Raw genomic sequence first — 72089 nt, 5'->3', positions numbered from 1 at the left:
CCCGATCCCCCCATTCACCGAGGAGATCATGGCAGCAAGGATTTCTCGAAAGTTCAAGTTGCCCACAATTAAGGCGTATGATGGAACGGGTGACCCCGCGAATCATGTACGAACTTTCATGAATGCATTGTTGTTGCAACCAGTCACGGAGGCCATTAAGTGTCGAGCCTTCCCCCAAACTTTGAGTGGGATGGCACAACACTGGTATAGTCGACTACCCCCTAACTCTATATCCTCATTTGGAGATTTGAGCCGAGCTTTCATAGGCCAGTTTATTGGGAGCAAGACCCACGCTAAGAGTTCAGCCTCGTTGATGAACCTTCATCAAGGCAGGAACGAATCCCTAGACTATATGAATAGGTTCAGTAAGGAGGCGCTCAAGGTCCCGGATTTAGACCAGAAAGTAGCCATGATTGCCCTACAGCAAGGAACCACGGATGATAATTTCCGCCGATCACTAGCCAAGAGGGCCCCTGAAAATATGAATGAGCTCCAGGAGAGGGCCGGGAAGTATATCAAGGCTGAGGAAAGCCTGAAGAAATCTCAGAATAACCAGGGACCGACCTCGAACCCAAAGAAACGGGGAAACGACACCGAGTACAACGCGGATAGTAAGTATTCAAAGACAGGGGATGGTGATAAGTCCCCCACCAAAAAGAAAGCAGGACCGAGGTTCACTGAGTATGCAAGGCTGAATGCCCCTAGGAGTCAGATCCTGATGGAAATTGAGAAAGATGAAAGTGTTCGATGGCCGAAGCCTATCAGGACTGACCCCGAAAAGAGAAACAAGGACCTGTACTGCAGGTTTCATAAGGATACAGGACATAAGACCGATGATTGTCGGCAGTTGAAGGATGAGATCGAGTTTTTGATCCGAAAAGGCAAGTTGTCCAAGTATACTAGGGATACGGACAAGAATCCCCGTGACAATGACAACCGTGGAAGAGACAACGATGATAGGAATAAGAGAAACCAGCCTAGAGGGCCTGTGATCAATGTAATCTCTGGAGGACCGACCGCAGCAGGCCTATCTAGTAACTCACGAAAAGCTTATGCTCGTGAAGTGATGTACATTGTTGGAGAGCCCCCGAAGAGGGCAAAAATTGAGTTTGCTTTAGCATTCGACAATTTAGATCTTGACAGAGTTAAATTTCCCCATGATGATCCTTTGGTAATCACCCCGGTGATTGGAAACTCTTCTGTAAAAAGGGTACTCGTTGACAGTGGAGCCTCAGTAGATATCTTATTTCATGATGCATATGAGAAGATGGGATATTCCGATTCGCAATTGACACCTTCAGATATGCCTATATACGGCTTTAATAACGTGGAGACAAAGATTGAAGGTATGATCCAACTACCCGTGACAATGGGCACCGAGCCTAGACAGGCCACATGTATGCTGAATTTTTTGGTCGTTAAGGCTTCATCAACCTACAATGCTATCCTTGGGAGGACTGGGATACATGCTTTTAAAGCAATCCCATCCACCTACCACTTGAAGATCAAATTCCCTACCAAGAATGGGGTGGGAGAAGAGATAGGAGATCAAAAAATGGCTAGAAGTTGTTATGTGGGGGCTCTGAAATCTGGAGGGACCGGGGGGCAAGTTCTCCCAATTGAGGACTTGGATGTCCGAGAGGAAGAGGAAAGGAGAGGAAAGCCAGCCGAGGACTTGGTTCCCTTCTCCCTATATCCAGATGAGCCCGAGAAGGTGACCTATGTAGGGGCGTCGCTCCCCGAGGATATGAAATCCGAATTTGTGAAATTCTTGAGGAACAACCGGGATGTGTTTGCTTGGACCGCAGCCGATATGCCAGGGATTGATCCCCTCTTTATGACACACACGCTTAACGTAAGCCCAGATAGAAAACCCGTGAAACAAAAGAAGAGAAGTTTTGCCCCTGAGAGGCAGGAAGCCATAAAACAGGAGGTCGATAAGCTTTTGGAAGCAGGTTTTATAGAGGAAATCCAATTCCCAGAATGGATAGCCAACCCAGTCATGGTCAAGAAAGCTAATGGAAAGTGGAGGATGTGTGTAGACTTCACAGATTTGAATGATGCTTGTCCTAAGGACTGTTTTCCTCTCCCAAGAATAGATACTCTGATCGATGCTACAGCTGGGCACGAGATGTTGAGCTTTATGGATGGCTTTAGTGGATACAACCAGATCCGAATGAATAAGGACGACATTCCTAAGGTATCATTCATCACTGATTTTGGTATCTTTTGTTATTTGGTTATGGCGTTTGGTTTAAAGAATGCAGGAGCCACATATCAACGCCTGGCAAATAAGATGTTCAAACATCTGATTGGAAAAACCATGGAGGTCTATGTTGATGATATGCTAGTGAAGAGCTTGAACAAAGCTGATCACCTTGAACACCTGAGAGAGGCTTTTGAAGTCCTGAGGACACATAAGATGATGTTGAATCCAGCCAAGTGTGCCTTTGGAGTTGGGTCTGGAAAATTTTTGGGTCTGATGGTCTCAAAACGTGGAATTGAGGCCAACCCCGACAAGATAAAGGCCATCCTTGATATGGAGCCGCCTAAGTCTGTAAAGGATGTTCAAAAGCTAACAGGAAGAATCGCGGCACTAGGACGTTTCATCTCGAAGTCCGGGGATAAGTGCTTGCCCTTCTTTAAGGCTTTGAAGAAAGTTAAAGATTTTGAATGGACAAGTGAGAGCCAAGAGGCCTTTGAGCAGTTGAAGAAGTATATGGCAGAGCCACCACTCTTATCAAAGCCCGTGGATGGAGAAACATTATATGTCTACTTGGCTGTCTCTGAGAAAGCACTGAGTGTGGTCTTGGTTCGTGAGGATCGAAAAATCCAGAAACCCGTCTACTATGTTAGTAAAATTTTGCATGGAGCGGAGCTCAACTATTCTGTGATTGAGAAGTTTGCCTTAGCCATGATTACAGCTTCAAGAAAGCTGAGGCCTTACTTCCAGGCTCACAAAATTGAAGTCTTGACAGACCAGCCCCTTAGGAACATAATGCATAGCCCGAAGGCTAGTGGGAGATTAATCAAATGGGCAGTAGAGCTTGGGGAATTTGAAATTCGATAGAAACCACGGGTGGCAATCAAGGCTCAAGCTCTAGCTGACTTCCTCGTTGAATGCACCATTGACAACAAGGAAGTCGGGGGGCAGGAGAGTATGGTAGAGGAACCCAAAGAAGAGGAGAAACCTAAAGAGTATTGGTTACTATTTTTTGACGGAGCTTCAAAAACAAAAAATAGTGGGCCAGGGCTGGTGCTCCGAAGCCCGGATGGCTTCACGGTCGAGTACGCGATCAAGTTAGACTTTCCAACTACCAACAATGAAGCTGAGTATGAGGCCCTTATAGCTGGATTGGGATTGGCGAGAACCCTGAGGGTTAAAAACCTGAAAGTATGTGGGGACTCAAGACTTGTGGTGTCACAGGTTAATGGAGAATTTGAGGCACGAGAAGAAACAATGCTGAAATACTTAAGGATTGTGAAAGCCCAGATGACGCAATTTAAAGAATGTTTGGTAGAACATATACCTAGGGAAGAGAATACAAAGGCTGATGCCTTATCCCAGTTTGCATCCTCAGAGAATGAGGTGTGCTCGGGAAGTGTTTACTATCAAGTTTTGAAAACCCCAAGTATCAATGCCAAGCTGGTAGCCCCAATCGACACGGGGGCCACTTGGATCGATGAGGTCAAAACGTATCTCGAAACTGGACATCTACCACCTGATGCTGGGGAAGCACGAAAACTACAAGTAAGAGCTTTAAAGTATGCACTCATTGAAGGGATTCTCTATAAGAAATCTTTTGTTATACCTTATTTGAAGTGTTAAGGCCGGATGAGGCCCGGGAAGCCTTGAAAGAGGTCCATGAAGGAATCTGTGGCCAGCACCTAGGCGGGAGAGCCTTGGCTCACAAAATTACTCGCCTTGGGTTCTTTTGGCCAAATATGCTGAAGGATGCGAAGGATTATGTTAAGAGATGCGATCGTTGTCAGAGATTTGCACCTGTTGTGCGCCAGCCCCCAGAGATGTTGACATCCATTAACTCCCCGATTCCCTTTGCTATGTGGGGGATGGACATCCTAGGGCCGTTTCCACTCGCCAGTGCTCAAAGGATGTTTTTGATAGTGGCTATTGACTACTTTACCAAGTGGATTGAGGCCAAACCCCTGGCCAAGATAACCACCAAGCAAGTTGCTCAGTTCTTCTGGGAAAACGTCATATGCAGGTATGGCATACCCCGAGTCTTGGTTACTGACAATGGAGCCCAGTTCAACAATCCAGAGTTTGTGGGATACTGTAACGACTATAACATTGAGCTACTATTCACTTCGGTTGCCCATCCTCAAGCCAATGGGCAAGCTGAAGTAGCCAACAGGATAATCCTTGATGGGCTAAAGAAAAGAGTCGAGAAAGCGCATGGGTCTTGGGCTGAAGAGATTCTCCCTATACTATGGGCATATCGAACAACCTGCAAGGTCTCCACAGGAGCAACCCCGTTCCAGTTAGCTTACGGGGCTGAAGCCGTGGTGCCACTTGAGATAACTCATACCTCCCCCAGGGTCCAGCAGTATGAGCCTGAAGCCAATGAGGAAGGAATGAGACTCGCACTCGACATGATCGATGAGGTCCGTGATGAGGCTAACGCCAGGATCGTTGAGAGCCAAAAACGAGCTTCCTATTACTATAATCTCCGAGTCAAGGAACGATTCTTCAGAAAAGGGGATTTAGTCCTAAGGAAAGCTGAGGCCTCAGGAGTTGGTCCCAAGGGAAAGATGGCCCCAAACTGGGAAGGTCCGTATCAGGTGAAGGATGTTATTGGTCGCGGCTCGTACAAGCTTCAGACCCTGGATGGAGTTGAGTTTCCAAGGAGTTGGCATGCCACCAACTTGAAGATTTATTATATTTGATTATCTTAGCAAGTAGATGACCATTGAATAAGGTCAGATAGACCACTGCCAGTTAGTTTATAACTTAGTTGATTTTAGTTGTTTATCTCTTCTACTATAGTTTCAATAAAATTTCTTATGGATTGCTCCATATCTCATGCTTCTAATGTTTTCCTTGAGTTTTTGTTTACTTACCGTGAACGGATCAACCCGGAACATGAATTCAACCATAAATAAGTTACGATTAACATTGATTGAGTGAAAATTACAAGCTAAGGCTTGATAAGTCCGATACTACGAGTTAAGGCTAGACAAGTCTAATACTACAAGTTAAGGCTAGATAAGTCTAAATAAGTAGACCACGCAGGGTCCTTAATAAATCCTACTCATCAGACTCGGAATCAGCCTCCGAGCTATCTGCAGACCCGGACTCCCCAGCCGGATGCTTTTCAATGACACCCAAATCTTCGACTTCCTCTTCAATAGGACTAGGAGAGTCAAGAACAATCCTCATGGGACAGAGGTAATCCCATTTAGGATGGAATAGGTCTGGATGATCCTCATGAATGAAATGAACAACCTCATTCCACCCGTTACTGTAATCCTCTGCAGAGGTGGTCTCATTGTGCTTCTCCAGCAGATTCTTGAACTCATCAGAGTCCATATAGTCGTCGATGATAGCATCCTTTCCCTTTCGAGCCTCGACTAGCTCGCTTCGAGCTTCCACTAGCTCCGATTGAGTCTTAGCCACAATCTCGTCTTTTTCCGCATCCTTGATTCGAAGGGCCTCCATGCCCTCCTCCAAGGATTCCTTAGCCTTCTTGTGGCTCTCAGCTTGTTTTTTCCAAGCTTTAGCCTGATGGAGGGCAGCCTGGAATTGAGCATTGGCCTGAGACAAGTAGATAAACGGGTTAAGAAAGACTCGGAGAACCTAAACAATAAGTTTGTAAGAACACTCACACTAGCAAGGGCTTGAGAGCCAAAGCCATCAATCCCCTCGATCTCCGACTGTAGCACCACATCCTGGTAGTCGGCAGGGGTAATAGAGTGAAGGGACCAATCAGAAGCATGAACAGTCGATCCCAGCACCGAATCAGTCCTTCGAAAACCCCAGGCCGGTTTAAAGGCTTCAGACTTGGAAGCCCGAGGCTGACTAGATGATCCTCCCTCTGCCGAATGGGGTTGAAGGAAGGCAGGCAACTCCCGAGGGACCCGAGGGTCTTTAGCCAACCTATGCCGCTTCATCCGACCCGTCTCCTCTTGGAGAGGCGCATTCTGCTCATTGATTTTTGTGGCAGCTGCAAAACAAAAACAAGAAATAAGTTAAGTCGTGAATAATTGGATAGGCCCGAGAAAAGTCCTAGGTGTAAAAAAAAAAGGGGTTTATACCTTCATCACTAACCCTTGAAAGACCAAGCTTTCTAAGATTGAATTCATCAAGGAGATCCCAGCATTTGGATTGGCCATTGTCTTTGACCAATTCAGCATAGGCTGCCTTCTCGACATCCGATAGGTGGATGGAGTCGACACTCCCATCAACGACCTTACAAAACTTGGATCTGAATAGAGTTCCCCAATCTCCCCCTTCCCAGTGTAGCTTGAAGAACTCTTTCTTCCAACGAGGGTTGTTATCCGGAATAGAGGAATTGTTGAAAATATGAGGCTGGTCAGGCCGATGACTAATAAGAACCCAACCCGTGGAGCCCACCGGGTAGTTCTTGAATTGGAAAATCTTACGAAACAATGAGACAGACATGGAAAGGCCTTTAGATAGGCACTGAACCATGAAACAATGGATTATGCGCCAAGCATTGGGCGTCAATTGGCAAGGATTGAGTCCCACATCAGCTAAGAGCTTAGGGATGAAGGGATGCAGGGGAAACCTAAGTCCGGCTAGTAGAGCATGCTTGTATACAAACAAGTGCTGCGGATCCCAATGACAGGTCCTATCCCCGGGTTCGGCACGGACCAGGGAATAAGCCTTGGGAAAGTTAAGCAATCTATGATAGGCCTTGGCCAACGAAGGCGAACAATCGGCAGCATAGCCATAAGAACCTAGCTCAGCTAGGGAGGGGTATTCATCCCGCATAATATTGATCAAATCAAGTAAAGATGAACAAGAAGAGTTTATGATTATAGGAGTACCTCTCTTGGACTTGGAGGAGGTGCCCATGGCCTTGGAAATCTTGGCTAAGCGTGATGCTTCCCGATCAGCCATTTGAGCTCGAAAGAACCTTGGTGGTGAAAGCTTGAGGCTTGAGAGAATTCTAGAGAGATGTTGTAAACTTGTAGAGTGAGAAGTGAGAAGTGAGAAATGAGGATGCTCACTTATTTATAGGATGGCCAACAGGTCACCTAACAGGTCAACAGGCCAAGTGACCTGCTATTACAGGTCAACTAGCCCAAGCCCAAGAAAAAGCCCATAATCTAGAAGGTTTTAGAAGGATCTAGATTTTCCTTATAAAATATGTATAAAACCTTATAAAACCCTAATCAAGGGATTAGCCTAGAAAAGGCCCCTAAAACCTTGATTAAGGCCTAATCTTATCTCATACCATTAACAAGTCATAATCAAGCATGATTACACTTAATGGTTGCATAATCCATGTTTAAACTATGTATAGTCCCGAAACGCCCGAGAGCGCCCGAGAAGCGCCCCGGGAGCGCCCTATGAGCGCCCCAGGAGCGCCAAGAGCGCCCGAGGTGCGCCTGAGGACCTCACCACCGTCGACCTGGGCACCTAAAACGCCCTAAATCGACCTGGGTGAGGTCGACAATCGACTTGGGTGTTAAAAAACCCACAACGCCCGAGAGCGCCCGAGAAGCGCCCTGGGAGCGCCCTATGAGCGCCCCAGGAGCGCCAAGAGCGCCCGAGGTGCGCCTGAGGACCTCACCACCGTCGACCTGGGCACCCAAAACGCCCTAAATCGACCTGGGTGAGGTCGACAATCGACTTGGGTGTTAAAAAACCCACAACGCCCGAGAGCGCCCGAGAAGCGCCCTATGAGCGCCAAGAGCGCCCGAGGTGCGCCTAAGGACCTCACCACCGTCGACCTGGGCACCCAAAACGCCCTAAATCGACCTGGGTGAGGTCGACAATCGACTTGGGTGTTAAAAAACCCACAACGCCCAAGAAGCGCCCTGGGAGCGCCCTATGAGCGCCCCAGGAGTGCCAAGAGCGCCCGAGGTGCGCTTGAGGACCTCACCACCGTCGACCTGGGCACTCAAAACGCCCTAAATCAACCTGGGTGAGGTCGACAATCGACTTAGGTGTTAAAAAAACACCCAACGCCCGAGAGCGCCCAGGAAGCGCCCTAGGAGCGCCCTATGAGCGCCCCAGGAGTGCCATGAGCGCCCGAGGTGCGCCTGAGGACCTCACCAGGGTCGACCTGGGCACCAAGGACGCCCTAAATCGACCTGGGTGAGGTCGAAAATTGACTTGGGTGCTAAAAACACCTAACGCCCGAGAGCGCCCGAGAAGCGCCCTGGGAGCGCCCTATGAGCGCCCCAGGAGCGCCAAGAGCGCCCGAGGTGCGCCTGAGGACCTCACCAGCGTCGACCTGGGCACCAAGGATGCCCTAAATCGACCTGGGTGAGGTCGACAACTGACTTGGGTGTCAAAAAAACACCTAACGCCCGTGAGCGCCCATAAGCGCTCGAGGTGCGCCCACGGTGCGCGCGAGCGTCGACCTGGGCGAGGTCGAGCGCCATGAGCGCCCAAGCTGCGCGCCAGCGTCGACCTGGGCGTCCAATCCGCCCTAAATCGACCTGGGCGAGGTCGAGCGCCCCTGAGCGCCCGAGGTGCGCCCGTGTTGCGCGCCAGCGTCGACCTGGACGCCCTGAGCGCCCTAAATCGACCTGGGCGAGGTCTAGCGCCCTGGAAGGGCCCGGAAAACGCTCAAAAAGCGCCTCCGAACACTTGATGTTCCCCAAAATGCCTCGGATCGACTAAGGAAAGTCCAGAATCGGCCCAGGTGGCTGACTTCATTCGTAATAGGCTCGAGAAGTAGTCTAAAATGCTCTAAAACTTTAGAAAAGTTTCTATGAAACTTATCCAAAGTTGGGGGGCAAATGATATGGGTCTGAAATTGGCCCTAAAAATTATTGGGTTATTTTGAGCCCGGGTTTGATTAAAGGCCAGAATATAAGGCCCGGATTCTGGGTTTATCACCCAAAATTCGTGGCTAGCAGATTGAGGTTATAAAAAGCCCGTTGGGCATCTATGTTTGAGAAACATGGGCTGCCCAAACTCAAGGCACGAGCCCCCAGCCCGGTCAGGGCCCAGAACTCGAATCCTAGTCCTACTAGGAGTCTGACTGACGAGTCCAGGACTCCGAGAGTTCTACAAGAACTCTGAATTTCGTGGATAACTATCTAGAGTCCTAGATAACCTCCAGTAGCTCAAGATAAGGATCAGAGATCAGTCCTATCCTATCTCTGACTCAAATACCTATTTCTACTAGGACTCTAACACCAGGGATCCTACTTCTAATCAGTCTCTAACCCTGAGACATCTATATAAAGGGCTCTACCCCTCCAAAATAGAACTACGTTTTTTGACTTGATTCTTCACCCCGCTGAAGATACGTAGGCACCTCGTGAGGACCCGTCTGAGTTCCGACTCGCGAGATCAGTCAAAAAGCACGAAGCTCACCCCTCGATTTTTGATCCATAACAAATACAAAAATGAATAATATACTAGAATACCAAAAGAATCTTTTTTTGAATAAATAATAGAATTTTAACTGTAAGCCCAAAACCTTGCAAGCTTGAAAAGCTTGAAACCTTGAAAGCTTTGATAAGCTTTAGCCTTGAAAGCCTTGATAGGATTTAAACCTTGGGAGGCTACTATAAGCCCAAAACCTTGTAAGCTTGAAAAGCTTGAAACCTTGAAAGCTTTGATAAGCTTTAGCCTTGAAAGCCCTGATAGGCTTTAAACCTTGAGGGGCTACTGTAAGCCCAAAACGTTGTAAGCTTGAAAACCTTGAAAGCTTTGATAAGCTTTAGCCTTGAAAGCCTTGATAGGCTTTAAACCTTGAAGGGCTACTGTAAGTCCAAAACCTTGTAAGCTTGAAAAGCTTGAAACCTTGAAAGCTTTGATAAGCTTTCCTTCCAATTAGTGCAGCCAAGTTGTTGAGTTGTGTTTCCCAAGTTTCGATTTCCAATTTTTTTTTTTTTTTTTGAATTTTAAGCCAAGTAATATTAATGATATGACTACTACCCCCTGAGTTCTTTAGCGTAATTACAATTACGGTGGAGAACTAGATGCAATTGAAGCACTAAATACTTTTTAAAGCATACATGAAGCATTCAATTAATAATCATGGTAAGCAGGCAAGCATATACGAGAATTTCATAACTGCGAAATTTTATTGAACTATATGATAGAAAAATTGACATAACATAATTTTGGGGGGTGTGAAGACACCACCCCCCCCAGCATCCTAGAACATAAAGCCAATAGTAGCTTGATAATCTTCCTAAAAGCATAGCGATTACAACTAATAAACCGCCTTTATTGTCCTGACCTAAAGCCGAAACCTACAGAAATACTACCCGGGTGAAGCTACTGGTAATACCTCTTTAAGTGTTGGGCGTTCCAAGACCGTGGTATGAGTCTTCCGTCCATGTCTGTAAGGTGATAGGTTCCTTGCCAAAGCACTTTTTTGATGATGTATGGGCCTTCCCATTTTGCACCGAAGGCTCCATGAGCGGGAACCCTCATGTTAGGCATCATTTTCCTGAGAACCAGGTCTCCCGTTTTCAGGGGTCGAGCTCTCACCTTCTTATCAAAATATTTACGGGTCCTCTATTGATACGCAGCAAGTTTCAACTAAGCCGTATCCCTTACTTCTTCAATCAGGTCTAGGTAGAGCTTGTGATTGACTTTGTTGTTCTCAGGGTCATAGTTATCCCTTCGAAAGGACCATGCTCCAACTTCCACGGGAACCATGGCTTCACACCCGTATGTTAGGGTGAACGGGGTTTCTCCGGTGGTAGACCTTGGAGTGGTATTGTAAGACCACAACACCATTGGAAGTTCTTCTGGCCAACATCCTTTTTTCTCTTCCAGTTTGGCCTTCAGGGTCTGCTTGATAATTTTGTTTACGGCCTCCGTCTGGCCGTTACTCTGAGGATGGCACACCGCGGAAAAATCTTTCTTTATGCCCAGGTGTTCACAGAAATTTATCATCTCATTGCTATCAAACTGCTTTCCATTGTCAGATATAAGTTTGTAGGGAACCCCGTATCGACAAACGATTGCTCGATACACGAAGTCCACGAGCTTCCTACAAGTGATGGAAGCCAGGAGTTCAGCTTCAGCCCATTTGGTGAAGTAATCCACAGTCACAACTGCATATTTCACCCCTCCTTTTCCTTTGGGTAATTAACCGATCAGATCTATACCCCAAACAGCAAATGGCCAGGGGCTTGTCAAGGTCTTCAGAGGTACCGCTGGGTTCTTATTTGTATTGGAGAATCTTTGGCAGCTGTGGCAGGCCTTGGCGAAGGCATGAGCATCCTTGTAGAGGGTAGGCCAGTAGTAGCCTTGACGGAGGATTTTGTGAGCGAGGGAAGCACCCCCCGAGTGATACCCACAAATTCCTTCATGCACCTCGCACATAATGTACTCGCATCTTACCCTAGCAACACACCTGAGGAGGGGCCGATTGAACCCCCTTTTGTAAAGAATACCATCATAGATTACATACTGGGCTGCCTCATCCTAGTCTGCAGGCAGGGTTCAATTGGCTATGTATTCCTGAATTGGGGTTGTCCAAAGGTCAGACTCTTCAACCTCAACTTCTAAGATCTCAATATTAGGGATGCTGGGCTGATATTGGATTTCCAGAGGGATCACCCCAAGCATATGTGCATCCCTCTGAGAGCCTAACTTGGCCAGGGCATCTGCATCTGCATTCTCAGACCTTGCTATCTGTTCTAACTTGATTTCCCTGAATTTCCCAATTAGTTCTTGGGCGTACCGCATGTAGAGATCAGTACGGGGACCCCTAGCTTGGAAGCCTCCCCGGATGTGCCAGACTACCAACATCGAATCGCTGTAAACATTCATATTTTTCACCCTCATCTCCAAGGCTAGCTTAAGCCCCGCTATTAGGGCTTCATACTCCGTGTCATCGTTGGTGGCTTTAAAATCGAAGTGAATGGAGCTTTGCAGCTTATGGCCTTCCGGGCTGACTAAGAAAATGCCAGCCCCGGCCCCATTTCAATTGACAGCCCCATCAACGTACAAGTTCCGCAAAGGGGAACAATTCTCGGGTATGGCTATTGGAGACTGAGGTTCAGGTACACATTCCTTCCCTTCAACTTCAAAAGTGGGTGGAAATTCCAGGATGAAGTCAGCTCGCGCTTGCCCCTTGATGTACTCTATATCAAATTGGCCTAGCTCGACTGTCCATTTCATGATTCTAACAGAGGCTTCCGGCTTGTGTAAGACTTGTCTGAGAGGGAAGGATGTTCGCACTTCAATCTTATGAGCCTGGAAGTAAGGCCTTAGTTTACGGGAAAGCCAAAATTAGTGCGTAGGCTAACTTCTCCATGTTCGAGTAGCGGGTTTCAGCATCGAGTAATCTTTTGCTCACGTAATATACCGGCTGCTGAGCTTGCTCTTCCTCCTTGATTAGGACGACGCTAATTGAGAACTCGGAAACCCCTAGGTAAAGGATTAAGGCTTCACGAAGGCAGCCTTGCATTCTGTCGACCATTCAAATTTTTGCCCCTTTTTTATGGCTGCATAGAATTCTCTACATTTGTCTGAGGACTTCGAGATAAACCGGTTTAGGGTGGCAACCCGGCCTGTAAGGCATTGCACCTCTTTTACATTCCTAGGTGACCTCATTTCAATTAAGGCCTTGATCTTCACAGGGTTAGCTTTGTTTCCCCTGTGATTGACAATGAAGCCCAGGAACTTGCCAGATTCAACCCCGAATACGCATTTTTGGAGATTCAACTTCATCCTGTAATCCCTTAGTATGTCAAACATCTCTAATAAGTGTGTTACATGGTCACAGGCTTCCTTTTATTTGACTAGCATGTCATCCACATATACTTCCATTGTTTTCTCAATCTGGTCCTTAAATATCTTATTAACCAGCCTTTGATAAGTAGCCCCAGCGTTCAATAAACCGAACGGCATGCCGATGTAGCAATAAAGCCCCCTGTCAGTGATGAAGGAGGTGTGTTCCTGATCTGGCTCGAACATGGGGATTTGGTTGTAGCCCAGGCGTCCATGAAGCTTCACAGGGCATGCCCCGCAGTGGAATCCACCAATTGGTCAATTCGAGGAAGAGGGAAGCTATCCTTAGGGCAAGCCTTGTTCAGATCAGTAAAAGTCTATGCATGTTCTCCACTTTCCGTTAGGTTTCTTTACGAACACCGGGTTTGCTAGCCACGTAGGGTAGAAGGCTTCCTTTACTAGGCCTGCCTTCAATAGTCGGTCTACATCTTCTTGAAGAGCGGTAGCCCTTTCCTCGCTAATTGGCCTTCTCTTTTGTCTGACTCCCTTTCTGTCTGGGTTAATATTGAGGTGGTGGCACATGACTTCTGGGTGAATCCCGATCATATCCGAATGGTCCCAAGCGCCAGGGTTTCCCTTAGGTCCGGCCCCAATTTCTTCCCAATCTTTAATTCTTTAGAGGGGTCGGACTCATCCACCAAGATGGACAGGGTATCCCCAGCTGCTCTAGTCTTCACCTGAGTTTCCGGCATCCTTGGGTCGGGGTCGATCTCAACGGTAACCTCTTTGTTGCCACCCTCTTGGGGTTGCGTACCCAGGATTTCATGAACGGGAAGCCGTGTCCGGTCTCCAAGTTGATAGTTTACCATAGCACTGTTGAAGTCACAAGGTGCCTCGCACTCATTTTCTTGCTTTTTATTTTGGAGCTGCTTTGACCAGCCCCTTCAAAATCACTATCAATAACATCTTCCACAATCTCTTCGACCAGGGTTTCAGCTGTATCAACATTTTGCATCAGGGGTGTATTCATGAGAGTGAGCCCTGCATGTATGGCATGTGAGGCTTCAAGATATGGGTCTTCTGTAACATCTGGGATTATCCGTGTAATTATTTGGATGATTAATGAATATTATATGAATTTTATGTGAATTTTTGTGAATTAATTGGTTCCTGTTCTATTAATTTTAGTTACGTATTTTTGATTAAATTTGAGGAATATCAATTTTTATATGCTCATTACAAAATATAGTTTAGTTAGATATTTTCATATCGATTTATGCATTGTTGTATGATTTTATATTTGATTTACGGATTTAATTACGTAAATTACATTTAATTATTAATTATTTTGATTTTACGAAAACCGTCAACCTGTAACGGTACCGAGATTTTACTTCTCGAAAATTTCAACAAAATTCACCTTTAGCCTAATTTGAATATTCCGGACACTTTTCATGTTTTGACTTTTTCGATCCGGAGTACGGTTTGTTCTGGAGCCGGTCCGGCGGAGTTTTTCGGTATTTTAAATTATCGATAATTATCTGGTTGTCTCGATAAACGTGAAACTAGATATTTTGATTCATCCTTATCTTGTAATAATTGCAGTGGGACCCGCATACTAATGACTGATTAAAAAGCCCCGTTTTGATAGTTATCTCGAAAACCGGTACCGATTGGACCTGTTTTATTAATATAAAGCTATTAAACATTGTATTTTCGTGTCATATATGATCCAAAGGGGTATTAATTTTTCATAACTATAAATAGCCTTAACCGCACCTTAATTCATTGGGGAAATCATAATCTCAGTTAAACACGGGTTTATCGAGAGAGTGTTCTTCGCGTTCTTGGATTCAAACAAGGATTTGGAAGCGTTATCGGACTCGGATTTTTGCGATTAAGCACTCAAATCGAAGGTTTTGAGGAGTAGAAGCTGATTTTGTCATCAAAAACATCAAGAGATTAGCAGGTGAGGAGAGATTTAAGGTTTTTAATTCGAAATAATTAAGATTAAATTAGGACTTTTTGATTTTGAAGTTGTTTATGTAATTTCTTGATGGTATGTTGTAGAGGACTGAATTGTGATCATTTTGGTATATCATATGCTTGATTTGGAGTTCAATAACATAGTTAATTTTAAGTTTAATTATCGAATTCAAAAACTAGGGTTTATAATTCGTATGAATGTTCTTAATTGAGAATTAGGGTTTTCTTAATCACTGAGTCTGGATGAAATTGAAGGTTACTAGCATGTTTGTTACGTTGTAAGGAGTCGATTGATGCTTAGAAATCAACCGTGGGATTGCTGGAAGTGCTCGCCGGAGTCTGGGGAAACGGTCCGCCGGCGGCGGACTGTTCTTCAGTCTTTTCCGAGCATTTCACTGAGTTATTGCAACAATTGATCACGAGAACACGTTCACGGAAGTTAGACGACCATATCTGCACGTTTTGGTAGCTGTCAGTGGCCGGGAACGTCGATTCCGGCGAATCAGAGGGGCGGCGGCGGAAAATTTCCGTTTAGCCCCCTGATTTATGAAGACAGTGAAGTTTTAGTACTGTAGTTTCATTTCTTACAATTTGACCCCTGCTCCAAGTTTCCAAATTTACGTTTTAAACCCCGGACTTTCAAAATTATTTAAAAAGTATTATTTATTTAATTTTATTTCGCAAATCATTTATTTTAATTTCAAAAAAAAAATAGTTTTAATTATTTATTAATTCAAAAATAATTCTGATTTAATTTATTAATTAATTTTAATTAGTAATTAATTTTTATAATTAGTCAATTAATTTAAATATTAATTGATTAATTGTTTTAATTAATTATTAATTAATTTTAATTGATTTATTAATTAGATTTAATTATTTTTAAATGATTTTAAAATTCCGAAAAATAGTTTCGAGCTTTGAAATATTATTCTAAAATATGTTTGAAGCTTGTTAATTGATTTCAAATGATTTCGGACTTGATTTCGAGTATCCAAAATTTATTATTTATTTATAAAATGATTCTTTGACCCGTTTTAATTCCGAAAAATGTTTCAAAATCCATATCAAATGCCAGAAAAATCCTTTTGACTTCAAACCTTCTTTGAAAAATGAATTTCATTGAATATCTTATGTGATACGTGTTATGTGATATCTGATTGATGTGTTACGTGTCTACATGAACATTATAGGATTGTTTTGACATATCTTTTGATCCGTAAGTCGGATTTAAATGAAACGAAGGGTAGTTAGGAACTCGTTGCGAAGGTGTGATAATAAGAATAGTATGAGATCATATATTGATAGATGATTGTTGTGATTAGCAGAAGAAACGAGGCGTAGAAAGGAAAAGCAAGTGGTGATAGAGTAGTATAGCGAGCAAGCGTAGTTGAAACTTGAGATCAGCTATATAAGGCAAGTTCCTTGATACTTTCCTCCAATTATATACTGTATCTGTTGTGATTATTTAGTGAGCTTTCTGATTAAGCCTGTGACCTATTGAATTATAGCATGGATTATTTGTCCTATTGATTCTTGAACCTTCAACCAGATTCCTTGAATTATTATATGGATTATTTACCTCATTGATTATTGAACCTTTGACCAGATTCTTTGATATCTGCTACGAAACCTATTTCAATTGTAAACCTTCAATCGTTAAAACTTCTAAATGATTTCCACAAGAACCTAATTTCATTTCAAAAACATACCCTCGATACCTCAACCAGTTATCAATCACCCATCTTTCAGACTTTAACCAGTTGATCAACACCAATGACGTCTATTATGACATATACCTTACAGTTGTTTGTTTCCTTCCATAAACCCAAGTTTCTTGATCTTAGAAGCATTCATTTATACTTGGATCCTTTTTGTGAACCTAGAATCCTTCTTCATATAAACACTAAACTTTGATATGCTTTGCCATCCAGTTATGCAATGTCTGATTCTTTGATAAACCCTGAAGTTGTTTCTCATTCCTCCTTTGAAATACATCTGAGACACTTTGAATAGTGGTCTGCTTCTGCTTCAAAATTTATTTATGATATTGGTGTTTCTATTTTATTGAATAATATTGTTGATCATCTTGATTGTGATAGAATTGGATAGTTTTCTAAACTTGGACCAAATGAGTGGTCAGACCAGATGAGTGGTCGCTTTAGGCCAATGTGTGCCTTGGATCCAGTAAACGAGCATGGTGGGACCTGCTCGGGGTTAGTGTCTGACTGATCAGCAGCCTAACCTTTGATTTTTAAAAATAAATTTAATATCCAATTCTAATTGATACTCTAAAAGAAAAACAAATCTTGATATTGAGATTGATTCCATTAGACACTGGTTTCTTTCAGCTTATGATTAATATTTTAAATGGATATTGTTATACTTGCTGAGCTGGTTAGCTCACTCTTGCGGTATTTTATGTTCTTTCCAGTGAAGGCAGAGAAAGTTGGTAACGATGACCCTCAGGCTAGTGGTAAGGCCAGGATTCCAGGCTAGGAGATGAAGAGAGCTATCAGCAGCGCCTGGCTTTTTATATACATCTACTAGTTTGAATAACGAGACACAAATGATGTGTAATCTTGTAAGAATTAAGTTTATATTTTGGGATTTGGGTTTGTAATAATTAAAGTTATGTTGTGGCTTGTTTTATACTTTAACCTGTTGCGATCCATGGACAATTAAGGGTCACTGCATATATTATAGTAATTACAGGTTTATGTTATGGTGTGGACCCCAAACTTCTGACCCGGGTTTGGAGGGCGCCACAGGTTGGTATCAGAGCGACAGGTTTTAAGTCAATGAAACAAGCCTAGATTGTTGGGTAGAGGGTTAGGATTAGAAATGAGTGATAGGTAGATAGAACATGGAGAGGTGAGTATTAGTGAGAAGTAGGCTCTTGTGCTATCAGGAATTCTTATAGGTGTTCTGTTATATTGATTTGCAGATATTTATGATGTCAGACCCTATCATTCCTCCATATTCACAACATTCAGACACTACAGTTAATGGACCCCCACCTCCTCAGAGACCTGAGCTTCGCCCTCCTGTTTCACCCTCTTTAGAAGATGTGTTGGCCGCAGCAGCAGTTGTTCCATCCAGAAAGATACCCTCGACTTATCATGCTAGGCCTTTTATACGTGGACCCCCACCCAGTACCCCTAGTTCCACCCGAGGTTCTTCTATCCACACTTCTTTCCGTACTGCATCAGACCCTGTTCCTTATCATGAGTTTGAGGCGATGAGGATGGAGCGTCAGTACTTACTTGGGCAGGTCAGAGAGATGGAGCGTATCATACAGATGATGGACCCTAGTAGAGCTGAACGAGAGCTGAGGCAGAGGATTGTGGATGTAAGGATGAATGCGATGGCAAAGCTTAATACCGTGGCTGAGGGTTATGGTGACTTAGCAGACTGGGCTATTTGGATAATGAAAGAGTTGGACACATTTGGAGGTCCTACTTTTCCTGGGAGCTAAATGATAGTAGTTGTAGAGCGGAGGTGCCAAGTACATTAGTGTGTAGTGTGTAGTATGTATCAGGTCAGCAGATTTTGACATGTATATATAGACTAGCATAGCTGACTAGTTGATAGGTTTGTTGTTGCTGTTGTCGTACTTTACTTTTGATGAAGCGCTTGACGCTTGTATCTCCAGCACTGACTTATATATATCAGCATCTTTTACTTTACAGTCTTGTCCTTTACTTTATCGCACTTGGTTTATTTTACTTTACTTTCAGTACCGACCATAAACTCTTGAGATAATACTGCACCCTTTTCTTTTATTGTTTTACATTCTGTAAAGAAGCATGCAATTTATTTAGTTAAACAATCCCAAAAATGTTTTCAAAAATGTATAATTCTGTTTCAAAAAAAAAAAATCTTTTATAAAAAGAGAATTTGATTTAAAACGACTAAGTGAATTGTTTCTTCTTTACAGAATGCCTCCAACAAGACATACTCGTGCCAACAGTGATCCTGAAGGCACCAACAACATCAATGATAACAATGACAACCAGAATGTCAACATAGGCCCAGTAGATCCTGCTGTGGCCCAATTAATTCAAATTTTGGCACAACAAACTGCTCATCTTACCCGACAACAGCAACATCAAGAAAGTTCTAGGGTAACTTTTAAAACTTTTCAGGCAGTTCATCCTCCAGAGTTTAAGGGCTCAGCAGATCCTGTTGCAGCCCAAACATGGCTAAAAGAAATGGAAAAGTGTTTTGAATTAGTTCCAGCAAGTGAGGACCAGAAAACAAAGTTTGCCAGTCATTACTTAAAGAATGAAGCAACGTATTGGTGGGAATCTGTGAAGAATATGGAAGGTACAGTTGAGATTACTTGGGAGAGGTTTAAGGAATTGTTTTTAGAAAAGTATTTTCCTAGGTTTCTTCAAGATCAAATGGAGTTGAACTTTTTAGAGCTGAAACAAGGAATTATGTCTGTGGTTGAATATGAGAATAAGTTTGCGGAATTGGCTAGGTTTGTGCCAACTTATGTAGAGACCGATAGGCAGAAAGCAAAAAGATTCCAACAAGGTCTGAAGCCTTGGATTAGGAGCAAGTTAGCTATTTTGCAATTAGAGACTTATGCGGCAGTGGTTGAGAAGGCAATGATTGCGGAGGCTGAAAACGAGTTGTTTCAGAAGTCTAAGGAGGATAAGAAGAGAAAGCCAGACAATAGAGAAGGGCCATCCCATCAGGGGAGGTTCCAGAAGAAAGGGAAATTTCAAGCAGGAAGGAGTTCCAATTTTAAGAAACAAAATATAGGCAGTAGTGGACAGGGTGGTCGTTTCATTATGGGAAATCAGGCCAATCAGCAGAGGTCTTCTATACCAGAATGCCAGATATGTGGCAAGAGACATGGAGGAGTGTGTAACAAGCCGAACATAGTGTGCTTTAAGTGCAACCAGAAAGGACATTATTCCAGAGAATGTCAGAATCAACCAGTGATAAGAGATCAGGTGAGTAAGAGCTCAACAAGTAAAGCTCCAGCTATAGGATATGCATGTTTCAAATGTGGGAAGCAAGGACATATGGCTAGGGATTGCAAAACATCAGCTCCAGTTAGTAATGCACTTAGAATCATGGGAACTGTTCCAGAAGTGAATGAGCCTCCTAGGGCAAGAGTCTTTGATATGTCAGTGAAGGATGCTATTCAGGATGCCGATGTGGTGGCAGGTACGCTTAACGTAAACTCTTTAAATGCCAAGGTGTTAATTGATTCCGGAGCCACTAGATCATTTATTTCTCAAGCTTTTGTTGATAAGTTGAATTGTCCAATTGAATTGTTGAATGAGGTTATGAATGTAAAGCTAGCTAATCAGGATCGTATTTCCGTGAACCAAGTTTGTCCTAATTGTGAAGTTGAGATTTTAGGAAATAAGTTTTGCGCCGACTTGATACCTTTCAAGTTGGGGGAATTTGATGTAATCTTAGGGATGGACTGGTTGTCTAAACATAGTGCGCAGATAGATTGTAAAAATAAGAAAGTAATACTAATGACACCAGACGACAAGGTAATAACGTTTAGAGGACAAAAGCAAGTAAAGAAGTTCTTAACCATGAGTCAAGCAAAGAGGATGTTACGTCAAGGATGCGAAGCCTATATTGCTTATGTAATTGATAAAAGTCAGGAACCAGTAAAACTTGAAAATATCCCTGTAGTGAAGGAATTTCCAGACGTGTTTCCGGATGAGTTACCAGGACTTCCTCCAGATAGAGAGATAGAATTTGCAATTGATTTAGCACCTGGAACGGAGCCGATATTCAAAGCCCCGTATAGGATGGCACCAGTAGAGATGAAAGAATTGGCGAAACAATTACAAGAGTTATTAGAAAAGGGAGTGATCAGACCGAGTGTATCCCCATGGGGAGCACCGGTGTTGTTTGTAAAGAAGAAAGATGGAAGTATGAGGTTATGCATAGATTACAGAGAGCTTAATAAGCTTACTATCAAGAATAGATATCCTTTACCCCGTATTGACGACTTGTTTGACCAGTTGAAAGGAGCAGAATATTTTTCTAAGATTGACCTTAGGTCAGGATACCATCAGCTCAAAATCAAATCTGAGGATATACCTAAGACAGCTTTTAGAACAAGGTACGGTCATTATGAATTTTTAGTGATGGCTTTTGGATTAACAAATGCACCAGCAGCTTTTATGGATTTAATGAATAGAGTCTTTAAGAAGTATTTGGACAAGTTTGTGATTGTTTTTATAGATGATATTCTGATATATTCTAAGACAGCTGAGGAGCACGCGGAACATTTAAGAACAGCCTTAGAGATACTAAGAAAGGAGAAGTTGTATGCAAAGTTTTCTAAATGTGAATTTTGGTTACAAGAAGTTCAATTTCTAGGACACATAGTGAGTCGGGAAGGAATCAAGGTAGATCCAGCAAAGATTGAAGCTATAATGAATTGGGAAAGACCAAAGACCCCCACAGAGATCAGGAGTTTCTTGGGGTTAGCAGGTTATTATAGAAGGTTTGTACAGGATTTCTCAAGAATTGCAACCCCACTGACTAAGTTAACTAGAAAGAATGAAAAGTTCATATGGAATGAGAAGTGTGAGGAAAGTTTTCAGGAGTTGAAGAAGAGATTAGTGTCAGCACCAGTATTGTCCCTTCCAGATGATCAAGGAAATTTTGTGATTTATAGTGATGCCTCTTATAAAGGATTAGGATGTGTATTGATGCAACATGATAAAGTTATTGCGTATGCGTCTAGACAACTTAAACCTCATGAACAAAAGTACCCCACTCATGACTTGGAGTTAGCAGCTATTGTATTTGCATTGAAAATATGGAGACACTATCTGTACGGAGAAAAATGTGAGATTTATACAGATCATAAAAGTTTGAAGTACATCTTTACCCAGAAGGAGCTTAACATGAGACAAAGGAGATGGCTAGAGTTGATTAAGGACTATGATTGTACGATTAAGTATCATCCAGGAAAAGCCAACGTTGTAGCGGATGCTTTAAGTAGAAAGGAGAGGTTAAACGTATTGACTGTGCCAGAGGAATTGTATAAAGAGTTCCAAAAGTTGGAAATCGAGGTAAGAATTCATGAACCATCAGAGATAGCGATGTATACCATGACCTTCCAACCAGAGCTATTAGAAAAGATTAAGAAGTGTCAGGAAGAGGTAATGGATCAGGATGTAAACAAGTTAGTAGGGGAGGAGTTATGTACACAGAAAGATGATCAAGGTATTCTTAGGTTTTCTTCCAGGATATGGATTCCACCGGTGACAGAGTTAAAGAATGACATATTGCAGGAAGCACACAATTCCAAATATTCAATTCATCCAGGCAGCACTAAAATGTATAGAGATTTAAAGGAGAACTATTGGTGGCCAGACATGAAAAGAGAGATTGCAGAATGGGTGAGTAAATGCTATACGTGTCAAAGAGTGAAAGCAGAACACCAAAGACCAAGTGGATTATTGCAACCTTTAGAGATTCCAGAATGGAAGTGGGAACATATTGCTATGGATTTCATTGTAGGATTACCAAGAACCAAAGCAAACCATGATGCCATATGGGTTATAGTGGACAGACTAACCAAGTCAGCTCATTTTCTTCCGATCAATGAGAGATTCTCTTTGGATAAATTAATTCATATGTACTTGAAAGAGATTGTAGTTCGTCATGGAGTCCCCGTATCCATTGTATCAGATAGAGATCCACGATTTAATTCGAGATTTTGGAAAACTTTTCAAGAATGCTTAGGCACTAAATTGAATATGAGTATGGCATATCATCCACAAACAGACGGCCAAAGTGAGAGAACTATTCAGACGATCGAGGACATGTTACGTGTATGTGCAATCGATTTCAAAGGCAATTGGGACGAACATTTACCTTTGGTGGAATTTGCATACAATAACAGTTATCACGCAAGTATTGGGATGCCTCCTTATGAAGCTCTTTACGGACGCAAATGTCGATCGCCAGTATATTGGGATGAAGTCGGAGAACGCAAAATACTTGGACCGGAATTAGTACAGCAAACAAAGGAAGTTGTCGAAATTATTCAGAAACGACTAATTGCAGCACAGAGTCGTCAACGAAATTATGCAGATCAATTCCGGAAGAACGTAGAATTTGAAGACGGAGAAGCAGTGTTACTGAAGGTGTCACCATGGAAAGGACTATCCAGATTCGGAAAGAAAGGCAAGCTTAGTCCCCGATACGTGGGGCCATTTGAAATCTTGAGGCGTGTAGGCCAAGTAGCATATGAATTGGCGTTACCCCCGCAAATGGAACACATTCATAACGTCTTTCATGTATCGATGCTTAAGAAGTATAATCCAGATTCGAAACATGTGATAGAGTATGAGCCGGTAGAACTCGAGGCAGATTTATCGTATGTAGAAAGGCCAGTGGAAATCCTAGATAGAAGAGAGAAGGTGTTAAGAAACAAGGTAGTTAACTTAGTAAGAGTGTTGTGGAGAAACCCGAAGGTTGAAGAGTCAACCTGGGAATTAGAAAGTGATATGCGTGAAAAATACCCTCATTTGTTCACCTAAGCGATTCTGAGGACAGAATCCTTTTAAGGGGGGGAGGATGTAACATCTGGGATTATCCGTGTAATTATTTGGATGATTAATGAATATTATATGAATTTTATGTGAATTTTTGTGAATTAATTGGTTCCTGTTCTATTAATTTTAGTTACGTATTTTTGATTAAATTTGAGGAATATCAATTTTTATATGCTCATTACAAAATATAGTTTAGTTAGATATTTTCATATCGATTTATGCATTGTTGTATGATTTTATATTTGATTTACAGATTTAATTACGTAAATTACATTTAATTATTAATTATTTTGATTTTACGAAAACCGTCAACCTGTAACGGTACCGAGATTTTACTTCTCGAAAATTTCAACAAAATTCACCTTTAGCCTAATTTGAATATTCCGGACACTTTTCATGTTTTGACTTTTTCGATCCGGAGTACGGTTTGTTCTAGAGCCGGTCCGGCGGAGTTTTTCGGTATTTTAAATTATCGATAATTATCTGGTTCTCTCGATAAACGTGAAACTAGATATTTTGATTCATCCTTATCTTGTAATAATTGCAGTGGGACCCGCATACTAATGACTGATTAAAAAGCCCCGTTTTGATAGTTATCTCGAAAACCGGTACCGATTGGACCTGTTTTATTAATATAAAGCTATTAAACATTGTATTTTCGTGTCATATATGATCCAAAGGGGTATTAATTTTTCATAACTATAAATAGCCTTAACCGCACCTTAATTCATTGGGGAAATCATAATCTCAGTTAAACACGGGTTTATCGAGAGAGTGTTCTTCGCGTTCTTGGATTCAAACAAGGATTTGGAAGCGTTATCGGACTCGGATTTTTGCGATTAAGCACTCAAATCGAAGGTTTTGAGGAGTAGAAGCTGATTTTGTCATCAAAAACATCAAGAGATTAGCAGGTGAGGAGAGATTTAAGGTTTTTAATTCGAAATAATTAAGATTAAATTAGGACTTTTTGATTTTGAAGTTGTTTATGTAATTTCTTGATGGTATGTTGTAGAGGACTGAATTGTGATCATTTTGGTATATCATATGCTTGATTTGGAGTTCAATAACATAGTTAATTTTAAGTTTAATTATCGAATTCAAAAACTAGGGTTTATAATTCGTATGAATGTTCTTAATTGAGAATTAGGGTTTTCTTAATCACTGAGTCTGGATGAAATTGAAGGTTACTAGCATGTTTGTTACGTTGTAAGGAGTCGATTGATGCTTAGAAATCAACCGTGGGATTGCTGGAAGTGCTCGCCGGAGTCTGGGGAAACGGTCCGCCGGCGGCGGACTGTTCTTCAGTCTTTTCCGAGCATTTCACTGAGTTATTGCAACAATTGATCACGAGAACACGTTCACGGAAGTTAGACGACCATATCTGCACGTTTTGGTAGCTGTCAGTGGCCGGGAACGTCGATTCCGGCGAATCAGAGGGGCGGCGGCGGAAAATTTCCGTTTAGCCCCCTGATTTATGAAGACAGTGAAGTTTTAGTACTGTAGTTTCATTTCTTACAATTTGACCCCTGCTCCAAGTTTCCAAATTTACGTTTTAAACCCTGGACTTTCAAAATTATTTAAAAAGTATTATTTATTTAATTTTATTTCGCAAATCATTTATTTTAATTTCAAAAAAAAAATAGTTTTAATTATTTATTAATTCAAAAATAATTCTGATTTAATTTATTAATTAATTTTAATTAGTAATTAATTTTTATAATTAGTCAATTAATTTAAATGTTAATTGATTAATTGTTTTAATGAATTATTAATTAATTTTAATTGATTTATTAATTAGATTTAATTATTTTTAAATGATTTTAAAATTCCGAAAAATAGTTTCGAGCTTTGAAATATTATTCTAAAATATGTTTGAAGCTTGTTAATTGATTTCAAATGATTTCGGACTTGATTTCGAGTATCCAAAATTGATTATTTATTTATAAAATGATTCTTTGACCCGTTTTAATTCCGAAAAATGTTTCAAAATCCATATCAAATGCCAGAAAAATCCTTTTGACTTCAAACCTTCTTTGAAAAATGAATTTCATTGAATATCTTATGTGATACGTGTTATGTGATATCTGATTGATGTGTTACGTGTCTACATGAACATTATAGGATTGTTTTGACATATCTTTTGATCCGTAAGTCGGATTTAAATGAAACGAAGGGTAGTTAGGAACTCGTTGCGAAGGTGTGATAATAAGAATAGTATGAGATCATATATTGATAGATGATTGTTGTGATTAGCAGAAGAAACGAGGCGTAGAAAGGAAAAGCAAGTGGTGATAGAGTAGTATAGCGAGCAAGCGTAGTTGAAACTTGAGATCAGCTATATAAGGCAAGTTCCTTGATACTTTCCTCCAATTATATACTGTATCTGTTGTGATTATTTAGTGAGCTTTCTGATTAAGCCTGTGACCTATTGAATTATAGCATGGATTATTTGTCCTATTGATTCTTGAACCTTCAACCAGATTCCTTGAATTATAATATGGATTATTTACCTCATTGATTATTGAACCTTTGACCAGATTCTTTGATATCTGCTACGAAACCTATTTCAATTGTAAACCTTCAATCGTTAAAACTTCTAAATGATTTCCACAAGAACCTAATTTCATTTCAAAAACATACCCTCGATACCTCAACCAGTTATCAATCACCCATCTTTCAGACTTTAACCAGTTGATCAACACCAATGACGTCTATTATGACATATACCTTACAGTTGTTTGTTTCCTTCCATAAACCCAAGTTTCTTGATCTTAGAAGCATTCATTTATACTTGGATCCTTTTTGTGAACCTAGAATCCTTCTTCATATAAACACTAAACTTTGATATGCTTTGCCATCCAGTTATGCAATGTCTGATTCTTTGATAAACCCTGAAGTTGTTTCTCATTCCTCCTTTGAAATACATCTGAGACACTTTGAATAGTGGTCTGCTTCTGCTTCAAAATTTATTTATGATATTGGTGTTTCTATTTTATTGAATAATATTGTTGATCATCTTGATTGTGATAGAATTAGATAGTTTTCTAAACTTGGACCAAATGAGTGGTCAGACCAGATGAGTGGTCGCTTTAGGCCAATGTGTGCCTTGGATCCAGTAAACGAGCATGGTGGGACCTGCTCGGGGTTAGTGTCTGACTGATCAGCAGCCTAACCTTTGATTTTTAAAAATAAATTTAATATCCAATTCTAATTGATACTCTAAAAGAAAAACAAATCTTGATATTGAGATTGATTCCATTAGACACTGGTTTCTTTCAGCTTATGATTAATATTTTAAATGGATATTGTTATACTTGCTGAGCTGGTTAGCTCACTCTTGCGGTATTTTATGTTCTTTCCAGTGAAGGCAGAGAAAGTTGGTAACGATGACCCTCAGGCTAGTGGTAAGGCCAGGATTCCAGGCTAGGAGATGAAGAGAGCTATCAGCAGCGCCTGGCTTTTTATATACATCTACTAGTTTGAATAACGAGACACAAATGATGTGTAATCTTGTAAGAATTAAGTTTATATTTTGGGATTTGGGTTTGTAATAATTAAAGTTATGTTGTGGCTTGTTTTATACTTTAACCTGTTGCGATCCATGGACAATTAAGGGTCACTGCATATATTATAGTAATTACAGGTTTATGTTATGGTGTGGACCCCAAACTTCTGACCCGGGTTTGGAGGGCGCCACATCTTCCCCTGGATGTTGCACAATGACCACCATGTTGCAAGTCTCTTTCACAAACTTTATCAGGATTTTTCCCTTGGCCTTAGTTTCAGGTTCCTCCTCTATCTCCACTTGCTTGTAATAACTCTCTGGGATGTCTCCATCCATTTGTTAGACTCCCTTGCAGGCTTTCACTACAGATTTCAAAGCCCTACTATAGCATGAATCGGCCTGACATCCTCGCACACAACCTACCCCGTTGGGGGTTGGGAACTTCATTGATAAGTGGTAGATCGAGGTTACGATCCGCATGTCCCTTAAGATAGGTCTGCCCAGGATCCCGTTATAGGAGATGTCCTCATTTACTATCATGAACTCTATGACTTGAATGGTAGCCAGTGGTTCCACCCCAAGGGTGATTGGGAGTCTTACCCTTCCAACAATTTGGACAGCATTTCCTGTGAAACCATATAATTCGTTATAGCAGGCCATCATGTCTTTGTCTGCCATTTTCATTCTTTGGTATGCACTCTAGGCCAGGATGTTGACAGAGCTTCCGTTGTCGACAAGAAGTCTGTGTACATTGACATTTCCAATCACGGCTGTTACTACCAGGGCATCGCTATAAGGATGGTGTACCGTGCGTGCATCCTCCTCAGTAAAGGTAATGTCCATGGTCTCCCCTTTGAACATTTTGGGAGGCCTTTCAGACAGATAGCACACATTGGTTAAGGGTGGCCCTCGGGCTTCCCTTACATATCTCCTCATAGCACTGCATCCCTGGCCTCCCACGAAGGGTCCTCCGATGATTGTTCGTACACTGCCAGCCCGAGTATTGCGGTTTGCTCCCTGGCCATTTGCCCTTTTGGCCTTCTTCTGCTTGTACTTTTTAGCCTCTTGGGCTACAAATTCCGTCAGGTACCCGGTTCTGATAAGGTGTTCTATGTGGTCTTTAAGATGAACACACTCCGTCGTGTCATGCCCATTTAAGTCATGGAAAGCACAATATTTCCCCTGGTCTTTCTTCCCAGGGGGTCTGTTTCGAAAGGGCTTCCGGAAGAGTCTCGCCTTGTCTCCAACCTCGAAAATATGATCTATGGAGGCTGTCAGAGGCGTGTATTCATGGTACCTTGCTTCTCTTGTCTTCCTCATCGTTAGCCTTGACTTGTCGAAGCCCTGTGTGCTGGTTGTGTTCACAATAATGGGTGAAGTCTTGCGATCTCGGCTTGAAGGCTTCTCACCCGTAGGCCTTACGTAGGGGTTCCTCTTATAGGTGTTCCTCTTTTCTGGGCTGTAAGACCTCTCCCTCTTATTTTGCCAGCTGCTACGGCTTTCAGACTTCGACTCCTTTTTAAGCTTGGTTAGAGATTCCTCGATCACCTTATGGGGCTCTGCCCTAGCAAAGAAGTCAACCAGGGTTTCGGGCTCCCGCCCTTGCAGCTCCTTCCAGAAGTCTGTTCCAGGCCTTACCCATGCTATCAAGAAATTCTTCAGGGTTTCCTTTGATGTTGGCCTGACACGGGGCACCTCTGAGTTGAATCGTTTGAAGTACCCTCTTAACGTCTCGTGTTCCTTCTGCTTAATATTAGCTAGAGTGTTGGTAGGTGGGGCATAAGTAACAGAAGCCCTGAATTGTCCCACAAACAGCTCGCTCATTTTCCTCCAAGTGCTGATAGAATTAGCAGGAAGCCTCTTGAACCAGTGGTGAGCGTCATCCCTGAGGGTTGCAGCCAATAAGCGACATTTTGTGAGGTCTGGAATCTGGTAGACCTCCATCTCAGTGTCAAACCGGCTAAGATACTCCACGGGATCCGTGGTTCCGTTAAATCACAGGTCGCCAACCCCCCTGTAGATACGCGGAAGGGGTGACTCCCTAACCCTCTTAGTGAAGGGTGACTTGACGGTAAGCTCGGCTTTCGATTTCTTATCGGCCTTCACCTTCTTTTGGGCTTCCAGCAGCACCTCCATCTTGCACTTATCATCCCCATCATCAAATGCAACCTCATAGTCACCATTGAGGGGTTGATCTTTCTTCTTGCTTACTTCCTCATCATTGTGTGACCCTGAGCTTTCCTCATCATCATGAATGGAGATAACTTTCGACGACCTTTGGTTTTTGTCCTTTGACCGAGCTTCAGACACAGGCTTCTCTTGTCTTTGGCTGGGAGGAGCCCTGCGTTGCGAGCCTTCAGGTACATCCCCGTTAGGGGCCTTGTTGCCAAGCCTGTGCCGCAAGTCCTGCTCGGTCAGTTTCCTTCCAAGGCGGTCGAACACACTAGCAGCCTGTGAGTGTTCTTCATCATCCATCTCGGGGTTAGCTTCGTTCTCAGGGTTGTCACCTTCCTTCCTACTGCCTTCTCCATCAAAATCTAGCTTGGTGGGAGTCACCTTGCTAGCCTTTTTCGACCTTGCTGACTTTCTTTTCAAGGAGGCAATCCTCCGACTCATCCTCTTTATTTTTGCCTTCATCTCCTCGCGTGTTAATTCCCCGCTCGGAACGTCGCTTTCACCTTGCGTAGCGCATTCCGGCGTCTTGGGATTTTCTTTGTTTTCGGGAATTTCTGACATCTCTCCTCTCTAAGATCAGTAATCCCCTCCTTCTAGCGCCAAAAAGTGTTGTGAGAAGAATTGATACAACACCCCCAGAACCGTATAGCACAATTATAGGGATATCTATTACAACTACGAAAATCACGGCTAGCTCTTAGGGGCTACCGTTAACATGAACTAAAGAAAAACGAATGTGTTTAAGGGCTGAGCTTGCAAAGAACCAAACAACAAGGCCGGAATTATGGAATTCCGTCTTGCGATTGCCCGGAAATGTACGTCACAAAGGTTACACGTGCCCCTCTTTAGAGTGTAGAACTCGTGAGTTTATGAATCCGAATCTGATCCCTTTGCAAGGTGCCTACATACCCTATATTTATAGGGATCAAGCCCATGTAGTTCTCGATTTAGGACTCTAAAGAGATAAGCTCTTATCCCCTCTAGTTTAGGATAAAACAACCTTCTTTCAGTAGTTATCTAGCGGCATCCCACTCCAAGTAGGTCACTTGAAGCCTTCATCTTGCATGATTATCCGAATATTCATGAATTATCTTCCCTCGATTATCATTATCTCCATAATTGGTGTATTTATCCTTTAATTCGTAGATAAATAATAGCTGATATACTTCCAATTCGTCCTCCTAGAAACAAGGAAGAAGAGTCATGCTCGGAGTCTGCCTGCTGTTCTGCCCAGGCGGCGGAAGCCCTGCCAGCGGCATCCCCTAACTGCAGCCCTGTGACTGCAAGCCAGGATGCACTTAGTGGTAACCCCTAGTAGAGGTAACCCCTAAAGCGCTTTCAGGTGCAACCCCATCCTGATAGCAGCCTCCATTATGCTTCCAGTGCAAGTCCGTGTACCTTCTTGTATGCCTTCTGTGATCCACCCAGCCATAGTGAAGCCCAATACCATTCACCAAATAACTCCAGTAAACCCAGATAAAGCCCAAATAATATGATGGGCTGTAAAATAAGCCCAGGGAGATTTTATGGCACAACAATATATATATATATATATATATATATATATATATATATATATGTATGTATGTATTCAACAACGTACAAATCGCATGTCTACAGAATCGTATCCCCGTTTACTACGGCATTCAAGTGACAGTTACTACACAAATGTTTCCCCAAAAAAACTCCCCCAAAATCAAACCCGATATTCTTATTAGATAAAAAGGGAAGCGAAGAACGGTAGAGGAGTACATCAGAAGCATTGTGATAAGTGTCTACCACTCCAATATTGCTGTGAAACCAAGGGATGAGTTCAGGTCAGTTTCGATCAGTTTGAGTTGTAAACAAGTAAAATGCTAATCCATCTTGTACTTCAATTGTTTTCATGTTTCTGTGTTTCACAATTCGCACTTGCATGTCAGTTTAAAGTGATAAATCGTTGGGTGATTGATGTTTTGCTTGTCCTTAATATATTTGTAGACAGTATCATTGTGAATTTGTTTGTGGGTATTGTTCTTTAGTTTGATTTGCATGTTGTAGACTGTAGAACTATACGAAAATGTACCTTGGGTGTTTATCTTCAATGTATCTTTTTGACTCGTTTCTTGGTTTGATTTGAGATTTGGGAGACAATGTTATTATAGTCTATATTGTCGTGCCGTTGTTATATCAAGTTTTAGATTCGTTGCTTGGTAAATAGGTGTATGAATTTGGGAAATTGGTTTATTTATGCCCCAGAAGACTGTGTAATTTGTTTTTAGGGGTTTCTTATTGTACTGGGGAGCGACCCCGATTTTGCTAAATTTAATTATGTGTCTTATAATTTATACCATAGATCTTTTGTGTTGTTTGGAAATGAACTAGTGATAAGTAGTTGTAAGTGTCTTCTAATAACTTAAATGTTGTTACATAATGTTGCAGCAAGAAGGAGGAGTGCACGTCTCATTGAGAGTCTGAAAGGATATCTTCGATATTGATTTATTTTGGCATTTATTAAATAAACGTAAAATTTAAATCACCTAGATCCTCCCAATAGGACATTTAATTTAAATGATTATTTCTAAGTGAAAGGTTAATTTTAGCAAGTGATTTGAAAAATGATTTCCGTGTCAAAATATTTTCAAAAAGATTTTTATGCAATAACCATGCTGAGGAATATCGCTACTCTACGATTTTCTCTTTCTTACTATTGCAAAATTAAATTGACATGAAGATGGGAAAAATGATTTTCACATGTTGACATTCTTTAAAAGCTTCATGTAACATTATTTTCAAAATCTAGTATTTAAAGTAATTTATTCCCTATTTTATCAATTTCTTAATTTTCGGGATAAATTAACTTTAATTACTCAAAAATAAATCATTCTCTCCAAAAATCATTTTTCATCCAAAATAAAGGTTTACTCCTACATCTCATTAATATTTGGCCTTACAAATATTAATATCGGTTTTTATAACCGTGTAAAATATTTTCTCTTCGGTGTCTCAAATTACTCATTTTTTTTAGAAAAATATTTTAATACTTAGAATGCTTTCCAAATTATCAAACTCATGATTTATCATGAATCTCAATATTCTAAGTATTTTGGTTTCAAAAATTAGTCAAGAGTCTACTCGTTTCGACCAAATACTAATTTTTCCGGTTTTCACATATTTCCTTATTTATCGAAGGAAATTTATTTAAATACTCAAATATACTTCCCAACGCTCCAAACTATTTTATCTTTGAGCTAGGGAATATATTTATAGTATTTATTCAAGTCAAATTTTTTGTCTAAATCTGTTTATAAATTGTCAAAAGAATTTTCGTATTTTATCGTATACCGTAAAGCGGTTTTTATCGTTTTAATTCTGGATAAAATACTTATACTTGCAAGAATGACTCGAAACTTTGGGGATGTCAATTTTATATGTATAGGCATGTTAGGTAAAAGTTTCGTAATTTTTCGAGAATCTTCGTTTCGTTGCATTTTTCTGTCTGTGGTCTCGAACTTCGAGTGAGCGTTTGACCTAGATAACTTTGACTAAAAATCACCAAACTTGGCAGGATGCCATTTTACAATATTTGGAGATTTATCATATTTTTGGTTGAATTTATTGAAGACTTTCGGAATTTCATCATATTTATTAAACGATACGTGATACGCATTTAATTACAAAACCGAAGCGATTCTATAGTTTAATATTATTTCAAATCTGATGAGAATAGTGGCATGTGCTTGAATTCCCCACCAACCATCAAACTTGGCCACATCTCTCTCAATCTCACCATACACTTACATTTAATCTAAACCCTCCATTCTACCTAATCCCTCCTATAAATAAACCCCCACCCCCACCCATTTCTCTTAAGCTAAAAGCCATAGAAGTGCTGAGATTTTTGAAGTATACACTCTCTCTTTTCATCTACAAATACTTCTTCTCTAAAACCTCCATTCTTATATATATATATACATATATACACAAGGTTTTAGTTATATAAGCTTTTGTTCATCCAACCAAGCTTTGTCTCACCACTTTAGCTTTTTAACCACTACCATCTTGCCTCCCGAAGGGCTGCCCAAATTTGTCCATGTGCTTATAGTCCTACCGAACCTCCAGCGAATTTTTCCGGCGAACTTTCCGATCGTTCTCGTAAGTGGTAATATTTTTAGCTTCATCCGTGTCTTAACCGACCATTTTATTTATACAAGAGCTCGTTATTATCATCGATCTACTCTTTACAAAATCTCTTCATCTCATATCTATAATAAAAGGGATTTCTTTTTTCGAACAAAATTACATACACGAACTAAAAGATTCGTTATATTCGAAATATACTAACACGAACTAAAGTTTTGTGATATATTTGAGATTTATTATACAAGAACAACTTCTATAACATACGATCTAATTTTCTCTCAAATATATATTACAAACGAACTTCGATTCGTAGTATTTTGTATACGAACTAAAGTTTCGTTATACACCTTGAAAAAGAGGATTATATTTGACGACGGTCAAATCGATTGTAATAAAGCTTGATCTAATTCCCTACTAGCACCTTGTGTTCCGTTGGAAAGGAAACGATCTAAAAAGTTATTTATTTCTTTAACGTTTATTTAGCACTTATCTTGCCAACTAATCTAATCTAACTTTCCGCGATTAACTTCTTATTGTTGCCTGGTTAACATCCTACTAGCCCCTTTAGCGCTCCATGGGAACAATAACTGGATAGGCCTACTATACGTATTTATATACTTTCTGCACTTTATAGTTGTTATTATTAGAAGTGTATAAATATTGTATTGTTGGTTTTGCGGAAATATTATTGGCTTGTGCTAAAGTTAAAGAAACTCTCCTCTCTCTACGAACTTTAATTGATTTAATCTAGTCTCGAAAGACTATATAAAAGAGAAGAGTTATATTGAAAAGAAGCATAGACTTCTCGATTATATTACTTCGAAAATAGACGTATTTTCATATACGAAGTAATAATATAAGTCTTGCGCCATCGAGCCTAAATAGACTTAAAACTCCGAATATATTTTATTCGATCTACACGGAGTTTATAAATACAAGTATTCTCTGATTTTTCAAGATCGTATATTTATCAAAGAAAGAATACTTTTACTCCACACATATATCATCTTTTATTTGGAGTAAGATATAACGTATACTTCGATTTAACATTTATCATTCGAAAAGTATATAAGTTATAAATATTCTTTGTTGAATATTATTACACTCGGCCTAGACATTTCAAGTCCAAAACTCTTTTTATAAACCCAAGTTATTTGTCGTAGATATTGTTTTCTGAATTTTGTAGTGAGGAAAAGTGAAGTGAGGTGATCTCGTTTCAAGACCCAAGTCCTAGGCATGCTAACAGGGAGTTAGTCGTCTTTGCACCGTGAGGAAGAGGAAAGACCCAAGACCTAAGACCTTAGTCCAAGACCCGCAAAAGTTTAGAAGTTCAAAGACTACACCCGGGGTACAACGACTTTGAGGAGGTGACGGGGAGTTACGCTCCAAGACGAGTCTTGTAAGTTTACATTTATAGTGAGGAGGTAACGAGAAGTTACGCTCCAAGATATATTTGTAAAGGCTTCTCCGCCTACTGTAAAGGAGTATCTTTATAGTAGAGAAAATCTCGAGTCTGGGGAGGAGCTCGGGGACTGGAGTAGGGGTGAGTGGACTCCTTAGGTTGAGTTAGCCACTGCGAACCAGGATAAATCCTTGTGTGTGGTACTTCACTTTCTCTGCTCTTTGCTTCCGCACATATATACTGCTCATACTCTCGACACAAGTTTTAAAAAGGGGATAAACTTTTTATTACACCGCATAAATTTTTAAATTGGTGATTAAGCTATTCAACCCCCCCTTCTAGCTTAATTATCCTCGTATCGGACCTAACAATTGGTATCAGAGCAGTTACTTTTAAACGTGCTATTTGAAATTACAAGCACAAGAAAAAGTAGATCCGGCATGTGATAAGTGGATTTTATATCCACTTGGAAGCCTTCGTTTTGACTTAAATGGATGATCTAGCCTCAAGCTTTTGATGTTTTTGATATGTTTTAGTGTTGTGATGTGTAGGTTTCTTGGGATGTGCGAGTCAAAAGTTATGGACAAAGAAGAGGGCTGCTGAATTGGCGCACATGCCCCAAATCTGGCGCACATGCCCCAAATCTGGCGCACCCGCCCCACAATCTGGGCACGAATTTAGGCCCGTTTTGCCCGTTTCTGATCCGTTTGAAGGCCCGATCGCTGGGGAAGTTAAAGAAAAGCTTGGGGGACTAAAAACATAACCTAGAATCATTTCAAGGAGCACGTGACGGCTACGGAGAAGATCAAGATCGAATTTCATACTTTTACTTTTGTAATTCTTCGAAGTAGGCGTAACTTTGGATGCTCGTTTCGGATTTTTTTCTAAACTCTTATTCTCGTACTTTGAGTTTGTTTTTCCTATTCAGTACCATGTTTACTCTTATTCCCATGATGATGAGAAGTTCGAGTATGAACTAATCATTATCGTGGGATTCTAGCGGATTTATATATGGATTTTAGTAGTTGATTTGCCTTATTTATTTGTGTGATGAATGTTTGATTTCTTCGTATTGGGTGTGCTTATTCGTCTTGGATGCGTAGCTAACATCTTAGATTGTGTGTTAATCTTTATTGAAGCGACAGTGGATATATTGATTTAGAACTTGCCATGCGAACATAGGATTATGTATTCGATATACATGATTAGTGGTGTGATTTTACCCATCTTGCATCGCCCTATGTAACCTTGTTAGATAACTTGTTCTTCAACCGTTATGTTTTCAAATTCTATAGACATATAGGGTCTAAGCATAATTGGTGTCTTTTTACCTTTTATCTTAATTGTGGATGTGGAACAGTATGGTGCACGTATAACGACAGTTAGCGTGTATCAGTTTTGTGTTATCTGATTAGTTATCAACCATCACATATCGATAACGCATAAATATGAATGAAGTATACAATGAAGTTAGAAACCCATGTTTTATTCTCAATAGTCATCCAGTTAATCATTAGTTATAATTCGACTTTAATTAGTTAATTTAGATAAAACCATCCAAATCGTTATTTGTCTAAGCATTGAATAATAATCATACATTGGTGCATAAGTGCATATTTCTGAATACACCAGTCTCTGTGGGAACGAACTGAAATTGATTCTATACTACTTGTGACCACGTACGCTTGCGTGATTTTGTGCGAACAAGTTTTTGGCGCTGCTGCTGGGGACTCGGTGTTATATTTTAGTTTATGTGCTTGTCATCAGTGGTCGTTAAAGTTCAGTGACTTGGATTCTTTTCTCACTTATTTCGTTTGTGTGTGTTTCAGGTACTTGAGCGACGTGTAGGCGAACACGTTCTCAGGCCCGTAAAGAAGCATTGGCAAAAGCAGAAACGATAGTGAGCACTACAATGGGCGACCAACCACCAGTACCACCAGTTGATCGTGATACTAAGGCTCTTAAGGCTTTCTCTGAGCCTAAAATCAATGATATTCAGTCAAGCATTGTCAGGCTAGCGATCGAGGCCAACACTTTCGAGATCAGACCGAGCACTATTCAGATGGTACAGAACTCAGTGCAGTTTGGGGGTTCGTCGACAGAGGATCCTAATATGCATATTCGGGATTTTATTGAGATCTGTGACACTTTCAAGTTCAATGGTGTTACTGACGAGGCCATCAAATTGAGGCTGTTCCCATTTTCTCTGAGGGATAAAGCTAAGAGATGGTTGCATTCTCTTCCTGCAGGATCTTTTACGACGTGGGAGATCCGGCTCAAAAATTTCTTACTAAGTTCTTCGCTATGGCCAAAACAGCTGCAATCAGGAATGCTATCACTCAATTCTCTCAGCTATATGGTGAAACTTTATGTGAAGCTTGGGAACGCTACAAAGAGATGCTTCGAAAGTGCCCACATCATGGGATGCCTAATTGGATGGTTATCAATTGCTTCTATAATGGCTTGGGTCCTCAATCGAGGCCAATGCTCGATGCAGCATCAGGTGGAGCCCTGTGGGCTAAGAGCTATAATGAGGCTTATGAGTTGATCGAGATGATGGATGCAAATGAATATCAGAATCCGACTCAGCGTCTTCATCGGGGCAAAGCAGCAGGAATTTTAGATGTTGATGCGACTACAGCTCTAACTGCTTAGCTTAAGGCTCTTACTATGAAGGTGGGTTCTTTGGCAAATCTGGGAAATCAGCAGCCACCTTCAGTTTGCGAGCTTTGTGCTGGTGCACATTCTTCTGATCAGTGTGCCATATCTAGCGAGTCAGCTCAGTTTGTGAGCAATTTTCAGAGATCTCAGCAGCCAGCTCCGGCTACTTATCACCCGAATAATCGAAATCATCCAAATTTCAGCTGGAGCAATAATCAGAACTTCATGCCACAACAGCAACAACAGTTTCAGCAGCAAGGATCTAGACCTTTTAACCCTTCTGGTTTTCAACAACAGTTTGCACCGAAGCAGCAATTCCATCCACCTGGATTCCAGCAACAAAATAATGGGGTGGCTGGACAGTCTTCCAATGAAAGATCAGAATTGGAAGAATTAAGACTAATGGTTAAAAGCCAAGCGGTGTCAATCAAGACTTTGGAGAACCAGATTGGGCAGATTGCTAACGTGTTGATAAACAGACCACAAGGAACCTTTCCTAGTGATACCGAGGCCAATCTGGGCAAGAAAGAGATGAAGGAACAGGTACAGGCTGTCACCTTGAGGTCCGGAAAGGTTACGAAGGAAAAAGAATCAGCAACAGAGCGAAACAAGGAAGAGAGTGATCAACAGGTTAAAACACCCATGCTCTCATCTGAGTCTGATAGTGGAAAAACTTTTGTTGAAGCTGACAAGGATGAAATCAACGAGGAAGCAAGCAAGGAATCAGCCGAGAAGTCTAGTCCTAAAGCTGATATTGGGGTCAAGCAAGTATATCCACCTCCCCCTTTCCCGAAGAGACTTCAGAAGCATAAGCTCGACAAACAATTCGCTAAATTTCTAGAGGTTTTCAAGAAATTACAAATCAACATACCTTTTGCGGAGGCTCTAGAACAAATGCTGAGTTATGCTAAATTCATGAAAGGTATTCTATCTTAGAAACTCAAACTTGAGGAATTGGAGACTGTGGCTTTGACCGAGGAGTGTAGTGCTGTGTTGCAGCAGAAATTGCCCCCGAAGCTGAAAGATCCGGGAAGTTTCACAGTCCCGTGTACTATTGGGCAATTGTCATTCGACAAATGTTTATGTGATTTGGGAGCTAGCATCAATCTGATGCCCTTGTCTATTTTCATGCAACTTGGTCTTCCAGAGTTGAAACCTACTAATATGTCTTTGCAACTGGCCGATCGGTCGATTACATACCCAAGGGGGATAGTTGAAGATGTGTTGGTAAAGGTGGATAAGCTAATCTTCCCTGCTGATTTAGTCATTCTCGACTTCGAGGAAGATAAGAAGATTCCCATCATCTTGGGAAGACCATTCCTAGCGACAGGGCGGACGTTGATTGATGTACAGAAAGGTGAACTCACAATGAGAGTTCAAGATCAGATGGTCACTTTCAACGTGTTCAATGCTATAAAACTTCCATCGGACGAGGAGGATTGCTTTAAAGTGGATGTTCTCGAAGCTGCAGCTCAGTCGGAAATCGATAACAGGCTGAAAACTGACATCTTGGATAGAGTTCTATCAAGTGACTCAGAATTCGGAGATGAGGAGGAAGAAGAACACCTTCAATACTTAAATGCTTCTCCTTGGAGAAGACGGATGGATCCTCCATTTGAATCTCTTGGGTTATCGGAGTTGAAAGATTCTCATGAACGGCTGAAACCCTCTATTGTTGAAGCTCCTAAACTTGAGCTTAAGCAACTTCCCGAACACCTAAGGTATGCCTTTCTTGGCGAAGCTTCCACATTACTTGTAATTATTGCATCTAACCTTTCAGGTATCGAGGAAGAAAAGCTTTTGAGAATTCTTAGGGAGTTCAAATCAGCCATTGGATGGACTATTGCAGATATCAAGGGAATCGGCCCTTCTTGTTGTCAACATAAAATTCTGATCGAGGAAGGTAGTAAACCCACTGTTGAACATCAAAGAAGACTCAATCCAATCATGAAAGAAGTGGTGAAGAAGGTGATTCTTAAGTGGCTTGATGCTGGCATTATTTATCCAATCTCGGATAGTTCTTGGGTGAGCCCTGTTCAATGGGTGCCTAAGAAAAGAGGTATGACTGTGGTAGCTAATGAGAAGAATGAGCTCATTCCGACTCAAACAGTCACAGGTTGGAGAATATGCATGGATTATCGGAAGCTCAATAAAGCCACCAGAAAAGATCACTTTTCGTTGCCTTTCATTGATCAGATGCTTGATAGGTTAGCCGGTCATGAGTACTATTGTCTTCTTGATGGGTATTCAGGGTATAATCAGATTTGTATCGCACCAGAGGATCAGGAGAAGACCACTTTCACTTGCCCTTTTGGCACATTTGCTTTCCGTCGTCTTTCTTTTGGACTTTGTGGTGCACCAGCAACTCTTCAGAGATGCATGATGGCTATTTTCTCCGAGATGATTGGTACCAATGTTGAGGTGTTCTTATGATGAATGCTTGAGCAACTTGACGATGGTGCTAACAAGATGTGTGGAAACTAATCTCGTTCTTAATTGGGAAAAATTCCACTTCATGGTTCAAGAAGGCATAATTCTTGGGCATAAAGTTTCGAACAAGGGTCTTGAGGTGGATAAAGCTAAGGTGGAGACAATTGAAAATCTTCCTCCACCAATTTCAGTAAAGGGGATTCGGAGTTTTCTTGGTCACGCGGGTTTCTATCAACGGTTTTTTAAATCACCAAACCCTTGTGCAACTTGTTAGAGAAGGATGTGCCCTTCAAATTTGATGGAGATTGCTTGGATGTGTTCGAAACTCTCAAGAAGAAGTTAACCACAGCACCTGTTATTACTGCACCTGATTGGAATGAGCCGTTCGAGATGATGTGTGATGCTAGTGACTTTGCAGTGGGAGCCGTGCTTGGTCGGAGGAGGAATAACATCTTTCACGTGATTTACTATGCTAGTAAGACTCTCAATGGTGCTCAGCTAAATTACACTACCACGGAGAAGGAACTACTGGCTATTGTTTATGGATTCGAGAAATTCAGGTCTTATTTGCTTGGGACAAAGGTGTTGGTTTACACTGATCATGCTGCTATTCGGTATCTGGTATCGAAGAAAGACTCGAAACCTCGGTTGATTCGATGGGTTCTTTTGCTTCAGGAATTCGAGTTGGAGATCAAGGATAGGAAAGGTACTGAAAATCAGGTGGCTGATCATCTTTCTCCATTGGAAGATCAAGCACGAGCATCCAAGGACACCACTTTGATTAACGAGTCTTTTCCTGATGAACAACTATTTGGGGTTCAAGAAGAAGAGCCATGGTTTGCCGATATAGTTAACTATTTGGTGAGTAATGTCATTCCTCCCGATTTGTCTTATGCTCAAAGGAAAAAGTTTCTTCATGAGGCGAAGTGGTATCGTTGGGATGAGCCATTCTTGTTTCGACAAGGTTCAGATCAGATTATCCGAAGGTGCATTCCATACAGTGAGATTGAAGGAATCTTTCAAGCTTACCACGACTCTACTTATGGAGGATACTATGGAGGACAGAAGACAGCTGCTCATATTTTGCAGGCGGGTTTCTTTTGGCCTACACTCTTCAAGGACGCTCATCAGTTTGTGTTGGTAATATCTCTCGAAATGATGAAATGCCCCTCAATGTACTTCTTGAGGTTGAAATCTTTGATGTGTGGGGCATAGACTTCATGGGACCCTTTATCTCGTCTTGCAATAATCTCTACATTCTTCTCGCTGTGGATTACGTGTCTAAATGGATTGAAGTCAAGGCTTTACCAACCAACACCGCAGCGGTAGTCATCAGTTTTCTTCAGAAGAACATATTCACTCGTTTTGGTACTCCTCGAGTTATAATCGGTGATGAAGGATCACACTTTTGCAATCGCATGTTCACAACGCTGATGGAACGGTTTGGTATTAATCATAGAGTTGCCACTGCTTATCATCCTCAAACAAATGGGCAAGCTGAGGTATCTAATCGTGAAATCAAGCGAATCTTAGAGAAAGTTGTGAGTCCTTCGAGGAAAGATTGGGCGTTGAAGCTTGATGAGGCCGTCTGGGCCTATAAAACGGCTTATAAGACTCCATTGGGGATGTCACCTTTTCAGTTGGTCTATGGAAAAGCATGTCATTTGCCCACGGAGTTAGAGCACAAAGCATATTGGGCCTTAAAGAAGTTGAATTTTGATATGACAGCTGCTGATGAGAAGCGAATGCTTCAAATTAACGAACTCGACGAGTTTAGGTTTCAGGCGTATGAGAACAATAAACTCTACAAGGAAAAAGTCAATAGATGGCATGATAGGAAGTTGGTGCAAAAGGAGTTCTTTATTGGCCAACAATTGTTACTTTATAATTCTCGTATCAGACTATTTCCGGGGAAGTTGAAATCTAGATGGTCGGGTCCTTTCATAGTAAAGACGGTGTTTCCACATGGTGCCATAGAAATTTATGAAACAACACTGGAGGAATCATATAAAGTGAATGGTCAGGGGTTGAAGCCATATTTCGGAGGAACGGTGAATCGCGAGTCGGTAAGCCTCGTTCTATCCATTGTTTAAATTGTGGGGCTTCACGTCAAGCTAATGACGTTAAACAAGCGCTTCGTGGGAGGCAACCCACACGTTTTTTCATGTTTTACTTCTTAAAAAAAATTGAGTTGGAAAAATTTTTGGGGTGAAATTCCACTGACCGAATGGGGCAGGTGCGCCAAAGCCGGGGCACCTGCTCCAAACAGCAAGCGAAAAAGCGCCCAGCCTCGAAGCACACTGCCTCTCTCGCGCACCCGCGCCAAGCGCAGCGCACCCGCGCGAGAGGCGCGCCTGCGCCGTGGCCGGGGCACCTGCACCGGAACGGCAGTGGGCAGTGCTGCTTATATAAAAAAAAATTCTGCTTCGTTTTAGACAGATCCCATCTCGTTTTTGTTTATTTCCCAGCCTTCCAAAACCTAATTTAAGCCCTAAATTTCCCCCAACACAACCCCAACTCCATCTCTTTCAATCTACATCTATACATACATATACTTACAACTCCATACACACCCACAAGCACAATCTCATCTCCTTCTTCAAACACAGTTTGTCCTAATCCAATTCAAATTCTATATCCATATACATTCACCTATATACACACTCCTACACCACTTACCTCTCTTTTTACAACAATCTTCCAAAAATCTCTACACCCACTACACACCTTCATTCCAATGGCACCTAAGAGAGCTAGGAGAGCCGAAAGTAGTAGTGTACGAGCCACATCCTTGGATTCATCGAGTTTGGGGGGTGAGGTTGTTAAGTTCACAACTCCGGAGGCTCAAGACGAGTTTACTCGGCTTATGGGTAAGCCAATTGCTAAGGAGAGGGGGTTCTTGCCTTCACCGGGTGATGGTGAATTGGTGCAGATGATTCAGAATAGGGGGTGGGAGTCGTTTTGTGAGGCGCCGGGGCCGGTGCCGATGAGTATTGTGCGGGAGTTTTATGCCAATGCCCGAGCGGATCAGAACGGGTATTCGGTAGTTCGGGGGTTGACTGTGGATTACAACTGTTATTTTACACTAACAATAAGAAAGATTGTAGAAGGGGGGGTTGAATACAATCTTTTACAAAAATAAAAGATTCAAAAACAAACACTTTAAAACAACAAAACAGAAAAACACCAAGTATTAAAAATACGGGTGGATTGAATGATCCACCCGTGAGATTTTATATTGAAGAATCTGTGGATTGATTACAATTCGCACAGCTGCAGGTTCATCACTTGAACAATTTCTAACTCTCGGATTTTCTCTCAAGCTTTTCGAACAAGTTCAACTAATGCTACTAACTTGGTTATATACCCCAAGTTTTACAAAGCTTTTTAACTATAATACAAATTGCACTCTAATCTAAAACAATGCTGCACATCTTTGTCTTATGCATGCTTTCTGAGATGTCTTCATCTTTGACCATCATCTTGATTTGATCCAGATTACATTGCATGAGATAAGAATGTTTCTGCTTCTTCTTTATTTTCCTAATCAGGCTTCCATGTCTATTTTAATGTAATTCGATCCATGTGATTTGTCAGACTTAAGCTCTAGTCACTTTCAACTGCTCTTTGCTTCATCAGTTGAAAGCACTAGTTACTTTCAACTGCTCTTGACTTCATCAGTTGAACGAATTACAGACTTCATCAGCTGAATGCTGTTCCAGTCTCATCAGTTAAATTCCTTAGCATCATCCGGTTGAATACTTTGTCTTCAGCTGAATGCTTGGTTTTCATCAGGTGAAACATGACCCAGTCTTCATCAGCTGAATAGTTAAAATTACATGGCATTGGATATTTACAATTAGCCATCCTATTCTACCCATCCGTTGATAATTCTCAAAGATAAGAAGTATAACAATTACAACTGAAATTTGATAAAGATTCTAAATAAAACATAGTACAAAGTGTTTATGTTATCATCAAAAATTATTGATTCCTAACAATCTCCCCCAATTTATGATTGGAGAAGATGCAGACATAAATTCTACACTTGATGATAACAAAACACAAATCAAATAAAATGCAGAATTTAAATACAAGAGTTAGAAAAATATACAGATGATTATGCTCCTCTAGACTAAGCAGATTACTGATAAGTGGTATTTATACACACTTATAGGCCTTCATTTCCACTTAAATTGGTTGGTTGTACTTAAGTGTTTTGTGTCTTTTGATGTGTTTTTATTGTTTTTCTGTGCAGGTCACGAGTTGAGGTGATGAAGTGATTTTCTATCATCTTAGGTTGTTTTTGGTGCATTATTTGCAAGAATAGAGAATTGTGGATTCATCACGACTTGGGATTTTGTGGGTACATCTTCTACAAACCCTCACGAGAACACACTCGTCCACTAGAGCTATCTAGGGGTTTAAAAGGGCTTGTTGCATGTGCTAAATGCAACCGTGATCACCTACGGAAGTGGTACTAGAGCGAGGAAGGGCATGCACGCGAGAACGAGCTGAAAAACGAAGAAACGGGCTGCCAGTCCCAGACAGTAGCGCGCCCGCGCTAGTTGTTAGCGCGCCCGCGCTATCCACTGGGACCACTAGCGCGCCTGCGCTAGTTTAGCGCGGCCACGCCCAGCAGAAGTGTCCCGGGCCGAATTTCGAAGCTTTTCTGATGGATTTTAGCAGCGGTCGAGGCCCGGTTGACTTTGTCAATGCACTTTATTTTCTCATGTGTAAAACCCTAGCCTCGTAGTAGTTTTATGTATCGTAGAATATCGGATTTTAGATAAATTAGTTTTTCTCTTGTAATCAAGCACATTATCAGTTTTGTATTGGATCGTTCTTAGCGAGGAAGTGACAGTTTCGAGCGAGATCGTGAACATCAAATCTGTAACGTTGTGTTCTTTATTATTAATTCAAGTACTTTTATTCCATTTAATTCTCGTAGTTTATTTATCATGTTTTCACTAGAACCCATGATGTCGATTAGTTCGATTATGAACTAACCGCCTTCATGGGATTCTAATGGATTTATCGATGTAGTCTAGTTAAGAATATTAATTACTTGATTTTGTGACGTACGTTGATTTCTTTGCATGAGCCGTGCTTATTCTTCGTAGGAGCGTAGCTAACTTCTAAGTTGTCTGTTAATTCTTTCTGAAGCGAGAGTGGATGATTGAATTTAGAACTATGCCATGTAAACATAGGATTATGTGAATGAAACATAATTTGTGGTAGACTTGAACTATTTTTATCACCCTGTGTAATCACGATAGACGACTTGTTATTAAACCTCTCTGCTTACACTACCGCTATAGAGATATAGGGTCTGAGCTTTGTTGGTGTCCATGAGAATTCTATCTTAATTGTGGATTTTGATTGGTATGATATGTGTGCAACGAGAGTTGGCATGTATTACTTTCGTGTTGTCTGATTAGGATCAACAGTCGCATGTTAATCAGTAATTTCAATTCTAGACGAATTCGATAATGAAGTTAGAATTCCATGTGTTTTCCTATTCTGCTTTTGATTAGTAAATTTAGTTATTAGTATAAAAGAAACCATCCTTGTTAATTGTCTTGGCAGTGAAAATTGATCATACATTGTTGCATAGGTGCGTATTCTTAATTCACCAGTCTCTGTGGGAACGAACAAATATATTACTTATGATCACGTCCGCTTGCGTGTAGATTTTTGCGAACAAGTTTTTGGCGCCGCTGCCGGGGACTCGGTGTTAATTAATTAGTTTATGTACTTGTCATCAGTGTGCATAAAAATTCACTGACTAGGATTCTATTCTCTTCTCACTTTTCTTCTTTTCTTTATTTCAGGTACTTGAGTCGCGTTTATGCTAACACGTTCTAAAGCTCGTAAGGAAGAAATGGATTCATCTTCTTCTTCTGATTCTGAAACAATGGATTATGCAAGGACAGCAGTTGGTGAGGCGTCACATGAATTTTCTCGTTTGAAAATCAATGATAATCAGGCTGACACAATTGAGCCAGCGATATCAGCCAGGGGTATTCGAATTAAGCCATCAATCATTCTCAGGCTGCAGGATACTATTCAATTTGGGGGGTCTGTTCTTGAGGACCCAAACCTGCATCTAAGGAAATTCGAGGAATTCAGTATTGCATTGGATTTCAATATCGGACCTAAGGATCTAGTGAAGCTGAGACTCTTTCCATTCACGCTATGTGATGTAGCACGATCGTGGTTTCTCTCTCTCTCGGCAAGCACTACTAATAGCTGGAACAAGTTGGAGAAAATATTCTGTACCAGGTTTTATCCTCTAATTAAAGTATCAGCTATCAGAAACACCGAAAGTAAATTCTCTCAATTCTCGGGAGAATATCTTTGTTTAGCTTGGGACCGGTTCAAGAAGATTCTCGAAAATCTCAATGAAGATGGCATGCCTCCTGGAATGGCAATTCATTATTTCTACAGGGGTCTTAATGGTCAATGTAGAGCAGTGTTAGACGTGGCAGCTGGAGGAAATCTATGGAGCAAGAGCTTCGATGATGCTTACGAACTGATAGAGAACTTGGCTGCTGCTGAGCACAGAGACCTAAAGTGGAAAATTCCAAAAGAGGAAGAATCAGAGGATGATGAAGCGGTCGAAGTCACTCAGGAACTTCAGATGACTAATTGGCACAGAATTAGAGCTCACTCCGACACAATTTCTAATTCATGTGGAGACACTTGTCCTCTACTTTCTAGCAGTGCGAGTAGCCAATCTGTAATTCAATCACCTGCTGAGTCAACATTGAATGAAGCACAATACCGAAGGATAATCCGGCGTATTGACGCGGTTGAAGAACGAATCGGTCGCTTTGCTGATATATTAACGGACTCTCTTGCTGAAGCATTCTTAGCATTAGATGTTAATGTTACTTGGGATTCGTTTGGTTATGGAACGAGGTATCCTCCACAGGATACTTCATCGGAATCGGATTAATTCTGGACTTCACGTCGAGCTAACGACGTTAAACAAGCGCTTCGTGGGAGGCAACCCACGCATTGGAACCATGTTGTACCGTTGTAAACCCCAAAACGCAAAAAACGAGAAATTTCGGCCCTGGGTGACAGTCACTAGCGCGCCCGCGCTAGTGTCTAGCGCGCCCGCGCTAAGTTGTTCAGCGCGCCCGCGCTGCAACTAGCGCGCCCGCGCTACTGTCTGCGAAGAAGTCGATTTTTCTCACCAAAAATATTTTCTTTTCGTTTTTAAAAGCCCACAATCCTAATTTTGCATGCCTAGCCCGAAATATATCCTCCATAACCCTAACTCAGCTCTCAAAATCCTATATAAACACAAAACCCATCTCCAATTCATATTCTAATTCCATAAACCCTACTTATATACATACACACCCATACACACAACCACCATCAAATCTCTCAAACCCACTACACACAAATCTCTTACAACTCTAAATCTCTATCAATGGCACCCAAAAGAGCCCGAAGATCACAAGGACCAAGCACCCAAGCCCCTACATCTAGCGATTCTTCCTCGATGGGTGAGGTTGAGTTCACCTCCGATGGTGCACGAAACGAGTTTCAACGGCTTATGAATAAGTCGATAGTCAAGGAGAGGGGATTCTTACCCACGGCGGAAGATGGTGATCTTTTGAAGATGATTCAAGAGAGGGGATGGGAGTCTTTTTGCGAGGCTCCGGAAGCGGTTCCCTTGGCTATTATTCGCGAGTTCTATGCTAATGCCAAGGAGAATCGCGATGGGTTCACGGTGGTGCGAGGAATCCGTGTGGATTATAGTGCGGAGGCGATCCGTAGAGTGATTGGGGGGCGTGCCAAGCGCCGTAATGAAGAAGATTGGGTTGTTGAGAGGATTGGGCGTGCCAAACGCCGGTTTGATGATGATCCGGTTGATCTTGAGCGGTTGGTGTATGATATGTGTGTGCCGGATACGACTTGGAAGATGACGGCACCTCCTTTGCCAGCACATGTTTCGTTTCCAGCAGCCGCGTTGAACCGGTATGCGAAGGCGTAGAACGCCTTCATCTGTGCTAACATCATGCCATCTTCACATGGGCATGAGGTGACAGTGGATAGAGCTATTCTGCTCTTTGGGATTGTCTCGGGCAAGTATATTGATCTGGGACATGTTATTCATCAGGGGATTCTGAAGTTCTTACAGGGAGGAACCACTGGTGCCATTCCATATGGCACAATTGTTACGAAGCTATGTCGAGCAAGCGGTGTTCGTTGGCCAGCCAACGAGCAATTACAGTTACCAGCAGCACCTATTGATCATTCGGCGATCAGCCGGATGACGGAGTGGGAAGGAGGAGTTCCCCACCCTCGAGGCCTCGGGTACATATATGATGAGATGCCAGGGGGACATCCAGAATTTATTAGGAGGGAGCGTCCTAGAGCTTCTGGAGCTGGTACTTCACAGACGGAGAGGAGCTCCGAGCCTATGGGAGATGTTCATTATCGCCGCCTAGCGAGACGGATGGACACTATGCATGACATCCACCAGAGGTTTGCGTTTGACTTGACACAGGCTCTTGGTAGTGCTTTTCAGGCACAGGGGGTCACAGTTCAGTGGCCAGTATTCGGAGCAGGGATGCAGTATCCTCCACCTGATTCACCTCCAGCAGAGGAGGGGGAGGACTCGGACTCCGAGTAGGTATGTGGGTGCTCTAGCCTTTTTATCACTTTCAATGGGGACATTGAAAATTTTAAGTTTGGGGGTGGTAATCTAAGGAAGAGCATATTATTATAATGTAGTTTATTATTGCATGTGTTAGTTAGTTCATGTAGTTCACGTTTATTTTATTTTGCTTTGATTATTTCTCACGTTTTTTTTTATTTTGCACATTTTTATTTATTTTACATGTTTAGTGGTAATTGTCGTAGTTAGTATCACGAGCATTTGCATGAATTATGAAGTTAAGCCAAGTTAATTGCCTATGATGAGTTATGTGCGTAGTTCTTGATTAGTAGTTTCAATTGCAATGCTAGGTTAGTACTTGGAAATTGCTTGTGTTGGAAATTGTAATTCACATATGTTCTTGAGATAGGATTTAGACGAAATTCCATGAATTCTAGGATTGAATTGAGCATCCTTCAGCTTAGGTCTGTAAATCTTAAGTTTGGGGGAACTGAGGAGTAGATATACCTTTCTAAAAAAAAGAAAAAAGAAAAAAAAAAGAAAAAAAAGAAATAGTAGTAAATAAATTCACTAAAAAAAAAATAAGTGGTAGAATTAACTAGGTTGAGCTCATTAGTACTCGAGTAATTAAGTCTGAGGGGACTTTGTGCCTAACAACCTAAGGCCCTTCGTGGTTTGGGATTGTTGACCCAACGCTCGCTACATGGGTACTAGTGCATAAATCTTTAGGGATCTCAACCATTGCACGGTTAAATAAACCACCAGAATAGAGTGAATAATTGGTGTGTGAAGTCTTGTGGTGTTCGTAACGCATTTACACTGCGAAGCGCTCTGACCTTAGACCGAGCAATTAATCACCAATAAAAAGAAAAAAAATAGTGAATAAAATAGAAGGGTGTGGACATTCTTTGGGACCTTGGCTTTTAGTTGGACTTGAGTGACGGGGTGTTAGTTTTAAACTTTTATGATTCTTGATTGGGATTCTGTGGGAGTAGTAGTTTTTGTCTTGTCTCAATAAAAGAGCATGCTTGCACACACTGGCACTCCACACTTGTAAATAGAAGAGTAATTGACTTGGTAGCGAGAGAGATGAAATTCGAGAACATTAGCACAATCTGAGGTATTATAATTGGCCAGGCAATTACTTCATAGTTCACTCATTCATCACGTAGTTGCATTCATGCATTGCATTGTATTATTGTATAGTGTCGTTGACGCTTGAGGACAAGCATCAGTTTAAGTTTGGGGGTGTGATAAGTGGTATTTATACACACTTATAGGCCTTCATTTCCACTTAAATTGGTTGGTTGTACTTAAGTGTTTTGTGTCTTTTGATGTGTTTTTATTGTTTTTCTGTGCAGGTCACGAGTTGAGGTGATGAAGTGATTTTCTATCATCTTAGGTTGTTTTTGGTGCATTATTTGCAAGAATAGAGAATTGTGGATTCATCACGACTTGGGATTTTGTGGGTACATCTTCTACAAACCCTCACGAGAACACACTCGTCCACTAGAGCTATCTAGGGGTTTAAAGGGCTTGTTGCATGTGCTAAATGCAACCGTGATCACCTACGGAAGTGGTACTAGAGCGAGGAAGGGCATGCACGCGAGAACGAGCTGAAAAATGAAGAAACGGGCTGCCAGTCCCAGACAGTAGCGCGCCCGCGCTAGTTGTTAGCGCGCCCGCGCTATCCACTGGGACCACTAGCGCGCCTGCGCTAGTTTAGCGCGGCCACGCCCAGCAGAAGTGTCCCGGGCCGAATTTCGAAGCTTTTCTGATGGATTTTAGCAGCGGTCGAGGCCCGGTTGACTTTGTCAATGCACTTTATTTTCTCATGTGTAAAACCCTAGCCTCGTAGTAGTTTTATGTATCATAGAATATCGGATTATAGATAAATTAGTTTTTCTCTTGTAATCAAGCACATTATCAGTTTTGTATTGGATCGTTCTTAGCGAGGAAGTGACAGTTTTGAGCGAGATCGTGAACATCAAATCTGTAACGTTGTGTTCTTTATTATTAATTCAAGTACTTTTATTCCATTTAATTCTCGTAGTTTATTTATCATGTTTTCACTAGAACCCATGATGTCGATTAGTTCGATTATGAACTAACCGCCTTCATGGGATTCTAATGGATTTATCGATGTAGTCTAGTTAAGAATATTAATTACTTGATTTTGTGACGTACGTTGATTTCTTTGCATGAGCCGTGCTTATTCTTCGTAGGAGCGTAGCTAACTTCTAAGTTGTCTGTTAATTCTTTCTGAAGCGAGAGTGGATGATTGAATTTAGAACTATGCCATGTAAACATAGGATTATGTGAATGAAACATAATTTGTGGTAGACTTGAACTATTTTTATCACCCTGTGTAATCACGATAGACGACTTGTTATTAAACCTCTCTGCTTACACTACCGCTATAGAGATATAGGGTCTGAGCTTTGTTGGTGTCCATGAGAATTCTATCTTAATTGTGGATTTTGATTGGTATGATATGTGTGCAACGAGAGTTGGCATGTATTACTTTCGTGTTGTCTGATTAGGATCAACAGTCGCATGTTAATCAGTAATTTCAATTCTAGACGAATTCGATAATGAAGTTAGAATTCCATGTGTTTTCCTATTCTGCTTTTGATTAGTAAATTTAGTTATTAGTATAAAAGAAACCATCCTTGTTAATTGTCTTGGCAGTGAAAATTGATCATACATTGTTACATAGGTGCGTATTCTTAATTCACCAGTCTCTGTGGGAACGAACAAATATATTACTTATGATCACGTGCGCTTGCGTGTAGATTTTTGCGAACAATTACTTGTTCCTAGAAGATCTTCTTCTTCTGGACTTAAGCTTTTCTTCAAGTATATCAATCTGTTTCTGAAAAATCCTGTAGAACCATTCTTCATCACTGTCCTGTCTGTTAAGCTTAGATTGGAGAGTCTTCAAAGTATTCAAGCTAGCAACCTTGAGTTGATCTTTAGGTCTAAAAATCTCCTAACACCTTGACTATCCCTGAACTCCATGATTGGAGTTAATTCATGGTGAATTTTCTTTCCAGTGTAGGGGATTTTCAGCCTTCTTTGTAGACTAGCATCTGAGGACCATTCCTTCCTGATTTCAAGGATTCTCTTCAATACCATCTTCTTGGCAGGTGGTGTAAATCCTCCTGTCCTCTTCATGGAAGCATAAATCTTGGTTAGAGAACTGAATCCTTCAGAACTCAGAACCCTATGAAGAGGCCAGGTGACATCAACTTTGCTTTTGTATGAGAATACTAATCTTTCAAGAAGCTTTGAAGTTGCTTCTATTCCTCTGACTTCTTGAAGATCATCCAACTCCAGCTCCAACTCAGAAATTTCTTCGATGTTAGTTATGACAAGATAGTCATCTGGATTTTCAGGTTCTTTTGGAGGTTTTGGAGGGTTAGCCATTTTCATAGGCGCAGTCTTCACTTTCTTTTTTGGTTTTGGAGTTTCTTGAACAAGGAAGGCTGGGATTGGAATATTGTCAAGATCAATTGGCTCCTCCTTTGGCATAATTGGCTCATCATGGTAGTTGACATCTGGATGCATCACTGTGGTGTCTTTGATTGGAGAAGAAGGTTTTGAGATAGGTACAGACTTTTCAGGCACTTCTTCTCTTCTCTTAGCAGCCTCAGGCATCTTTGATCTAGACTTGACTCTCTTTTTCTTTGGAGAATTCTCAAGAGCCATTCTATTTTCACTTTGCAGTTCAGCTGCCAACTCCTCTTCAAGCTCAATAGCATATCTTTCATCAACATCTATTTCTTGATTCAAAGAGAGTTGAGACTCATACTCTTTCCTTTCACAATCTCTGGCCACCTCTTCAGCTTTTGCAAATGAGTAGTGAGGATGGCTAGTTCCAATGAACAGCTTTTGGCCTTCTCTGTAGATGATGGCAAAATGTGATTTTAAAGCCACATCTGTAGAATCTTTGTAGCTCTTGATTTCTTGGCCCAAAAGCTTATACTCATTCTTGTCAAGCCTAGCTGGTGGAAAGTAGATTGAACTTGAGTCTTTGCCAGGCCTAGAGTAACCACAACTATTTGGAAATAGGGTGGCTTTGAATTCATTCACAAATGATGACTCACCCTTTTCTTTCTTTGAAGGCATGACAATTTCAGGTGTGATTACCCTGAGAATTGTAGTTGTTGTGGGAAAAGAGGTTGGAACTGCAGATGTGGATGGTGAATTTGCAGAAGCTTTCTTATCCAACAGAGCCAATCTCTTTTCAATGGAGTCCAGAGCTGCAAGTCTTTCAAGTCTCTTTTGTTCTTTAGCAGTATGGAAAGGAGGAGGAATTCTGCTCACCAACTCTGCAGGAGAAGGCAAGGGTTCTTTCTCCCCCTTTTTGTTAGCATCAAGTGCAGTAGAAGGACTGGGAAGAGAAATGCCAGATGTCAGAAGAAGATGTTGGAGAAATCCAGTTTGCACCCTTTGGTGTTGGAGCATCTCTTCCATCCTTGAGTTCAAAACTTGGACATTTTCCTCCAGAGCTTCCACTTTCTTTTCCAATTGAGCTTGCTTCTTTTCAGTTGAAGACATTGCAGACTTGACATGTGTAGAGAACTTCTCATCAATCTGTTTGGATAAGTCTGCTTTAACAGAAGTGATGAGAGAGTTGAGATGTTCGGTTTTTTTTCTGGAAATGGAGAGACTGATACTTGTGCAGTCTGAGATTTTCAAGGGCTTGACTGGCAAAAGTAGCAGTAATGGATGGAGAAGAGGAAGAGCTCCCAGCTTGTGGATGGAGAAGTGAGGTGGCTTGCCTTTGCAACTCGACTGACCACAGTTGCATTGGCAGACTAAATGGAGAGCCAAGAAGGAAGAGAGACTGTAGGCTCTTCACCAAGAGAATCCTCAAGAGCTTCATTGAGGTCTTTATCACTATCATCATAATGGAAATTATCACCACCATTAGCAGGCAGAGCTGCAAGTGCCTCCTTTGCTCTGAGCATGGATGATGTAGTGTGAATTAGATTTAAACTCCTCTCAGCTGCTTCATTGTCCAGTCTAGCAAAGGCCTGAACAGTAGACATTCTATGAGTAAAAGTCTCAGGGTCTAGTGAAACACTATCCAATATGGATATGTATTCTGCTTGATATTCTTGTTCACTAAACCCTTCATTGACACCTGCATTTCTCTCATTTTCTCTCTGTTCTTGCATCAAGGGCTCCCCTTGGCTCACCACACACCTTACCTCTCCCTCACTTACCCTTTCTAAAGGGCCACTCATTTCCTCTCCTTTTTCCTGGCTTGAAAAAAATAGCCAGACTCTCCACTCCCTATCCTTTTGCCAGCACCCAAGGCTGCCTCTCCACTCCTGAGCTCACATCACCCAATCCTAAGAGTGTTTGTGCTACCATGTGATCAACTGCTGTAGAGAAAGGTAGAACAGTTGAAGTAGCAGCAGTTGTCAACTGATGAGGGACATCAGTTGAAACATGAGTAGTGGAGGCTTTCAACTATTGAAGGCTGTCAAGCACATCAGTTGAAGGACAAACACTATTCAACTGATGAAGGAGATCAGTTGAAGATGAAGAAGAAAAAGGCAAAGAAGTTGTGACAGTTGAGTCTGTAGTGATTGATTTTGAATGTAAATCCACAGAACACATTGTCACAGTAGAAGAAATTGGATGAGAAAGATCCAACAAATCATCAAAATGATGATAATCAGTCTCAGGGAGGGGCTTCTCCATGAAGTCCAAAGATGGAGAATTTACAAGTGTGGTGTGAATTAATTCCACATCCACAGAAGAGGTGGGGGATTGTGTTTGAACAGTAGAAATAGTGAGATCATGTATGTGTAAGATAGGTTGAGAAGAAGAAGGGGGCTGTGACTCCACATTTATTGGAGCCACATCAAGCTGACTTTGAGAATTTGTAGGGGCTTCTCCATGAAGCCCAAATCTGGCGCACATGCCCCAAATCTGGCGCACCCGCCCCACAATCTGGGCGCGAATTTAGGCCCGTTTTGCCCGTTTCTGATCCGTTTGAAGGCTTGATCGTTGGGTAAGTTAAAGAAAAGCTTGGGGGACTAAAAACATAACCTAGAATCATTCCAAGGAGCACGTGACGGCTACGGAGAAGATCAAGATCGAATTTCATACTTTTACTTTAGTAATTCTTCTAAGTAGGCGTAACTCTGGATGCTCGTTTCAGATTTGTTTCTTAACTCTTATTCTCGTACTTTGAGTTTGTTTTTCCTATTCAGTACCATGTTTACTCTTAATCCCACGATGATGAGAAGTTCGATTATGAACTAATCATTATCGTGGGATTCTAGAAGATTTATTTATGGATTTCAGTAGTTGATTTGCCTTATTTATTTGTGTGATGAATGTTTGATTTCTTCATATTGGTTGTGCTTATTCGTCTTGGATGCGTAGCTAACATCTTTGATTGTGTGTTAATCTTTATTGAAGCGACAGTGGATATATTGATTTAGAACTTTCCATGCGAACATAGGATTATGTATTCGATATACATGATTAGTGGTGTGATTTTACCCATCTTGCATCGCCCTATGTAATCTTGATAGATAACTTGTTCTTCAACCGTTATGTTTTCAAATTATATAGACATATAGGGTCTAAGCATAATTGGTGTCTGTTTACCTTCTATCTTAATTGTGGATGTGGAACAGTATGGTGCACGTATAACGACAGTTAGCGTGTATCAGTTTCGTATTATCTGATTAGTTATCAACCATCACATATCGATAAGGCATAACTCTGAATGAAGTATACAATGAAGTTAGAATCCCATGTTTTATTCTAAATAGTAATCCAGTTAATCATTAGTTATAATTCGACTTTAATTAGTTAATTTAGATAAAACCATCCAAATCGTTATTTGTCTAAGCATAAAATAATAATCATACATTGGTGCATAAGTGCATATTTCTGAATACACCAGTCTCTGTGGGAACGAACTGAAATTGATTATATACTACTTGTGACCACGTACGCTTGCGTGATTTTGTGCGAACAACATGGCTTATATAAATGCCATCGGATGTAGTGAAGGTCTCTCAAATTCTAGACCTCCTCTATTTGATGGTACAAACTTTGCTACTTGGAAAACGAGATTTAGAATATATGCAAGATCTCAAGGAGTCAAAGTTTGGATGGCCATAGAAGATGGTACAATTATTTCGACTAAAATTGTCGATGATCTTACTATCGAAAAGAAAGTAAGTGAATATACTCACGAAGAAGAAGATAGAATGAATATCGCCGCTAAAGCGGAAATGGTTCTCACAAGTGCACTTGCAGAAAAAGAATATAAACGAGTAAACAATTTCAAGTCGGCACAAGAAATGTGGCACAAATTAGTGGTAACCTATGAAGGTACTACGGATATAAAAGATTCTCGAATGGATACTTTGATCCAAGAATACGAGAACTTTAAACTCCAAGATGGAGAAAATATCATCGATATGGAAACAAGATTTATTCGTATAATCGATGAATTATCTGAACTCGGGATGAACTATACTCAAAATGAAAAGAATCGTCGGGTTCTTAAATCTCTCCCACCAAGTTGGAAAGTTAAAGTCACTACTATTAAAGAGATGAACAATCTCAATGACTATCACATCGATAATCTATTCGGAAACCTTCGTGCTTACGAGGAAGATAATGTTCCAGATATTGTCGTTCCCAAAGTGGAAGACAAGAAGAAAAATATTGCATTAAATTCCATATTAATCGATGAAGATAAAAATGACGAAGATTTAAACGAGGAAATTCAAAATCTCGACGAAAGTGAAATTGCTTTACTAACGAGACAACTTCGCCGTGTGCTTCAAAGAAAAGCTCAAAGGTACAGAAAAGGCTTCCTTAAATCGAATAATCAACAAAAAGTTTTTAACTCTAATGGAAGGCCTAATTACTCTCAAAATTATTCTCCTAACTATAAGAGTAATTTTCCTACCAACTCGGGCTATAAAGGCAAAATTAACCAAAGTCCGAATGGCTATAATAATACCAACACGAGCAACAATAATATTTACACTCCTCCAAAACCAAAAGAACAAAATCCGGAGGAAACACAAGATGTGTGTTTCGAGTGTAAAAAACCGGGTCACTATAAACGAGAATGTCCTAAACTTTCTAAGGGTCGAATTCTCGTGGCCTAAAACGGTTGGGATTTAAGTGAAGATGAGGAATCTCCCGAAGCAAGTGAAGAAGTGGTTAGTCTATGTTTGATGGCAATCGAAGATGCTTCTACATCAACGGATATCTCCACTACTAACCAAGAGGTAAGTTCTTCTTCACCAACTTTAGTTGATATTCCTTTTCTTAAACTCTCTATTTTGAATATATTAAATATGGAAAAAGGTAAGTTCATCAAGTTATTAGTGGAAGTAAATACTCGTTATGATTATCTTGATCAATTGTTCCTCACCACTTGGTCCGAGAAAGGAAAGCTTGAAGATATATATCAAACTCAACAAAAAGAATTTTCTCGGGTAAAGGAATCAAAAATTAAACTTGAAGAAGAAATGGTAAATCTTCAAGATTCCTTTATGAAATCCAAGGATGCAATTACAAGGTTGGAAATTGAGAACGTTTCCTTGATATTAGAAACGGAAAAAATAAAAGATGAGAAGCTTCAACTAAATGAAAATATTCAAAAGCTTCATGTTGATCTATTAAATTTGAAAATCCAAAATGAGTCACTAACTCAAGAAAGATCAACTACGAGTTATCTAAAAGATAGGCTCGAAACCGAAATTGCTCGAATCCTTAAAGAAAAAGAAAAAGAGTTCAAAATAGAAACTCGCAAAATCAAGGATGAACATTCCAACATCTTAGCACAATGCAAAGATCAAGAAAGAATTTTAAATGCTAAGATTGATGCCTTAATCAATGATAAAAATGATCTTGAACGGACGATTCAACGATTTACAAAAGGCAATGAAATGTTGGATAGAATGGTACATTCTAAAATATCCTATAATCATGAAGGATTGGGATATGATAAAAATGCTCAAAGAAAGAGCAATGTTCAACCAAAGGAACGAATCTTTCAAAAAGCTTCTAGTTCACCTACACTAAAATGTTCATATTGCAATAAAAATGGACATGACGTTCAAAGTTGCAAATTCAAGAATGGTGAATTTAAGGGGAAGCATGTATGGGTTCGTAAAGGAACAAAACAAAATCCCAAGGATGAAAAATATGTACCATACAAAAATGTTCCTAATGAGCAAAGGCAACCAAGATTTAATTATCATCAAAAGCCTATACCGTTTCAATATAGAGATACAAGGAACAACACATTTCTAAATGGTCAATCATCTAGGAATTATCATGTACCAAGTTATGATTTCAATTCTCAAAATACAATGCATTATCCAAATAATAAAAATCATGTGTATCAATATGCAAATTCTCATAAATATGATTCGAGAGATACACGGTACTATGATAACTCAAGATATGAAGATAGGAACAATGCACCTAGAAATGAATATGCTACAAGAAATGTTCTTCCTACTTCAAACCCTTATCTTTATTATCAAATGCTAACCCCAGGACCCTCAAGACAAAAGGGTACCTATAAATTTAATTGATTTATTTATTTTGTAGGATTGCCTTGTTGCTAAGCAAAACATGTGGTACCTCGATAGTGGTTGTTCAAGGCACATGACGGGAAATAAATCTCTTTTGAACGACATTAAAAAGGTAACCGCTGGAGTTGTCACTTTTGGAGATAGCAGCAAAGGTAATATAATTGGCATTGGGGATATTGGAAATGAACATATTAAGATTGCCAATGTGCAACTAGTTACGGGACTTAAGTATAACCTACTTTCGATAAGTCAATTATGTGATAATGGTTATAAGGTAATTTTTTATCCATCTCATTGTTCAATTCTCAATAAGGATGGAAAATTAGTCCTTACTTGTCCTCGTAGTAAAAATGTGTATACTTGTGATATAAGCAAGCACAATAATGTTTGTCTAATATCTACTCAAGATGATCCTTGGTTATGTCATCGAAGATTAGGACATGCTAATATGAAGTTGATCAAGAATATATCAACAAATGATTGTGTTTGAGGTATACAAAAGTTGAACTATCAAAAAGATCATACTTGTGAGGCTTGTGAAATTGGCAAGCAAATGAGGGCATCTCACAAAGCTAAATTCATGGTATCTACCTCTAGACCTCTCGAGCTATTACATATGGACTTAGTTGGTCATGTACCCGTACAAAGTCTCGGAGGATGTTCTTATACTTTGGTTATTGTTGATGATTTTTCACGATATACGTGGACGGAATTTCTCAAAGTCAAAAGTGATGCTTTCGAGTCTTTCTCGTCTTTATGCAAAAAGATTCAAAATCAACAAAACAATACCATAGTCTATATAAGAACTGATCATGGTAAAGAATTTGAAAATTCTAGCTTCACTGAATTTTTTGAAGAAAATGGAATTACTCATAATTTTTCCGCTCCCTATACTCCTCAATCAAATGGAGTAGTTGAAAGGAAAAATAGAACATTACAAGAAATGGCAAGTACTATGCTTAATAAAAATCGTCGTCCTAAATACTTTTGGGCTGAAGCTATGTCTACCGCTATAACTAAATAAAGTTTTGTTACGCCCTATAACTCAAAAGACTCCATACGAGCTTTATTTTGGCAAAACTCCTAAACTTAGTTATTTTAGAGTTTTTGGATGCAAATGCTTTATTCTAAACTCTAAAGATTACCTTACAAAGTTTGAGCCTAAATCAAGCGAAGGTATATTTCTCGGTTATTCAACAAATAGTAAAGCATACCGAGTATTCAATCTCAAAACTCTTGTGGTGGAAGAATCCATGAATGTTGCTTTCGATGAAACAAAACCACCCTCAAAGTATATTGATCTTGTTGATAAAGAAGATGCACAACAAGATGGGATTGAAGATGTTATTCGACAATTCGAAAATTTGGACGTTGGGATTTCCCCTCCTAATAATCCATTATAATTGTTAAATCAAGATGGAGAACTCCCTAAAGAAATTTCTATTATAAGGAGTCATCCATTAGATAATGTTTTGGGTGATTTAAGTAAAGGAGTTCAAACGCGTTCACAAGTTCAAAACGTTGTGAATCATCTTAGTTTTCTATCTCAAATAGAACCTAAGACTGCTAAAGAGGCTTTACTTGACGAGGATTGGATTTCTGCAATGCAAGATGAATTAAACCAATTCACTCGAAGTAAAGTGTGGAAACTCGTTCCAAAACCGGAAGATACTTCCATAATTGGAACAAAATGGGTATTTAGAAATAAACTTGATGAAAATGGAACGGTAGTTCGTAATAAAGCGAGATTAGTCGCTCAAGGATATACTCAAATGGAAGGTATAGACTTCGATGAAACCTATGCCCCTGTGGCACGAATAGAATTAATTCGAATGCTTTTAGCATTTGCGTGTCATAAAGGTTTCAAGGTATGTCAAATGGATGTTAAATCCGCCTTCTTAAATGGGATTCTTGAAGAAGAAGTATATGTAAAACAACCTCCCAGTTTTGAAGATTCTGTTAATCCAGAGTATGTATATAAATTATACAAGGCTCTATATGGATTAAAACAAGCTCCAAGAGCTTGGTATGAAAGGTTAAGCAAATTCCTATTAGAAAATAATTTTAAGATGGGAACTGCCGATAAAACCTTATTTACAAGACAATAAAAAGATGATATATTACTTGTCCAAATATACGTAGACGATATCATTTTTGGATCAACAAATGATAATCTCTACAAGGAATTCGAAATGAGTATGATAGGAGAATTAAATTTCTTTTTGGGTTTTCAAATTAAGCAATCCAATGAGGGCATTCATATTTCACAATCAAAGTATTGTAAAGAAATGCTCAAGAAATTTGAAATGGAAAATGCCAAACCCATTTCTACTCCTATGTAATTATCGGATAAATTAACGGAAGATCCTAAAGGAATACCCGTTGACACTAAGAAATATCGTGGAATGATCGGAAGTTTATTATATATAACTGCTAGCCGACCCGATATTCAATATAGTGTTTGTAAATGTGCAAGATTCCAAGTTGCCCCTAAGGAATCTCATTTATCTGCCGTAAAAAGAATTTTGCGATATTTAAAAGGCACCGTTGACCTTGGCCTTTTGTATCCAAAAGGTCTACCATTTAACCTAGTATGTTTTTCTGATACGGATTATGTCGGACATTTGGTAGACAGAAAAAGTACTAGTGGTATGTGTCAGTTCCTTGGTGGATGTTTAGTTTCGTGGTTTTCAAAGAAACAAAATTCCGTATCTATATCCACTACGGAAGCTGAATATATTGCTGCTGCAAAGTGTTGTGCTCAAATATTATGGATGAAACAAACTTTGCCAGATTATAATATTAAATTTGATGTTGTGTCAATTCTATGTGACAATACAAGTGCTATTGATTTAAGGAAAAATCCTGTGCTGCACTCAAGGTCAAAACACATAGATATCCGACATCACTTTTTGCGTGATCATGTCAATAAAGGCGACATAAAAATGACTCATGTTGAAACCGAGTTTAATATCGCTGACATTTTCACGAAGCCATTAAGTTCCGAAAGATTCGCTAAATTACGATTGGATTTAGGGATGTTGGAACCGGCTAAATAATATTTTGGCAAATTCATAATAGAATAATAAATGAGTAATCCTCATTATTTCAGATATTTCATGTACTTTAAATATGGTTATTAATTCGGATCTTTCAAGTATACTCTAAAAGTTCAGATTTGTCAATAAAGAAATTTATTGATCGGATTTTTCTGAGTCTAAATTTGGGAGTTCATAATTATAATTATATTTATTGTACAAGCAAATTCTAATATTTGTGAGATATCTAAATATGAGAATTATTCATGATATATTATGCCAAAAATAATTATATCTATTATATTAATCTTTTGTCCATCAACACTATTATAAGTCTATAGACAAATCTCTTTAAGGGAGAATAATATATGTGTAAATGAATATGCTTTTGTCCTCACGTTTCAAGAATATATTATTTACGGACAAAGTTATATGTAAGTCAATAAATTAAATTCACATACATGATTTAGTGAAAATAAATCTAAATCAAATAGTTGTTTATATAGTGTCCAATTAACAATTTATTCAAGAAATCAAATCTTGAGGACAATATATGATTTATGGATATTCAAATATCTTGAGAATTGAATTTAAGAGAATTAATCACAAATTCTACACTTTGTAATGGATAAAATAATATTAAATTATTCAAAGAAAAAATTGAATTAATATTTTCATATTTAAGCTATTTCGAAAGTTTAAATGAAATAGTCTCTAAAATATGAAATATTGTCCAATTCACTAAATAATCTATTTTCGGGAATTCTTTTATATTCCTAAATTTTCAAAAATAATCCAGTTATTATTCTAAATATTCTTCGAATATTGGATAAATTTTTTTCAAAATCATTTCTGCAATTTATAAACTATTTTCGAAAAATGTTTTTAACCCTAAAATCAGTTTTAAAATCGGGTCAATACCCATTTAAATGAGTCAAACCAGACCCAACTTATCTGGTTTAATCTCAGCCATTCATCTATAAGTTTTGGATGATCTGAGCCGTTGGTTTTCAGAAATATATAAATGGAAATTACAGCTGCTTACATCATTTTATCACCACCTCTTCTCGCAGCCTCTCTCGAGTCTCTTTCGTCTCTCTCGTTTTCTCTGAAAACCCTAAAATGTTTCCGATCTTTTTCGCTCGATTTCTTCATCGGAAACTTGATTTCTCTTCAGATACTACTTCCTATCGATTTGTCTCATCCCTTTTGAGTTTGAATCGACTTGCATATCGGGTTTGGTACAAGAATGCGATTTCATCACCCATTCTCGACATCGATCAATTGATGTCTGAGGTTACTGATGGAATCTACATTGTTTTTAAGCCTAAAAATGTTTTCAAAACACATTTTTATAGATCGATTTTCAAAAACCCTAATTTTGGTGATAGAGTTTATGCGCCGATTTGTTCTCTACTTCTAAATCGAGTGTTTTTCGTCTTAAAATCGTTTTGTACACTGGTGATTTTGCGGTTTCGGTGCTATATTTCAAAAACCCCCAATTTTGATTAAGCGATTTCAAAACCCTAATTTCTTCTATGAGATTTAAACTCGAATTGATGATTTTCTTGAGTTGTTTTGCAGGAATCAATGGAGTTTTAACGTATCGAGGATTAATCGACTCAAATCCATGGTGACTGTACTCTCTCTCTTTCTCTATCGCTCATATTCGAGTATGTTGAATACTCGACTCCGATCTGTATTTGTAGGTAAGTCTCGAGTGGATTTCGACCTCGAGCTCAGGTATATTTTAAAACCCTAGTTTTTTAATTTTTTTTCGTCTTACTGACACGATTATTAAGTGCCTTTGCAGGTATGATGGCTTGGGTGGCTATTTGGCGAGATATTGGAGATGAATTGGATTTTGGCGCTTTGGATGTTTGAAATTAATTCGAATTGTGTGGATTAGGTAAGTCCCAAGAAGACACCGAAGCCTTGGGCACTGGCAATTCTCTAAAACCCTCGAATTTTTAATTATTTTGACTGCTGGATGATGAATTTTGGTGATGTGTGATATGTTTGTGGCTGTCTTGACTGATATATATATGTATATTTGCTTATATGCTAAGTCAGTTGCCATGAATATTTTATTGTAGTTGTTGAATTGTTGTCTGGTATGTGATACTTGGCAGTGACGTGGCCTTTATGTGTATACATGTGCACCATTAGTTAATTATTTATACATATGTACATGTATGTATATCGAATGCTTGTCTTTATTTAGAAAGAAAACACATACACACACAAAGCCTTCATATTAAGACCTAGCCCGGGAACCCCTTGAGTTCCTTGGTATCTGGATCACTGATATGCCACGGCCACTTAGTTTGAGGACATAAATGGATGCTTTATGATATATATATATAATATATATATATATATTATATATATATATATATATATATATATATATGCTTGTATATGTATGCTTACTTGGCTGGTGTATGTGATATGCATAAGTACGAACTTCCCCTTGGCATTGGAGCTGAACCTTGTCAATCAATCATATAGAGTTTTTCAACTCTCTGAGTATAAGTACATGCTCGTTTCTTTACTTGATATGACCCTAAGCCTTGGAAATTGTAATTTTATACAAAAATGTGTGCTACTTGTCCCCCCTGCACCTTTAGAAGCATAACATCACTTCAGAAACATTAAATGCTTTTAACTTTTCTAAAACTCACACACTTATGCACCTTTTTCAAATCAGTGCACATCATTTAATTTATACTCAAGGTACTACACTCTTTTATCCAAACAGCACCTTACTTTTTACTATAAATAGCACACACACATGCACTGCATATTTTATAACTTGACCTCCTTTTCTAAACCTACTCTGCACTCACTCTTGCATGGATTTTCAAAAGCTTCCTAACCCTAATTTCAAGCCACTGCACACACTTCCTCTTCTTAACAATATGGAGAGAAAATATTACAAAAATGCACCCTCCTCTCCTGTTCACAAAAACCATGTGCACCCTTCCAAATCCTTTAACAAGAAACAAAAGCTTAACCATGCACAGACCTTGTACCAACACCCTGGAAACAAATCCTCAAATCCTAGAAACCCTAACACTCCATATGGTGGTCCATATACCACTCAGAGTGCACCCATAGCCAAGCCAACTATCTCTCCCCCTAGGAGCACTCTTGTTAACCCTATTAACTTAGAAAAACTAGAGAAAATGAATAAGAGTGTGCAACCTGGGATGATGCCTTTGATTCCTCAACAAGGGGTAGTTCATGGTATTTTTATGGCTGGAAAATGGGATAATATGGTTTTCTATAGGGGTCAAAACTATCATATTTATCTGATGAGTGAATTTTATGCAAATATGATTGTTCAAAAAGGTCTTGATGATATCTTTTTGCTCAACACTGTGGTACATGAGAAAAATATGCTTGTGGATGTTAATACTTTTGCTAGGGCACTAAAACTTGGTTTACAAACTCCTTTTCAGCCCTGTATTAACATCTATCAAAAATTTGTTTTTCAAAAGAATGAGTTTGAGTTGTTTGTGGGCTTCTTTTGCAATTCCTATGTTCCTGTTGGCTTGTTTGAAGATTATTGTGCTATTGATTTTAGGCACTTTACACCAATTTACCAACAAGTTGCCATTATAGTTAGGGCAAACATTTTACCAAAACCAAAAGAAGCACATTACTTTGACTTTGTTGATCTTAAAGTCATGTTCCAATTGGTTACAAATCAAGTTGAGTTTAATGTCTGTTATGTGATCCTTCTCAAAATGATTTATGGTTTTCAAGAAGACTTTATGCCTTTTGGTCTGCTGCTTACTGCTATATTTGAGCTTTATCACATCCCTTTGCCTAGAATATTAGCAGAAAGAGTAGAGTATTTGAATGTTGCTGGTTTGGTTAGGAATCAAGTTCCTTTTAGTGAATGTAATCAAGTTCCTGCTGTTAAAATTAAGCTAGCTCCTGCTGTGTTGCTTAAGATCCCTTCACCTCAGAATAACTTGGAAAATATGTTAGAGATTAAGACTCTAAATTTTGAGGTTAAGGTTCTTAAAGAAAATCAAGAGAAAATTCTGGCTAGGCTTAATGAATTAGAGAATAGGAACAAAGAGGATTCTACTGTTGGTAAAAATGAAGGTATTGGTGAAAGGATTTCTAGGCTATTTGATGAAAGCTTAGTTGATGATATGGTTGATGTTGGAGTTCAAACTGAACCCCTTCCGGATCTCACTGATATGCCTGAGGATCTTGGTTTTGTGAATGTGGAAAAGCCTGTTGAGACTTGAAACTTTCTGGTTATGTGATCATGCTGAGAATCTGCTTCAGTTGTGATGGTTGCTGTTGTTTGTGAGGTTTGTTATTTACTTTTGTTGTTTTTCAAGATTTTTGTTCTAAAAATCTTTGTACCAGTTTCAGGTTGGATGCTTCTGGCTAGTTATAGAGAGCTAGCTTGTATTGTAATTGCAGGATTATGAGTTCGTGTTGAATCAGTTGGTATATTGATTTAATTGGAACCAATTTTGATATATATATATATATATATATATATATATATATATATATATATATATATATATATATATTGAATTCTGCAGATCTTGTGTCCTGTTAGTTTACTTGCTTAATGGATGTTATAAAGCTTGTTTATATGGATTATCTTGTTTAGTGGAATAATATGCACATCTTGAATAGAGTAAGAAGAATGATTTGTATGTATAATCTTAGTTTGACAATAATCTCTGGACTTTAGTTTGATGACTAAGATTATTTGAATGACATATTGATCTGATAAAACTTAGTCCGTTGGTCTCATTTTGCTAATTCATGCTTAAACCTCTTGTGCATAATTGTATAATCTTGTATGTGAATGAATTACTGATTAGGCACTATATCAATTGTGATCTTATTTACAATCCTGAAAGCATGCTTAAGTGATTTATAAGTTCAGATGCATGAGTTGGATTAATGGTACCTTAAATTCTTTAGACAAGTATATGAATTCAGGCTGTATTATGTGTTTGCCTTGATTAGCTTGTATAAACTGGTCTGTCATATACTTGCTTTGCTGACTTTGTGTATTAAATTTAGCTATCTGATGTTCATCGTTTATAAAAACTCTGTGACACTCATTGCTGGTTTTATTCGATTAAAATTGTATGGTTGCTTACAGGTTTTTGTAAATCTAGTCCAAGTCCAACTATGTCATGCAATTCTAGTCCAAGTTCGACTATTTTATGAAATTTTGTGTCCAAGCTTGACAGTCAAAATTTAATTATATGTACTTATTGTCTTAATATAAAATGTCCAATTTTGACATTCCTTCTGTATATTTTATGTCCAATTTTGACATATAAATCTCAATAGATAAATACCACTTTCGATTCTATGAAATTTATTTGAGAGAAATTGAATTCGATTTATCATAAATAAATTCTGGATTCTTTTTCAGTTAAAATTTATTTTTTTATTTTAGATTATAAGTTTTTCGATTAAAAAGAAAAACACCAATACAAGTCCAAATTCGACATAATAAATACTTTTTCAAAAGTAACAGAAAATCTTCAGAATTTCATCTCAATTATTCAAAAGATTTCATTCACCTTGACTCAAATAAAGTAAAAAATTATATGGCTTTGGAAACAAAAAGAAAGTCTATACTCAGTTTCCAAAATAATATGGAGTCAAGAAGCTGAAAGAATATGAATTCCATCCAAAAGCTTCGACTCAATTTAATAATATTAGTTCAAAACGAACTATTCCAAGCTGTTGAATATATCAACTAGCCACTATACTACAAATACAAATGATTTGTATCATAAATTAAGAGGACAATGAATCCTTATTAGTATCTATGAGAGAATATTAGTGCAAAATTAAGGGGAAGCCAAACTCTTTTAATTTTTCGTTTTTATCAACCAAAAGGGGAAGAAGACGTGCAAGTACCAAAATTAAATATTTTTGTACGATCTAAAATTAAAATTTTCCTATACAAAAAGGAAAGAAATGTGCATATCAAAATTTAAAATTTCAATGCACAATCCAATACAAAAATATGAGAACATCAAATCTTTCAAAATTCTACTAATCATTTTTGTTTCAGGAAATAATTACAAGATGTCTCGATACGCTATCAAGAAATTATTGCGAGGATTACAAGAAATAATCACAAGATGTCTCGATACGCTATCAAGAAATTATTGCGAGGATTACAAGTATACTTCCTAAACTCCTTATATGCTATGTGAAAATAATTTTCAAACATTCATGCATACATCAAGGGGAAGCACACATTTGTAAAATTTAAATTTTAGGTTTGTTTGATAAATACGAAAAAGGGGAAGATTGAAAGGATATCTTCGATATTGATTTATTTTGGTATTTATTAAATAAACGTAAAATTTAAATCACCTAGATCCTCCCAATAGGACATTTAATTTAAATGATTATTTCTAAGTGAAAGGTTAATTTTAGCAAGTGATTTGAAAAATGATTTCCCAGTGCGCACCCAAAGGGTAGCGGCTGCGGGTTCCTACGTTTAAAAAAAATTGATTTCTGTGTCAAAATATTTTCAAAAAGATTTTTATGCAATAACCATGCGGAGGAATATCGCTACTCTATGATTTTCTCTTTCTTAATATTGCAAAATTAAATTGACATGAAGATGGGAAAAAGGATTTTCACATGTTGACATTCTTTAAAATCTTCATGCAACATTATTTTCAAAATCTAGTATTTAAAGTAATTTATTTCCTATTTTATCAATTTCTTAATTTTCGGGATAAATTAACTTTAATTACTCAAAAATAAATATTTCTCTCCAAAAATCATTGTTCATCCAAAATAAAGGTTTACTCCTACATCTCATTAATATTTGGCCTTACAAATATTAATATCGGTTTTTATAACCGTGTAAAATATTTTCTCTTTGGTCTCTCAAATTACTCATTTTTTTTAGAAAAATATTTTAATACTTAGAATGCTTTCCAAATTATCAAACTCATGATTTATCCTGCATCTCAATATTCTAAGTATTTTGGTTTCAAAAATTAGTCAAGGGTCTACTCGTTTTGACCAAATACTAATTTTTCTGGTTTTCACATATTTCCTTATTTATCGAAGGAAATTTATTTAAATACTCAAATATACTCCCCACCGCTCCAAACTATTTTATCTTTGAGGGAATATATTTATAGTATTTATTCAAGTCAATACTTTTGTCTAAATCTGTTTACAAATTGTCAAAAGAATTTTCGTATTTTATCGTATCCCGTAAAGTGGTTTTTATCGTTTTAATTCTGGATAAAATACTTATACTTTCTAGAATGACTTGAAACTGTGGGAATGTCATTTTTATATGTATAGGCATGTTAGGTAAAAGTTTCGTAATTTTTCGAGAATCTTCGTTTCGGAGCGTTTTTCTATCTGTCGTCTCGAACTTCGAGTGAGGGTTTGGCCTACCTAACTTTGACCAAACATCACCAAACTTGGCAGGATGCCATTTTCCAATATTTGGAGATTTATCATATTTTTGGTTGAATGTATTGAAGACTTTCGGAAATTCGTCATATTTATTAAACGATACGTGATACGCATATAATTACAAAACCGAAGCGTTTCTATTGTTTAATATTAATTCAAATCTGATGAGAATAGTGGCATGTGCTTGAATTCCCCACCAACCATCAAACTTGGCTCACAATTGGCCACATCTCTCTCAATCTCACCATACACTTACATTTAATCTAAACCCTCCATTCTACCTAACACCTCCTATAAATAAACCCCCACCCCCACCCATTTCTCTTAAGCTAAAAGCCATAGAAGTGCTGAGATTTTTGAAGTATACACTCTCTCTTTTCATCTACAAACACTCTCTACAAATACTTCTTCTCTAAAACCTCCATTCTTATATATATATATATATATATATATATATATATATATATATATATATATATATATATATATACACACATATATACACAAGGTTTTAGTTATATAAGCTTTTGTTCATCCAACCAAGCTTTGTCTCACCACTTTAGCTTTTTAACCACTACCATCTTGCCTCCCGAAGGGCTGCCCAAATTCGTCCGTGTGCTTATAGTCCTACCGAACCTCCAACGAATTTTTCCGGCGAACTTTCCGATCGTTCTCGTAAGTGGTTATATTTTTAGCTTCATCCGTGTCTTAACCGACCATTTTATTTATACAAGAGCTCGTTATTATCATCGATCTACTCTTTACAAAAGCTTTTCATCTCATATCTCTAATAAAAGAGATTTCTTATTTTGAACAAAATTACATACACGAACTAAAAGATTCGTTATATTCGAAATATACTAACACGAACTAAAGTTTTGTGATATATTTGAGATTTATTTTACAAGAACAACTTCTATAACATACGATCTAATTTTCTCTCAAATATATATTACAAACGAATATCGATTCGTAGTATTTTGTATACGAACTAAAGTTTCATTATACACCTCGAAAAAGAGGATTATATTTGACGACGGTCTAAAAAGTTATTTATTTCTTTAACGTTTATTTAGCACTTATCTTGCCAACTAATCTAATCTAACTTTCCGCGATTAACTTGTTATTGTTGCCTGGTTAACATCCTACTAGCCCCTTTAGCGCTCCGTGGGAACAATAACCGGATAGGCCTACTATACGTATTTATATACTTTCTGCACTTTATAGTTGTTATTATTAGAAGTGTATAAATATTGTATTGTTGGTATTGGCTTGTGCTAAAGTTAAAGAAACTCTCCTCTCTCTCTACAATCTTTAATTGATTTAATCTAGTCTCGAAAGACTATATAAAAGAGAAGAGTTATATTGAAAAGAAGCATAGACTTCTCGATTATATTACTTCGAAAATAGACGTATTTTCATATAATGAAGTAATAATATAAGTCTTGCGCCATCGAGCCTAAATAGACTTAAAACTCCGAATATATTTTATTCGATCTACACGTAGTTTATAAATACAAGTATTCTTTGATTTTTCAAGATCGTATATTTATCAAAGAAAGAATACTTTTACTCCACACATATATTATCTTTTATTTGGAGTAAGATATAACGTATACTTCGATTTAACATTTATCATTCGAAAAGTATATAAGTTATAAATATTCTTTGTTGAATATTATTACACTCGGCCTAGACATTTCTAGTCCAAAACTCTTTTTATAAACCCAAGTTATTTGTCGTAGATATTGTTTTCAGAATTTTGTAGTGAGGAAAAGTGAAGTGAGGTGATCTTCGTTTCAAGACCCAAGTCCTAGGCGTGCTAACGGGGAGTTAGTCATCTTTTCACCGTGAGGAAGAGGAAAGACCCAAGACCTAAGACCTTTGTCCAAGACCCGCAAAAGTTTAGAAGTTCAAAGACTACACCCGGGGTACAACGACTTTGAGGAGGTGACAGGGAGTTACGCTCCAAGACAAGTCTTGTAAGTTTACATTTATAGTGAGGAGGTATCGAGAAGTTACGCTCCAAGATATATTTGTAAAGGCTTCTCCGCCCACTGTAAAGGAGTATCTTTATAGTAGAGAAAATCTCGAGTCCGGGGAGGAGCTCGGGGACTGGAGTAGGGGTGAGTGGACTCCTTAGGTTGAGTTAGCCACCGCGAACCAGGATAAATCCTTGTGTGTGGTACTTTACTTTCTTTGCTCTTTGCTTCCGCACATATATACTGCTCATACTCTCGACACAAGTTTTAAAAAAGGGATAAACTTTTTATTACACCTCATAAATTTTTAAATTGGTGATTAATCTATTCAACCGCCCCTTCTAGCTTAATTATCCTCGTATCGGACCTAACAATTGGTATCAGAGCAGTTACTTTTAAACGTGCTATTTGAAATTACAAGCACAAGAAAAAGTAGATTCGGCATGGCTTATATAAATGCCATCGGATGTAGTGAAGGTCTCTCAAATTCTAGACCTCCTCTATTTGATGGTACAAACTTTGCTACTTGGAAAACGAGATTTAGAATATATGCAAGATCTCAAGGAGTCAAAGTTTGGATGACCATAGAAGATGGTACAATTATTCCGACTAAAATTGTCGACGATGTTACTATCGAAAAGAAAGTAAGTGAATATACTCACGAAGAAGAAGATAGAATGAATATCGCCGCTAAAGTGGAAATGGTTCTCACAAGTGCACTTGCAGAAAAAGAATATAAACGAGTAAACAATTTCAAGTCGGCACAAGAAATGTGGAACAAATTAGTGGTAACCTATTAAGCTATTCAACCCCCCTTCTAGCTTAATTATCCTCGTATCGGACCTAACAGAGTCCATATTTATACGATTGGCCCAAAAAGGCACCTATTTATATTAATATAGACTCCGATAATAGCAGCTTGGTTGATAGCCAAACAAAAATGATGAACAAAAAAGCAACTGAACAAGGAAACCCAATGCAGTGTGGCAGCGGAGCTACATGTGGATCTAATTCCGTTGTACAAGATGGTAGCTTAGACATGAAAGCAGAATGGCGGATGGGGAAAGTAAGCCATGGTACTGATCTAAAGGACGATGACGAGGACTTCGTTATACCAGCTGAGCATTTTGGCAAGACGAAACCGAGACAAATGCAGAGTAAGGGAGGGAAAGTAATGGATGTCAAATTCGTTGGTTTAGGGAATGAAAGAGTAGACAAGACAACCAAAGAAGGAACATAGATACGAAGGTAATTACATTGTGATGTATGCCAACAAATGTGCCTATTCAGTGACTAAAATTCTTTTACTATGTTGCAGGAGACAAAGCTTTATGTAGATGTTGAACGGGCCAAGGGTAGCCGAAGAAAAGTGGTAAACAAGGGCATGGGGAAAAAAAGGGAGATCGACTATTAATGTTGGGATGCTGATAATATCTAAATATCCTATTAGACAGAAGTCGAAGGAGGCTTCACCTAGTAGAAATGAGAAACTGAAAAAGGGGAGATCGTACGAAAGCTACCTGTAGAGAAATTTTTTACCTCTGATTATCAAAGATATCTTGAGGAACTTGACTGAGGAACAAGCTAACTGGGTAAGGAGTACCGGTTTTGGTGAATTGATCAATTTTATATGGTATGCTATGGACATATGCTAGGATATA

The 72089-nt window shown here is 39.3% G+C and overlaps 1 protein-coding gene, 1 non-coding gene and 1 pseudogene across 2 annotated transcripts; 1 reads left to right on the top strand and 2 right to left on the bottom strand.

Annotated features, from left to right (window-relative positions):
- Positions 1-27613: 27613 nt before the first annotated feature.
- Positions 27614-28738, bottom strand: LOC135150467 (uncharacterized). Its single transcript, XM_064086776.1, has one exon. It carries the CDS (start codon positions 28736-28738, stop codon positions 27614-27616), a length of 1125 nt encoding a protein of 374 aa, XP_063942846.1.
- An 8194-nt stretch (positions 28739-36932) lies between these two features.
- Positions 36933-37039, bottom strand: LOC135150924 (small nucleolar RNA R71). The gene has a single exon (XR_010289385.1). It is a non-coding gene; the product is annotated as a small nucleolar RNA R71 (small nucleolar RNA).
- Positions 37040-38438: 1399 nt separating this feature from the next.
- LOC135150466 (uncharacterized) lies at positions 38439-39978 on the top strand (annotated as a pseudogene).
- Positions 39979-72089: the final 32111 nt, after the last annotated feature.

Source organism: Daucus carota, chromosome 2, assembly GCF_001625215.2.
Source record: "Daucus carota subsp. sativus chromosome 2, DH1 v3.0, whole genome shotgun sequence".
Taxonomy (NCBI): domain Eukaryota; kingdom Viridiplantae; phylum Streptophyta; class Magnoliopsida; order Apiales; family Apiaceae; genus Daucus; species Daucus carota.
The sequence above is the reverse complement of the archived record's forward strand: the minus strand, read 5'-3'. Positions and strand labels throughout refer to the sequence as shown.

Coding starts and splice junctions, on each gene's coding strand:
- LOC135150467 (XM_064086776.1), bottom strand. CDS start 28,738: ATGAGCGAGCTGTTTGTGGGACAATTCAGGGCTTCTGTTACTTATGCC.